Source organism: Megalops cyprinoides, chromosome 8 (assembly GCF_013368585.1).
Source record: "Megalops cyprinoides isolate fMegCyp1 chromosome 8, fMegCyp1.pri, whole genome shotgun sequence".
Taxonomy (NCBI): domain Eukaryota; kingdom Metazoa; phylum Chordata; class Actinopteri; order Elopiformes; family Megalopidae; genus Megalops; species Megalops cyprinoides.
Genome location: NC_050590.1, coordinates 957,187 through 1,018,134, shown reverse-complemented (window position 1 = coordinate 1,018,134; position 60,948 = coordinate 957,187). Strand labels below are relative to the sequence as shown.

The window sequence follows — 60,948 nt, the reverse complement described above, 5'->3', positions numbered from 1 at the left end:
TTGGGACATCAGATAGATCCTGACTGAAATCCATTCGTTTGTTGTCACAGTTGCATTTAATAGTTAGCTAGTGGAGCAACAAGAGCAATCATAAGATGTAGGGCAGGGGTGTCCAAATCTCTCCTGGAGGACCCCCTCGTCCTGCATGTTTTAGATCTCTCCCTGTTCCAACACAGCCGATTCAAATGATCAGTTTGTTATTAAGCAGCTTCGGGGGTTCATAACAAGTTGCTCGTTTGAATCAGCTGTGTTGGAGCAGGGAGAGATCTAAAACATGCAGGACAAGTGACCCTCCAGGAGAGGTTTGGACACCCCTGATGTAGGACTTCCTTTTTCGGGGCTATAAGCCCTGAAGCCAACGTGAAATGATCTCAACTGATATCTGTACTGAGCAGAAAAAGTGATATTTTAAAAATATTTAAGTTATATCAGTCTTTTTTCTGAAAACATTTAACAAAACAAATGTTACCTTAAAGTAATTAGTTTTTGAGTGTTCTTACATAAATATCATTCAGGAGGAAATTTACATGCAACATTTATAATTCACTACTATGTGAGAATTGGTGAAGGGTTTGAATACTTTTGCAAAGCACTGTATACATGGCAAATATCTCAGGATGTTGGGCATGTAGAATACAGTACACTAATGCTCAGGATATTGAGTCAGTGTTCTGAGAATCTCAAAAAATACATCTAGTCAACACATTGTCAGGTATTTGCCCTTTTTGCCTGGTGACTAAACTTATTTGGAAAACGTTAAAAAAAAATGTTAACAAAAACCTTGTAGACAGAATATCCTAGTCATTCAACTGACACATGAAAACTTTTTTCTGGGGGGGGGAGGTTGCAATTCCATTTCAAAGTTGGCCACAAGTGTTCAGACAATTTGACTGAAAATGTATTTACATTTCGTCACTTGGCAGATATTCTAGAGTGACTTGCAATGCAAAGGCACAAAAGTCACATGACCAACAATTCAGCACTTGTAGCTCATTTACATTCAGTGACTAGTCATGTCAGGAGGGGACAGAATGCCCAGCCCCACCCCAACCGGTTTGTTCCCTCCAAGGGATCCGCCCACCACAAGGACACCAGGACAAGGTGAGTAGGTAGAACACCATTTTGCAAATAGAAATTCATAAATACATGGACGCAAATTACGTTCCCACCCGCAGCTGTTCTTCCCCTGCCCTGCTACCCACTCCTGTCCTCCCTCCTGGGACCCAAATGAGCAGGTACGCAACCCCACACACCACACACGTGCCCCACTGCAGTACACTGATCTAGCGCCCCCGCCACCTGGACACGGGGGGGGGGGGGGAAGAACCACTCTTTTCCACGCCGGGGGGGGGGTCCACACACGCAGGACACACAACAGAAATTTAAGGGGGAACGTAGCTCGGGCCCCGCCCCCTACATCCCAAAGTTAAAGGAAACACAAAAAGACAAGTGGTCGGGCTGGGGGCTCCGGCGGCGACCCACGTCGTCCTCCCACTAGCAGCTTGTGCCGGCTCCGCGGGGTCAGCTTGGCAGCTGGTCCGCCCTCTTCCCTCTCCACCTTGTGCGGGGCACTCACGCACACAGTTGCCGGTTCACGGTGTCACCTCCCTCTCAACCGGGGGATACACCTTCCGGGCACGCACTTTCGCGGGGTCGGGGCTCGCCTCGGTCCCGGCTCTGTCCTGGAATCGTGGATTCTTTCCCTTCTCACTCACTCCCTTCTCACGCCGCGGTACTCTTCTGGTCGCCGCTTTTTCCTGGAGCTGCCTAAAAACACATACAAAGACAAACTCTCACCCATGCACGCCAAAGGATAAAAGGAAAGAAATTAACCGAACGAAATAAACTCCATAATTCGCCCGGGTCGTGACTCCCGGAGCTAAACCAAATACAAAAGAAAACAAAACAAACCGAAAAGATCCAACTTAAATCTAGCCGTCCCGGCACGTTCAACGAAAAATAGCCAAACGAAAATCCCCACAGTAAAAACCCGTGCACTCGGCCTCCCAGCGTCTCTCGCATGCTGCTCCCACTCAGTTGCCTAAATAGTCCTGGTGCCCCCTTAACTCGATAGGCAGCAGGTGCGGAGCAAGCACCAGGCAGCGAATCCCGTCAGAAACCCGTTAATTCAATTATTCAATTTCACCGGGCTGCACGCCCGAGGCCCCTCGCTCTTCCAGGGAGTGCAGCGCGACCATTCACCGCTGTCAGGAGAAACTCCTGATAGTCATATTTTATAGCTCTAGCATGCTGAGAGCAGCTTGTGCCACTGTAACATTTTCTCCATGTTAATCATTTTCGCTTCAGTGTCTTCTGTAAGTGCTCGGAGCATGTGACTCACAGGTGCAAATCTATCTGAATAGTAACCCAGTAAATAGTGCCCTGAAAACATTTGTGCATAATGATTTCTTCATTTGCAGACTGCACGCCATAACTGTCAGGAAAACTGTTGTAAGGACTTGCGTTAGGGTTAGGGTTGGGGTTAGCGGGTAGTATTAGGACTTGTGTTAGGGTTAGGGGTTAGAGCTAGGGTTAGAGTTAGGGTTAGGGTTTTGGGTTAGAGTTAGGGTTTAGGGTTAAGGGTTTCCCAAGTGTTCAGTTTCCTTATCCAGTGGTTTTCTGTTTTTCATCTTTCCTTCTGTGTCCAGTTGTTGTTTGTTTGTTAGGCTCGAGTCCATGGTGAATGACATGAGCCACTAGGTGTGTGTCCGTGTCTCTTTGGTTTTTTATATTATATACACTAGGGACCAAAATTATTGGGACACCTGGGTATTTTGTGGTTAAGTGTGGATGTGTCCATGTAGCTGTTAGTTTTATCACTCGAACCTAATTTATGGTGTGGCGAAAACAAGTTACATGTTTTGGCAGCTATTAACATTTTCGAAACATCTCTTTAGTGGTTAAGGAGCAGGACTCGTGACCGAAAGGTTGCCGGTTCAATCCCCGCTGGGACACTGCTGCTGTACCCTTGGGCAAGGTACTTAACCCAGACTTGCCTCAGTAAATATCCAGCTGTATAAATGGATAACATTGTAAAGAACTGTAACCTATGTAAGTCGCTTTGGATAAAATGAATAAATGTAAATGTAAACATCTCACACGATTGCCTGATGACTACCCTTATTTCCAACATTTTAATAATATGTATGACATTAATTCTGCCAAACAAACTGACAATTCCATGACATTAACTTAATTTTAAAAGGTACCTACATACTTATTGAGTGCAGACAAGTGAACAAAAATGACTATCACTTCAATTAGGCCTGATTGAACGTTGCCCTGCCCCCTAATTGAACACTGATATGAAGCCTATATAAACCTAACAAGGTTGGAACATGGTCACAGAAGATGAAGCTTGAATTGACATTGACATAAATATGACTTTCCCAATGTCTGATGGATTATGCAGCAAAAATATTGTGGGTTTTCAGAAAAAAAAGTGGGTGTCCCAATAATTTTGGACCCCAGTGTTGTGCTAGCCTGGTTCTAATCGTGTTCCCTGTTTTGCCACATATTTTATGTCACAGTGTTTACACCTTATGCAGTTTTTTGTGTTTTGTTTGTGAGTCTTTGTTTGATGAGGTATGTTGTGTGAAGAATAGTGGTGATTATTTAGTGATCATTTATCATAGCTGGTAATCAGTATAATGATTAATCTGGTATAATTGGTATAAGCAGTATAATGTTGATTGTGTTTATGTAGTTTTAGGGTGATCCCATAATCAGGTTATGTGACACACATTCTAATGTGATGCTGCTATTGAAAGAATCACACGCACATGCACACTGTGATCGTGTGCGTGTGGTGCAGGCCCTCCAACTGAGAGGCCCCTGATTCCATACAGTCATGCAGTTGTTAGTTCAATCACTATATGCCTGACCACTGATGGGGCCTGCTTTGATATATTCCCAGGCTTGGTCCCACTCTTTGCGTGTGACCTATGGTCCCCTATCTCATAGTCGAGGCTTTTAGCCCATTCTTTGTGTATAACTATGGTCTGCCTTGGCTGATGTGGATGCATACTGCTTGGTGGTACCACTCAGTTGTACCCCTACTCTCCCACTCTGCCTCCCCTATCAGGGTTTGCGATAGAGAGGAGTCGGGTTAGTGTGTGCTTACTATCACTCCAAGGATACCTTCAGAAGCATTGTTTTTCCAATTAGGCGCCAGTGACCAGGCATGGCAAGGTCAAGCAAACCTGAACATCCTACCAGTTTGTGTATGTGCTTCTAACTATTAAAGGTTGCTGTAGAGTTACCCCCGGGGGCAGAGAGAAACGGGACCATGAGAGGGTTGAGGAGTGAGTAAGGTGTGAGACTCTAAGTACATTTACATTTATTTACATTTATTTATTTAGCAGATGCTTTTATCCAAAGCGACTTACAGAAGTGCATACAGCAAGTATAGCGACAGTACAGGGACAGGATGTGTACAGTTGCACAATGAGACAGTAAGTGCAAGACTTTGTGGGTGTAACCTCTGAAACTCTGCTGAGTTGACCATTGACTATAAAGATCATCAATAAACAATCTTTTCTCTCTCCTTCAACCGGGGTCCAGACTAAAGTTCTTTGTGTTAACAGTTTTATTAGTTAACTTGCAAATACATTAATTCTGAAGCAATTTCAATTAATTCCAACATGTGTTTGTGGTGTCATTCTTGATCGTGGTGACTTGTTTGTAAAATATCGGACCTTGTGTGGGTGCCGTGTTGATTCCCGGGAGTTTGCTTCTTATTAAGTGGTCCCTGAGGTTTTTGGATTTTTTTTTATGCAGAGATGATTTTGTACTCCTGGAGCACGTGTGTCCTTCCCAAGCACTCTGCAGTGTTGTTTTTGATCCTGTTGTTGGCTGTCTGGCTGAATGCCGAATATGTGATGATCATTGGGACGATTTTCCTTTCATCCTGTTGTTTTCTGTCCAGGAAGGTCATCCTAATCCCTCTGAGGAAGGACCTGGAATGCCCCTTTGGTTTTAGGGCTCTGAAGAGGGTTTTAGTAGCCTCCTCAAAGTCTGATTGTTGGCTGCAGATCCTGTGGAACCTGAGCAGTTGAGACTTGATCAGGCCCCTGAATGTGTGTTTTGGGTGGAGAATGTTTTTGTCTAATAGTGCATGTGTGTCCGTATCCTTAAAGTACACTTTGTAGTCTAGTGTGTGTGGGGGAATGTTGGTATATTTCACTGTAATGGATGTGTAGTGTGTGCTACGAATTTGTATGAATTGTGTGAAATCCTCTAGGCTGTGTCCATGTTCCCCATACATTGTCTAAATATCTGAAGTAATGTGCTGGTAGTTTGGGGCATTTTTCAAATACAGTCTCCTCCCAGTGTGCCATGTAAATGTTGGCATAGGCTGGTGTAAATTTCTTGCTCATAGCTGTGCCACTGGTCTGTAGGAAGAATTCTTTCTTGAACTCAAAGTCATTCTTGGTGAGGCTGAAATGTCAATTGTAGGAGAAATGTGTCCGGTCGGCCATCGTCCGGGTACTTCTCCATCCAGGTCCTGACTGCTGTCATTCCTGCTGTTGTACTGATGTTTGTGTACAGGCTGTCTATGTCTATTGTGAATAGTATTGCTTCTTGTGGTATTTTGGTTGTTTTTATTTTGTTAACAAAGTTGTGTCTTTGATATAACTGTTGTGTTTTGTTGACAGTGGGGTGAGGAACTAATCCATGTATTCAGCGATCCTGTCAGATTTACTGTTGCAGTCTGAGAAGACAATGGGTCTGCCCGACAGGACCACAAATGGTACACTCCAGGATTGTGGTGGCTTGTGTATTTTGGGGAGTAGGTAGAATAACCTGGGTCTAGGGTTCTCTTCCCCCCTGAGACAGAAACTGTTTTTTGTGATATGCCCATGGTCCAAGAATGCCTTTATGATGTTGTGGATTTCCTAGGCTGTGTCCGGGTGCATGGGCCTTTCAAATTTTCTGTAGTGTGTTATATTGTTCAGTTGTCTGTAGGCCTCATGTAGATATTGTGTTCTGTTCATTATTACTATGGCACTTCCTTTGTCTGCTGGTTTGATTAAAATTTGTTTGTTTTTTGCCAGTTGTCGCAGTGCTTGGCTCTCTTCTTTACTGAGGTTGTTTGTGTCCCTGTGGTTTTGGGGATTCAGTGCCTTAATCAGTGTGTTGTTTGCTCTGATGAGCCTGTTAATTTCCGCCAGCATTTGGTCTGGTCCTGGCTCCCAGTTGGATTGTGGTATGAAGGGTGGTTTTCGTGCGTTATCCTTTCCCTCAAAGAAGGGAGTTTTCTGTGGAAGTCTTGCAGCTCTCCTCTGAGGGTTTCCTTTTGTGTTTTTGCAGATTCCTAATGTCAGGATGTATGATAGGCCTTTGTTTAATAGGTCCCATTGGTCAGGGTTAGGGGTTATGGTTATGGTTAGGGTTAGGGTTATGGGTGGGGTTAGGGGTTATGGTTAGGGTTAGGGTTGGGGTGGGGTTAGGGGTTAGGGGTTAGGGGTTAATGTTAGGGTTACGGTCACACACACACACACACTCTCTTCACAGGTTTTATTTGGCATGTCATGCAGCTTTATCGTGCGGATTGGGGCAGCCTCTGTCCCAGGTGTGCTTAAAAGGTGAGCTACTGACTGGAAGAGGAGTGGGGAGAGAAATCTTGGCATCTAGTTGCGAACAAGACAGGGACATTGGTGTCTATAGTTTGATGTGGCCTGAATAAGGAGACCAGAGTACAACGTTTTGTCCGGGGGTCGCAATGATTTTTAATTGTTTGTTAAACACTATTTGTTTTAACCATCAAAGCTGGTATCCAGGGTTTTTCTAGGGTGCACCCTGAGCGCATGTCGTTTGATATGATCTCTGTATCGCTGGGACTTGTAAAAGGGTGTTTTGGGAGTCTGTTTCCTGTTGGTTCTGTGAAGTGTGGTTTGGACCATCGCTGCCATGTTGTAGTTTTTAAATAAAAATAGACTAAACAGAACAGCCCCCCACTGAGTCAGTAAGTTCACCTATGCTGCCTGGGACTGGGGGGGTCTGACTCCTTACACTTTTGGCTTTGTTTTAATGTCTGTTTGGTTTTTCTACACCCTCACAACACAATCAGGTTCACAGCCATTTTCATCATTTTATTTGGAGCCAGGGAAGGCTCAGGTTAGGGTTAGATTCAGTATTATGTCATACATGTTTTCATTTGCGTGTTAATATTTGGTGGGAGGGAGAACCTGATTATGCAGGTGTTAGAATGGAAAGCCCATCACCTTTATCATATTATTGAAGCTATTCAACCTGCACTACGCTACACAGGCAATTAAACCATAGGCCCAAAACAATTAGTTTATTGTACACACTGAATTAGTCAATTAGTCTCTGTGAACTGGACTTTTGAAGTGAGCATTTGTATAAACCATCCTACATTTGGCAACCTGCCAATTAGTGCTTAAGAACTGTAACCTCCATCCAGGTTGTCTGCAGTTGAGGTCAGGGAAAGGGAAAGGTGAGTTAGGTAGCTAGGTGTAGCCTCTTAGTGTCAGAAGAAATGGTGAAAGGGTGTGCATTGGGGCAAAGAGAAAGAGTTTTGAGGGTTTCTCCCATTCCTCAATATATAGTATTATATTATTTGTATGTCTGTACCTTATATTTTCTAAGTTGCTCTCGGCCTGAATACCATGTGTTTTATTCATTAATGGGTCATTGTAGGAGCCACATATAGATCCCAGGTAGCCTCTTTCTTCAGCTTCCCAGTCTCAAACTGCCAGATGATATGCCAGGGAGCTGGCTAGGCTATGGTGTAGGGTATTCAGGCTAGGGTGGCTAGGGTAGGGTATGGCTAGGGTATTCAGGCTGAGAGCAACTTAGAAAATATAAGGTATATGCATACAAATAATATAATACTATATATTGAGGAATGGGAGAAACCCTCAAAACTCTTTCTCTTTGCCCCAATGCACACCCTTTCACCATTTCTTCTGACACTAAGAAACTCACCTTTCCCTTTCCCTTGGCCTGGAGCCATCATATCATCAACACAAGATAAGTTATACAGGAAGGTGGGAGGAGATCAGGGAATAAAGAGACTCCTCCATGTGGTTGGCACATCTATAAGCTGAGAGAGCTGTATCTGTATATGTTCAAATAAAGTATTGATTGTTGATTCAAGATGGCTGCGTTCCTGACTCTCCCACTGGGAGGTCTGCCTTGTTCCACTCTTGGGCTTGTTTATGTTTCTATGAACACACACAATACACAACCAGGTCACGCTAGCCATGTCTGTTCCAGCCAAGGGAGGTCACTTTTCACAAAAATAATTACATTATGAAAGATCTGCAACACCACATCTCATACAACATGAGATGCTACTGTGACAGGAAAATTTTTGGATTTTTTCTTTTTATAGAAACCTATTAATTTCAGCAGTGCATCTTAGTATGTATGAGACAGTTTAGGCTCTGTAAATGCTTATTAAGTATGCTCCCTATTAAGCTCCCTTTATTAATTTTTCTCTTATTAGTCTTATTGTCATTTCAGACTTGATGGAAGTAAGTGTATACTACTTGCATATTTGTTTACAGTTGTTGAAGTGCTGGAGAGTGAGAGGTGAGAGAATTGCCTCCCCCTGCCATTTCCTGTAGGGAGGCATAGAAGCTCCTCCTTCTCTCCTACCATTGCAATTAACCACTGCTACAACGGTCAAATGGCCTGTAATACGCTGGTGAAGTTCAATATTATGGCTGCAAAAATGATCCTGGGAGCTCAACCTGGGGATAATGCATCCCACATTTTCCCCATTCCCTACATTCTCAAATAACATTACATTCAGATTCTTGTTATATTCAAAACAACCATCCACAATGAAGTAATGCATTTGTAAATACTTGAGGAATGCAACAGTAGTAAAGCAATGTCACATCTTACAAGATTCTTTGTCATTTTGAAGGAAAATGATTTAAAAAGCCAAATTAACAAGCCTGAATGACTTTAGGTCTGAGAGTTATGCTCATGGGGTCAGAGCAGCAAATTTAAGCCCACGAATGGAGCAGACCCACAGAAAAAGCACAGGAACAAATGCCACATACTGTAAAACAACTGATGCAAAATGGACATGCAGCATGTTGTACCTGAATTCCATGTGTTTAGGTGAGGTTAGATGGGACAGAAGGCAGAACTCAGACCTCGGGGTCATGCTGATTATTTGTGCTGTTTAACCCCCTGCTCAGCACAGGTGTTTCAGTGCAGGTTTATTGGACTGAGCAGCATTCCAGCCATCTCTGTCTCTGTGGTCATCTTCCAGGTCACACTTAATAGACTGTAAATTATAGGTTCAGAGATTATGTTGAACAATGTTACAATAAGCTCTTTCAATCACTTTTATTTCTTGGTATTAGAGATTTGAGAATATATTTTCATAATGAGAGCACGTCTTAAACTGGGATACACATACCCCGCTGCCGTCTGTGGTCAGTGCCCCACATGCTGTTGTAGTTACCTGCTGTTACCAGCAGTTGCTCCCCATTCAAATTTTAAAATAAGTATCAGCCATCAGTGAAAGTGATTATCAAAGATTACCTGCACACCCTGACTATACCATCAAAGCTTTATAGTTTTTTAAAAACCATTCAAAATCTTAACTAAAGGAGATTAAATCCTGTTTTTAACTTTCCTAACAGTAAAGCTGAAATGGATCGGTACGGTTTGTGGCAAGAGGGTCTAACAACTCACCCAGCACTTGGGCTGCTCTCCGTTGTAAAGAGCACATAAAGAAAAAAAGTAAGTTTATCAGATTTATGTAATTTTCCATTTAATACATTTGTTTTATTAAATAAATAATAAATCATCCCCCTGCAAGCACCTCTGTAGCATGCACAAGATGCATGCAAATATTTACAAAAATATCCCAAAGTAATGTAATCCTTCTTTAAACTCTTTACCTTTTCAACCACAATTTCAACAACCTCAAAGGTGACCAAAAACTAAAGCTTGTAAGAGCCATCTGCTTTCAAAACAGAGGGGGGGTCCTCAGGAGTCCTGAACAGACAGGGGAGGGCAGGAGTGTCTCCATTCACACAGGCTTCAGGGGTCAGGGGTGGGACACTGGCCGAAATGCCTGGGAAGCCATTAAGCAGGGAAGCAGACCTCCGTAAGTAATTCAAGGTTTACAATTTTAAGTAAGTCTGCTCTATGCCTCAATGTCATTAGCTGCAGTCAACTTCAATGAAACAAACAAAAAATTTAATACACTGCATATGGGTCTGAGGGCTGGATGAACATGAAGTGGTGACAGGGAAAAGCAACTTGCACATACAACGTTATGGTGATGTAATGAAAAAATAAATAAAAAAACACATTATCGTCATTACTAAAAAAACAATGGTAAATATTGTGGAGACATTGTTTTGCTGTAACCCTACTTCAGCATAAGGCTCAAACTGTTATCTGTGTATTTATGTTATTATTTCATGTCCGGGCGTTATTATCTGCAAGGCTGTATTGCCAAGGGCAGTGTGTGTGTTGCAGTTCCTCCGGCCGCCGCCTCCTGCGCCCCGCCTCCCGCTGAGCGGCCCGGATCTGCGCGCATGTGCACTGCGCGCCTTCAGCCCGCCATTTTGTGCAGAGCCCACTCCGCCACGGAGGAGGAGAGGATTAAAACCACCGGGAGAGAAGGGTGCTTTACACACCGCTGCCGTTACACCCGGGCTTTCGCCTCAATACAACCAGAAAATAAACGGAATTCAGCAGGTAAAGTCGGGCTACTTTTGAGGGAAAAGAGGGGGGTTTTTGCAGGAGCTTTATTCGGCCTCTAGGTGTCATGATGGCGCTCCCGGTCCGGGTGGCTGGCGGGGGGTGTTTGTCTCCCTCTATCGTTATTGAAAATTTAGCGAGGAAAAACATTAATAACAGAGAAGTTCAGGATAATGATCGCGTATTTGGTGGTTTAAAGTCATCTCTGGTCGGAATTTAGCCGTGCATGGAATTGTACAGCTTTAGCTGTTTTGGAGGTTTGTTTAGGCCAGGCGTCCATTTTCTTCCTCTTCTTTGTTTCCTCTTTGAGAAGAGAAAATCCGCTGTTTGCTGTCACAACACCGTGGAGATTAAAAAACAAACATTAGGAAGCTAGATTAGGTAACATTTTATAAGTAATACCCAGAAATGTAGCCATTGCTCGCCGTAGTTTCCGTTTGGTGTGATTCGGATATTCCCTCTGCCGACTGTATGTTGTTTTATCGCTTTATTGTGATTTAATTGCATCCGTTCTTTTCTGTGAATAATTTTATCCAAAACACACCATCAGCGTCCCAAAAACATGAGCTGTTTGTCCCCGATGCTGAATCACCGGAGAAGCGGGCCGGTTTTAGCATAACAGTGTTGCTAGCTGCATTTAAGACCGAAAGTCAACCAGGAAGTTAGGTAGCTAACGTTAGCCGTCGCTGCTAAATCCGTTTTTATTTGGTTTGCTTGCTGGCTTTGGTGACCGGTGGAACTGATTAGAAAGTTGTCATATTGCCGATTTTGTCTCTAAAAGGAGGTGAGAGTTTCCCTTGCTGTTTTTTCTGCCGCCTCGCCCCCGTTACCGAAGTCTGTGCAGCGAGTCTGGCGAAGCTGGCGACTCACTGAAATGCATCTCCCTTTAACCTCACCCCCACTCACACACTCCCCAAACAGACTACAGAGCTCCCTCTACCTTATAATCCTACAAATTATCTCTCAACGTTAGCTGGGACATTATTGAATTTGCTTCTTGACTTCCTGCTACATAACCAGGAAGTCAGTATTCCCAATGCAGATAGTTATCTGGCATTAGGTAGCAAGTGTTTGGTTGAGTTGGGGGTATTTGAGATTTTGCGCGCAATACATTCGGGAAAGATTTTAGGATTATTGAAATACCTCCATGAAGTATAAATGCACCATTATCAAGCATTAAACCAGGAGACAGAGCATATAAGTCACATTTTCTTTAACAGTCTTATTTGTGAGAGTCATTATTGTAGCCAAGTACTAAAGTCATCTTAAATTTTTTTTCAGTAGGTTTAGTTGTAGGTAGTGGTCAGAAGAGTAAAGACACATAATTGATTTCATGCAAGCTGACAAACAGACCGTGAAACCTTAGAAAGATGAAGATTTGGTGCAGGTTAGCTTTGATGAAAGTGCTTTAAATGATCACATAGTGTTACACGTGTCTTTTCAGACTTTTTTTCCTCTCCTGTTGCACAGAGTCTGTTCTGCTGATTGTTTTTATATATTCTGATTGTGTTTTTGCACTTGGCCATCTTTGGCTGTTTATATGAGACTGTGCCCATTATGAAACATGGAGACCTCATACAGTTCCAGTGTGGCTGTGATCCATTGTGATTGGTCTCATTCAATCATTTCGGGTGTAGGGGTTGCATTTTTAAGGCCCCTCAGGTAGCTGTCACAGTTATAGGAGTTTTCATGCGCAAGGTTATTTATTCATGTTTGCAGTTGTCAGGTCGTGCACTTTATTACCTTTGCTCAGGCAGTCATTTTAAAGTGAAATGATGATGTCACATGATATAAAGGCATATGAGGAGACTGATGGTAGGTAGGATGTGTCACTGTGTGTTCCTGCATGTGTGTGGTGCCTCTGCAGGCTGCACAGATGGAAGGGGAGCCGACTGCATCAGTCATGGAGGAGGCGGGCGACGGCTTCAAGGCAAAGGACTGCAAGACATACCAGAGGCGGCGTGGGGGTGGGGGGGACGAGGAGGTGGGGGTGGATCTGCTGGAAACGGGGATGGAGGTGGTTCAACCACAGGGAGGCGCTGACGTGGTGGAAATGATGGTCATGGACTCCTTGGACCCCACGCTGTTGCAGATGAAGTCAGAGGTGATGGAGCATCAGGAGACGGGCGCGGCTGGCACGGTTGGTGTGGCCGGCTCCGCCCACGAGGCCACCGTCACCACGGTGGACGACACCCAGATCATCACGCTGCAGGTGGTGAACATGGAGGAGCAGCAGCTGGGACTGGGAGAGCTGCAGCTGGTGCAGGTGCCCGTCTCCGCCGTGCCCGTCTCTGCCGCAGCCGCCGCCGTGGTGGAGGAGCTGCAGGGCACCTTCGTGGACGGCGCTGCCATGCCCAAGGACGGCGAGCCAGTGATCTGCCACACCCTGCCTCTACCTGAGGGCTTCCAGGTAAGGAGAAGAACGTCGAGTATTCCACTGTGAGAGCTATTTAGCTGTTAGGTTTCAGAAAAACCTAAGTCCACAGGGTTGGAGAGAAGGCGAAAAACCACTTTATATCATCAGTCATTTTTGAGTCCATAAGAATGTCATTCACCATTCTGGTGATTCAGTTCCTACAGAGAGTGAGAGCAGGTCCAGTATATGGGCTGGCTCAGCATACATATTTTCAGCTGAACCGAACTGCGGTCACTTTAGAAAAGATACCTTATAAAGGTCAGTCAGCAGTCTGGCTGTTTGATATATTTGATATAAGGTGGGGATGCTGAGGCCAGAGTGCTAATTGAGGTGCTCTGGGTCACAGCCCAGACCCTGTGCTTGTCATGCACTCAAATGTGTTGGGGAGAGGGGACTGTAAGTTCACTGCTAATGAGTTTTCACTGCTGGCTCATTTTGTTAGGATTTTATTGGACTGTATTTCGTTTGTGTCGAGTTTGGTACCTTTAGTCAGGTGTGAGTTTTTCTCTCTGCTGCAGACCAAAAAACATGCTCAAATTTTGTTTGAACAAGGTGGTCTTGGATCCTCTTCAGTTGAAGTGGGGTATGTTTGACCCTGCAATTGGGCTGGTGTGAATGCATTTTACTGTGGGTGGAGTCCCACAGTTCAAGCCTGGCAGTAGCCAGGAGGCCATTGCAGTGTAACATAGTTTGCCTCTTTCTGCCAGGGAAGGGTAGGTTGTTGTGTGAGTCTTTTTTGCCTTGCATATATATCAGAGGATTGTAGTCTCTACACCCAAGTGCAGAGGATGTCACAGTGAGGAGATCATAAAGAGGGAAAAGGCATGCAGTAAACATGGGTGTAACAGCTGAGTGGTGGCATCATCTGACGGGTGGGAATGCACACCTGTGTCCCAGGTGGTGAAGGTGGGGGCGAACGGGGAGGTGGAGACGGTGGAGCAGGACGAGCTGCAGCAGCAGGAACAGCCCGAACCGCAGACCGAGGACCCCTCCTGGGCCAAAGACCCCGACTACCACCCCCCTGTGAAGAGGACGAAGAAGACGAAGAAGAGCAAGCTGCGCTACGACACGGAGGAGGGCAAGGACATGGACGTGTCTGTGTACGACTTCGAGGAGGAGCAGCAGGAGGGGCTGCTCTCAGAGGTCAACGCAGAGAAGGTGGTGGGAAACATGAAGCCCCCCAAACCCACCAAGATCAAGAAGAAAGGTAACGTTCCTATATAACATCCTCTAATGTATGGAGAAATCTGAGATTTGTGGGTTGTCAACAATTCTTGAACAGAGAAAGATTCCACGGCTGCAGTTTTAGAAATGAGAGAATGTGGTGTGTAGACTACAAATTCACAATCATAAATTAGAGTATTCACAAAGTGGTGATTAGATTAATGTCATATCTCAATAACTCAACAAGTGTGTATTTTCATCAGGTTTTCTAAAACAGTCATTACGTGCATCATAGACTTGCATTGCTGCTAAGTCCAGATATCCTTGTTCTGCCATTTGGATACATTAAATTATGTAATTATATATAGTTATATGTATATAGTTTGATGCATTTTATGTAGAGGTCATATCTGTGGAGCTATTTGTCAGTTCTGTCTAGTAACCCAGGTGCTGCCCAGACGGAAGCTGCTTTTGATGCTGGTTGAACTGAGCCTAGGTTGTGATTGGAGGATTTACATGTTCAGCATGGTTCTGCACCCTAAATTGCCAGTAGTGTTAATGGAGTGTAAGAAAAAGATGTTCTCATCATCACAATAACACCAGAGTAACTTTACCTGTGGCCACACTTTGCTTTTTGTTAGAATAAGATGCCGGTTATATCAAAAAAATAATGCTATTCAGCAGTCACATCCAAGACAGATTGCAAGCTTAGAATTTCTTTTTGTTTTGTTTTGTTTTTGTTTGTTTTGTTCTTTTTCTTTTGTTTATTGTTCATGCTCAACATTTTATTGAACTGATGCTCTGCTGATTTCTAAATTCAATTTGTGTCTATTAATGAAGAATATGGAAAGTTATTATTTTTACTGCTCAGGGGCATGTCATGAAACACTGGCAGGATCTGGATTTTCAGTTAGCGAAGGCACAGGAGTCGTAAGTTGTGTATGCCCAGTGCTGCAGTCCCCTCTCCCGCCCTGACCTCTGCCCTTCTCTGGAGGAGCTTTTCCTGCTGTTTGTCAGGTAGTGCTGGGCAGCTGCTGCAGTGTCTGGGTTTAATGCAGTGCCAGTCTGGGTTTAATGCAGTGCCAGTCTGGGTTTGGCAGTGCCAGTCTGGGTTTAATGCAGTGACAGTCTGGGTTTAATGCAGTGCCAGTCTGGGTTTGGCAGTGCCAGTCTGGGTTTAATGCAGTGCCAGTCTGGGTTTGGCAGTGCCAGTCTGGGTTTAATGCAGTGACAGTCTGGGTTTAATGCAGTGTTAGGCTGGGTTTAATGCAGTGTCAGTCTGGGTTTGGGATTGCCAGTCTGGGTTTAATGCAGTGTTAGGCTGGGTTTAATGCAATGTCAGTCTTGGTTTGGCAGTGCCAGGTTCTGGGTTTAATGAAGTGCCAGTCTTGGTTTGGCAGTGGCAGTCTGGGTTTCATGCAGTGCCAGTCTGGGTTTGGCAGTGACAGTCTGGGTTTAATGTAGTGTCTGTCTGGGTTTAATGCAGTGCCAGTCTGGGTTTAATGCAGTGCCAGTCTGGGTTTAATGCAGTGCCAGTCTGGGTTTGGCAGTGCCAGTCTGGGTTTAATGCAGTGTCAGTCTGGGTTTAATGCAGTGCAAGTCTGGGTTTAATGCAGTGCAAGTCTGGGTTTGGCAGTGACAGTCTGGGTTTAATGCAGTGCCAGTCTGGGTTTAATGCAGTGCAAGTCTGGGTTTGGCAGTGTCAGTCTGGGTTTAATGCAGTGCAAGTCTGGGTTTAATGCAGTGCAAGTCTGGGTTTGGCAGTGCCAGTCTGGGTTTGGCAGTGCCAGTCTGGGTTTAATGCAGTGTCAGTCTGGGTTTAATGCAGTGCAAGTCTGGGTTTGGCAGTGACAGTCTGGGTTTAATGCAGTGCCAGTCTGGGTTTAATGCAGTGTCAGTCTGGGTTTAATGCAGTGCAAGTCTGGGTTTGGCAGTGACAGTCTGGGTTTAATGCAGTGCCAGTCTGGGTTTAATGCAGTGCAAGTCTGGGTTTGGCAGTGTCAGTCTGGGTTTAATGCAGTGCAAGTCTGGGTTTAATGCAGTGCAAGTCTGGGTTTGGCAGTGCCAGTCTGGGTTTGGCAGTGCCAGTCTGGGTTTAATGCAGTGTCAGTCTGGGTTTAATGCAGTGCAAGTCTGGGTTTGGCAGTGACAGTCTGGGTTTAATGCAGTGCCAGTCTGGGTTTAATGCAGTGTCAGTCTGGGTTTAATGCAGTGCAAGTCTGGGTTTGGCAGTGACAGTCTGGGTTTAATGCAGTGCCAGTCTGGGTTTAATGCAGTGCCAGTCTGGGTTTAATGCAGTGCAAGTCTGGGTTTGGCAGTGTCAGTCTGGGTTTAATGCAGTGCAAGTCTGGGTTTAATGCAGTGCAAGTCTGGGTTTGGCAGTGCCAGTCTGGGTTTGGCAGTGCCAGTCTGGGTTTAATGCAGTGTCAGTCTGGGTTTAATGCAGTGCCAGTCTGGGTTTAATGCAGTGCCAGTCTGCGTTTAATGCAGTGCCAGTCTGGGTTTAATGCAGTGTCAGTCTGGGTTTAATGCAGTGCCAGTCTGGGTTTAATGCAGTGTCAGTCTGGGTTTAATGCAGTGCCAGTCTGGGTTTAATGCAGTGCCAGTCTGGGTTTAATGCAGTAAATGGCCTCTCTGTGCACTGCTCAGGGGTAAAGAAGACATTCCAGTGCGAGCTGTGCAGCTACACCTGCCCGCGCCGCTCCAACCTGGACCGCCACATGAAGAGCCACACGGACGAGAGGCCACACAAGTGCCACTTGTGCGGCAGGGCCTTCAGGACTGTTACCCTGCTGAGGAACCACCTGAACACACACACAGGTATCCTCACAGTACACTTAGCTTCATGATCAGACTATCGGCACGTATTGGTCAAGTTTAGTGTACACAGTCAAAATCACAGAGGAATTCAGTGGGGCAGGTACAGCCCCTCACTGAACTGGATTTCACATCTTGAGCAGAAGAGGCTCCTGTCTGACCACCTGTGTGCTCCTACCCTCTGTAGGAACGCGGCCACACAAGTGCACAGACTGTGACATGGCCTTTGTCACCAGTGGAGAGCTGGTCAGACATCGACGCTATAAGCACACCCACGAGAAGCCCTTCAAGTGCTCCATGTGTGACTACGCCAGTGTGGAGGTGGGGATCCTCTAACTGTACTGAATGTGCATGCACATACACACTCTCACAGTGTGTCTACCTCACTTACACGCACACGCTCACATTATCTCTACCCCCCACACACACACACACTCTCACAGTGTCTCTACCTCACTTACACACACACTCACAGTGTCTCTACCTCACACACACACACACACACTCTGTGTCTCTACCTCACTTACACACACACGCTCACATTATCTCTACCCCCCACACGCACACACTCACAACGTCTCAACATTCTTGCACACTGTTGTATGAAGTTCATGTAAATAGAGGTTGTTATTGCATTACATTACATTATTGTTATTTAGCAGACGCTCTTATCCAGAACGACTTGCATAGGTTACAGTTTTATACATTTATACAGCTGGATATTTACTGAGGCAATTCTGGGATAAGTATCTCAGCCACGGGTACACTTACAAGCCCTGCTCCATACCTATGCTATGCTGCTATCCATTATTATTACTATAGATCGTTACCAAAGGGTCAGATGTCAGTTAATAAATCATGCTCTGCGCCTGTTGTATCCTGGTCTCTCTCCCCAGGTGAGTAAGCTGAAGCGGCACATCCGTTCGCACACCGGGGAGCGGCCCTTCCAGTGCAGCCTGTGCAGCTACGCCAGCAGAGACACCTACAAGCTGAAGAGACACATGAGGACACACTCAGGTGAGACCCCAGACAGCAGGCGCATCCCCTTACTTACTTTTTAAAGTTCATTCTTATATGTGCAAGTGACATAATTTTATCCATTTATATATTTATATAGGCTACTTAGTAGCAAGATAATGTGGTGCTTTGGGATCTTTTATTGGGTGTGTGCCTTTCTCATCCAGAGTGCTTTATTGGTGAGGACTCCACTTTGGGGTTGTTACATTACATATTTACAGTACATTATTGTCATTTAGCAGACGCTCTTATCCAGAGCAACATACAATTTTAGCCATTTATACAACTGGGTATTTACTAAGGTTAAGTACCTTGCCCAAGGGTACAGCAGCAGTGCCCCAGCTGGGGAGTTCAACTAGAAATCTTTCAGTTACGAGCCCTGCTCCTTACCACTACACCACACTGTTGTCCTTGGTCCCACTCTGAGCACTCGGCTGTAGGGGCCATTGAGTGCAGGGGTGATTAATGCCAGGCCTCTGATTCCATGAAGGATCGCAGGTGTTTAATTGCTCTGTCTCCCTCTCCTCCCCCAGGGGAGAAGCCGTACGAGTGCTACATCTGCCACGCCCGTTTCACCCAGAGCGGCACCATGAAGATGCACATCCTGCAGAAGCACACAGAAAACGTGGCCAAGTTCCACTGCCCGCACTGCGACACCGTCATCGCCCGCAAGAGCGACCTGGGTCTGCTGCATGCTTTCTGCCTTGCGTTTGCACCCACCCACACTGCTGTCAGAGAGAGAAAAGAATAAACATTACATTTAGATGCATCACTGATGAGCGATTTCAAACAGAAATTTGGGTTAGTGATGGCAAAATCTGATGCTCTACATGGGGACAGCCCCACTAACAAGACTCAGAGCAGAGCCATATTACAGCCTTACCGTAGAGCCTAAACGTGTACAGATTCCAGCCGTTAATTACTTTATTATCCATGACATAAATGGCTCTTCCTTCCACATCACTCCTCCAGCACAGCGTTGGTCTCCTGCCTTTGTGTGTGTATTAAGTGCTGGGGATTGCTCCCTGTGAGGAGGTATTGATGACCCTCTTTCCTGTCCTGCACAGGTGTGCACCTGAGGAAGCAGCACTCGTACATCGAGCAGGGCAGGAAGTGCCGCTACTGCGAGGCTGTGTTCCACGAGCGCTACGCCCTCATCCAGCACCAGAAATCCCACAAGAACGAGAAACGCTTCAAGTGCGACCAGTGTGACTACGCCTGCCGGCAGGTCAGCCCACTCACACTCGTGCAGGAGTCCATATTACAGACGGCAATACATCAGCATATTATGCCAACAATCTAGACACACTACTGTACATGCACAACACCTGTGACACACGTGTGTTTGACACCTGCGATGCTGGTTAGCTACTTGAAAAAGATGCAGTAAATTAGCTGTTGTCAAGCTAATTTCAACCTTAATTGAATTACTCAGGTTACAGAAGTGTAGCTTGCTGGTAACATGCATAAGGCCACAAAGTACAATCATCCTAGTGCATGTGGCCCCCCTTGCTCCTTGTGTGTTTGTGTCTGAGAGTGAATCTGTCATTTTGACCTGTCTAATCTTGAAGGGGTTGCAGGTCACTGACTGTACTGCAGATACCAGTAGCCTTCTGTAATCCCTGAATCTGGGTATTCCCTGACATTCCCCTGTCAACTTTTGTCATCTGGATCTACTCATAGAAATTAAGTTGATATGGTGATCTTGATTCATGTTACTTACATTACATTACATTACTATAGCAGATGCTCTTACCCAGAGCGACTTCCAAATATGCGCATCACTGTGCTAAGAGTAGTTACCGAAAAGTACTACAAGAGGTCAGTAAGATACAGAGTTAAGTGCGTTTTTTAATAGAAAATAGGGATAGATGAGAGGAAGGGTGACTAGAGATAAGGCTGGAAGAGATGAGTTTTCAGCTTTCTCTTGAAGGCACCCAGGGAGTCTGTTCTACAAATAGGATACTTATTATTTTAAAACTTTAAATGAAATCACCTCACCTTTGAATTTGCCCAAATCACATGAAGTTTAAACTGGCGAATGCCTCTCAGTTTGGAATGAGTGCTGTTAATGGATGGCTCCTGACTGAGTGTGAAATTTCCTTAAATGTTCCAGAAGCTGCTTACTATGACTTCAGTGTGTTGAAGCAGAATTATTTTCTAATGGAATGGAACCTGTGTTCCTATGGATCCTGGGTATTACTTCTGAAAGTGCCGGGCACAGCAGGTGCTGTTGTGGGTTTGTGTAGGGCAGCCTCTCAGTGTGCCCTAATGGCTAAGGACAGTCTGGTTATCTGGGTAACATGGGTGAGTGGGTGCTGTGTGTGGGATGTGCTGGCCCTGTTGCTGGGGTTCAGTGGTGAGGTGAAGCGTGGTGTCTTTGGCAGGAGCGGCACATGGTGATGCACAGGCGCACGCACACTGGGGAGAAGCCTTACGCCTGCAGCCACTGTGAGAAAACCTTCCGGCAGAAGCAGCTGCTGGACATGCACTTCCGACGCTACCACGACCCCAACTTCGTGCCCACCTCTTTCATCTGCACCAAGTGTGCCAAGACGTTCACACGCAGGGTATGTGTGACATTTCCAGGCTGTGGGAGGGGTTATTTAAATGAGATCATAGCAGTGCGTCATGTTCTGATCTGTCTCCCTCAGAACACCATGGCCAGACACACCGAGCACTGCACTGGCCCGGACACAGAGGGAGAGAACGGTGCCGCGCCCAAGAAGACCAGAGTGGGGAGGAAGAGGAAGATGCGCAGCCGAAAGGATGAAGATGATGATGACAGCGGTACGATGCTGTGAGGGCGAGTGACCGCCCCACAGGACTCTGCTTCTGTGTCTTTGCCTGTGTCCGCTCACCCCATTAACCCCCGCGTCCCTGTGCAGATGAACACGCCGAGCCGGAGCTGGATGATGTGGATGAGGAGGATGAGGAAGACCTGCTGGCTGCTGATGAGATGGAGGTGGAGCAGGCACCCCCCAGCACACCTGTCCCTGCCCCCATGCCCCCACCTGTCAAGAGGAAACGCGGGCGACCTCCTGGCAAGGCCAACCAGCCCAAACAGCCACCACGTAAGTCCTCCTGCCACCAGGACGGCAGTCTCTTAGACTGCAGGTGGCTAGCCTCCAAGTGTTCCCGATGTTACCCTCATCAGAGGGTAACCATTAAAGTCTGCTCGGGGCAGGGTGGTGCTGGGTTTAAGCTGGGATAGGGCTTCTCTGAAGTTGGCTATGCTTAATGATCAGTGTAGCATTGGGGACTGTTGGGTTAGGGTTGGGTATGCTTAGGGTTAGGGTTAGGGTTGGCTATGCTTAGGGTTAGGGTTGGCTATGCTTAGGGTTAGGGTTGGGTATGCTTAGGGTTAGGGTTAGGGTTGGGTATGCTTAGGGTTAGGGTTAGGGCTGGGTATGCTTAGGGTTAGGGCTGGGTATGCTTAGGGTTAGGGTTGGCTATGCTTAGGGTTGGGTATGCTTAGGGTTAGGGTTGGCTATGCTTAGGGTTAGGGTTGGGTATGCTTAGGGTTAGGGTTGGCTATGCTCAGGGTTAGGGTTAGGGTTGGCTATGCTTAGGGTTAGGGTTGGGTATACTCAGGGTTAGGGTTAGGGTTGGGTATGCTTGGGAGAGACTGAGTGATTGTGATGTGTTTGCACAGCAGCCGCCATCATCCGTGTGGAGGACGAGAACACAGGGGCTGTAGAGAACATTATCGTGAAGAAAGAGGCGGAGCCGCCTGGGAGTGAGGAGGGCGGGGCCATGCAGCTGCCCGCGGTCGAGGCTGCGCCCAATGGTGACCTCACACCTGAGATGATCCTGAGCATGATGGACCGATGATGGGCACGCCTGCTCTTCCCATCCCGCCACCAAGTCCTCTCTGTTTGCTCAGTTTTTATATCAAGCTTTTCCCCTCTCCTTTTTCATTAGTTTCTCATCTCTCAAATAAAAGGCCATGCAGATCATTGTGGGAAGGCTTTGCAGGTGTAGAGGCACATTTTTACAAGATTAACAAATGTAGTACTGATAGCTGGTCCCTGCTGTGTCCAGGGGAAGGTGCTCTTGAGCGAGTTACAGTGAGTAGGGGTTGTGGTGGACTGTACTCTCCCAAATGTGTGAAGCTGTCCTTACACTTCTGTAACGTTTCCATGGCACCAGGGGAATACAGCAGGGTTGTCAGGTTGGTTGCTCTCACTGTTGTAAAGGAAAGAGGAGTGGTGTCTGCTCTCCCCCCCCCCTTTCAGAGGGATCCCTGTTCTTGGTGTCCATGGCGCCTTTTGTTGCTGTGCTTCACCCAAGTCTGTCCACTCTTTCCATGAAGTTAGAAGCTACAATGAGTCTTCACCATTGCATACTTGCTCAGCGGTCAGAGAGGATAGGACAATGAGACCCATTGTTTTAAGCCTGCAATTATGTTGTACAAAGCAATCTTGGCTAGTTTTGCTTGTAAATAATTTAATTTTTTTTTGTTTTAGGAACATTTGACTCTTTTTCTAGTTATTGGAGATTATGTAAATGCTGAAAGTGTTGGCATTTTAACAGTAGCTTTTGGACTTCAGCCAATTCAATCTGTTACTCTCTGGTGATTAAATGTGAAGAAATTCTATAAAGAAAATCATGTAGCAAACATGTGGCCTCTCTCCTGTTTTTCTTGTTCTTCTGTTCCTTATTTCTCATGCATTCAGTGCAGCTGGAGTGTACCCTGACACCCCCCTCACCCCCGACTCACCCCACACACCCCTCACCTCCCACACCCCCGACACCCCCCACACCCTCCTCACCCCCCACCCCCCCCCTCACCCCACACCCCCCCCTCACCCCACACCCCCCACACACCCCTCACCCCCCACACACCCCTCACCTCCCACACCCCCCTCACCCCCCACACACCCCACACACCCCTCACCCCCAACACACCCCTCACCTCCCACACCCCCCTCACCCCCCACACACCCCACACACCCCTCACCCCCAACACACCCCTCACCTCCCACACCCCCCTCACCCCCCACACACCCCACAGTGGTTGGAATGAGTCTGTTTAAGAGTTCAGCAAAGCAGGTGTGACCACAGGAGTCTTAGAGGGGAGACAAGCTTATCTGTTTCAGAGTGCAGTGTGAGGGGAAAAGAATATATTGTTAATTCAGATTTTCTTAAGTTATTGGAAGGTGTTGTATTTCACCAGCTCTGTCGTTATATGTCAGATTTTTGGCAAGTGAATCTCTTTGGGTCATAGGTTATCAAGAATATATCCAATGTGCGGAACAAATTTTGCCCCTGAGGGTGGGGGTGTCTGAAGTTTCTTACTAAAAGATGTCTGCTTCTACTGAATGTTCTTGCTGATTCAGAATGAAGTTTCTTATTCCTATCATGTAGCTAATGGTATTCAGGTTTCTTTTTTTCCAACTTGTAAAATGCAAGGTTAATGCATTTTTGTACTTTGCTGTACCATGTGAAAGCCACCATTTATAAAGACATTTATTAGGACAGGGTGCAGAGAAGTTGGAGTGTGGAATGCAATGCTGTACAGCCATTAAAACAGGCAATGACCGAACTCAAAGCTGTGTCTGTTCTGTCCATTTATAGAAAATAAACTTATTTCCCAAAATTAGCCAGAGGGGTGCATGTCTGATTAATACAGATTTTCTAACAGAGTAGTGATACAGCTAATTAAAAGGTGTGGCAACATTAACTGCAGTGCCAGTGCTGTATACGGGGCACATCAGCGGTTTCTTTCTTTGAATGGTTGGATACACCTCTGTTCTCTTGAGGTGGAAGTTGCTGTACACAAGAGCAACTGCTAACTGCATATAATGTGATATAAATGAGTTCTCCAGCTTTTATGGGGAAATCCCAACATTCACCTTGGTTACGCAACATCCAGTTTTTTGGTGACAAAAGTTATTTTGCCCACTGCTTTCTGCTTCTCCTTTTTAAACCTGCAAGTATATGCTTGGCATATTTGGGTAATAGTTGAAACTGGGTCATAATGGAAGCTTTGTTGACCTAATGCAAAACACCATATTCAAGGCTGTAAAGTAGCTCTTAGCAATCTACATTTCCAGCCTCCTGTGAGTTTTCATTTTCAGTCTATTGAAAGCCCTCGTCTCTCCCTGTAAGTCTGTGTAACCTGAGCCATGAAGCGTTGCGCCACCGCTGCCCAATCTTGTACTTTCCCTTCATTTTCCTCTCTGATTGCTGCCGCAGTTTCAGCTCCTTTGTGAAACTGTGGCTCCTATAGTGCTCTTTGAAGCGCAGCCCGGAGGAGAGAGTCTGCACAGCTACACAGCTCATGCTGTTTTCTTTTTGATATAATGATGCAAAATGGCTACAGTTGCTGAGTTAAACGTGTTGTGGTAGCAGTGCCGAATCACTACACTACATTCATTTAGTGGACGCTCTTACAGTGACTTCCAGCACAAGAGAACAAGTAACCTGAGCTCAGCTTAGCATATGGTTTAATATTTTCCACTCTGGGGAAATGTTATCCCATACCATATCCAATAGGTCAACATTCCACCATAAAAACAGACAAAATTGTCCAAACTTACTTGCTGAGATTCTGCTGACTGCCAGAGGGTGTGTAAGCAACTGACTATTCCGAACTTAAACAGAAATTAAAGGAATTCATAGAGCTGAACTTTGATCAATGAAACTCTCCTCAATGCACGTATTGTGGAAGTGAATATCTTTTCAAAGAGCTGGTTGATGTCACATCTAAATTAAACTGTTTTTGCAGTATTTGAAAGTATGATTCAGACATTGGAAAAAAAATTAAAATACAGGATTTTTTCAGAAGATGCACCAAATGTGCTTGAGGCACAAAATGCCCAATTTGATTCTCTACCTGTGATCAAAGCTGAAATAATTATGCATCACATTAAGCAAACTGCAATCTTCAAGGGGAAAGGCTTAACCAGTTACTGGCTCCAAGGTTAAAACCAAATGACATGAAAGTATCAATTAATGCAATTGAGACAAAGGAGGGACTTGTGGTCACTGACCCAAAGGCAATTAACACCATATTCAGAGATTTGATCCTAACCTCTGCACGCTCGAATTCTCGATGTGAATGCTTGTTCAAACGTTGAAAAAGCTAAATTGCCAGTTCTTTAATGAATTATTACCGTATTATTACAGTAATGTTCTCCAAAACAGAAATTGTTGGATCTACAGTAGTGAGAGAAAGTTTGTCAATCCTTTAGAATTACTTGCATTCCTGTATTAACTGCTCCTAACATGTGGCCTGATCTTCATGTAAGTCATAACAATAGATAAACGCAATCTGATTAAAACAACACTCAAAGTGTTCCAAGAGGACGTCAGAATAAGAATTGTTGAGGCTCATGTTTCTGCATTTAAAGATCAGATAAGCTCAGAGAAGAGATCAGATCAGAGAATTCTGAACAGGATGGAGGTGTTGATGCCTGCATTGTTTATGGATGGGGAGACCAGTGGTCGGCATTTTGGTGCCAGGGGTGAACAACAGTATTTAGTCATTCACAAACGCTGTTTGTTTTAGCCGGGCGCTTGTATATCCAGGGTTTTTCTAGGGTGCACCTTGATCGCATGTCGTTTGATATGATCTCTGTATCGCTGGGACTTGTAAAAGGGTGTTTTGGGAGTCTGTTTCCTGTTGGTTCTGTGAAGTGTGGTTTGGACCATCGCTGCCATGTTGGAGTTTTTAAATAAAAATAGACTAAACAGAACAGCCCCCCACTGAGTCAGTAAGTTCACCTATGCTGCCTGGGACTGGGGGGTCTGACTCCTGACACTTTTGGCTTTGTTTTAATGTCTGTTTGGTTTTTCTACACCCTCACAACACAATCAGGTTCACAGCCATTTTCATCATTTTATTTGGAGCCAGGGAAGGCTCAGGTTAGGGTTAGATTCAGTATTATGTCATACATGTTTTCATTTGCGTGTTAATATTTGGTGGGAGGGAGAACCTGATTATGCAGGTGTTAGAATGGAAAGCCCATCACCTTTATTATATTATTGAAGCTATTCAACCTGCACTACGCTACACAGGCAATTAAACCATAGGCCCAAAACAATTAGTTTATTGTACACACTGAATTAGTCAATTAGTCTCTGTGAACTGGACTTTTGAAGTGAGCATTTGTATAGACCATCCTACATTTGGCAACCTGCCAATTAGTGCTTAAGAACTGTAACCTCCATCCAGGTTGTCTGCAGTTGAGGTCAGGGAAAGGGAAAGGTGAGTTAGGTAGCTAGGTGTAGCCTCTTAGTGTCAGAAGAAATGGTGGAAGGGTGTGCATTGGGGCAAAAGAGAAAGAGTTCTCCCATTTCTCAATATATAATATTATATTATTTGTATGTCTGTACCTTATATTTTCTAAGTTGCTCTCGGCCTGAATACCATGTGTTTTATTCATTAATGGGTCATTGTAGGAGCCACATATAGATCCCAGGTAGCCTCTTTCTTCAGCTTCCCAGTCTCAAACTGCCAGATGATATGCCAGGGAGGTGGCTAGGCTACCTGGGATCTATATGTGGCTCCTACAATGACCCATTAATGAATAAAACACATGGTATTCAGGCTGAGAGCAACTTAGAAAATATAAGGTATATGCATACAAATAATATAATACTATATATTGAGGAATGGGAGAAACCCTCAAAACTCTTTCTCTTTGCCCCAATGCACACCCTTTCACCTTTTCTTTTGACACTAAGAGGCTACACCTAGCTACCTAACTCACCTGTCCCTTTCCCTTGGCCTGGAGCTATCATATCATCAACACAAGATAAGTTATACAGGAAGGTGGGAGGAGATCAGGGAATAAAGAGACTCCTCCATGTGGTTGGCACATCTATAAGCTGAGAGAGCTGTATCTGTATATATTCAAATAAAGTATTGATTGTTGATTCAAGATGGCTGCATTCCTGACTCTCCCACTGGGAGGTCTGCCTTGTTCCACTCTTGGGCTTGTTTATGTTTCTATGAACACACACAACACACAACCAGGTCACGCTAGCCATGTCTGTTCCAGCCAAGGGAGGTCACTTTTCACAAAAATAATTACATTATGAAAGATCTGCAACACCACATCTCATACAACATGAGATGCTACTGTGACAGGAAAATTTTTGGATTTTTTCTTTTTATAGAAACCTATTAATTTCAGCAGTGCATCTTAGTATGTATGAGACAGTTTAGGCTCTGTAAATGCTTATTAAGTATGCTCCCTATTAAGCTCCCTTTATTAATTTTTCTCTTATTAGTCTTATTGTCATTTCAGACTTGATGGAAGTAAGTGTATACTACTTGCATATTTGTTTACAGTTGTTGAAGTGCTGGAGAGTGAGAGGTGAGAGAATTGCCTCCCCCTGCCATTTCCTGCATCCAGTGTCCTTTGCTGTAGGGAGGCATAGAAGCTCCTCCTTCTCTCCTACCATTGCAATTAACCACTGCTACAACGGTCAAGTGGCCTGTAATACGCTGGTGAAGTTCAATATTATGGCTGAAAAAATGATCCTGGGAGCTCAACCTGGGGATAATGCATCCCACATTTTCCCCATTCCCTACATTCTCAAATAACATTACATTCAGATTCTTGTTATATTCAAAACAACCAACCACAATGAAGTAATGCATTTGTAAATACTTGAGGAATGCAACAGTAGTAAAGCAATGTCACATCTTACAAGATTCTTTGTCATTTTGAAGGAAAATGATTTATTTACCCATAATTTAAAGGTTGCTTTACTTTATGTCAAGTATTTACCAGCTGTTCCAAACATCATTCTGAGCTGTATTATTGGTACTATCTTGTCAGGCAAAGATAACAAGCTAGCTAGCTAACTCGTGACATCAGTCATGACAGAGATGGCTTTATTCACCAGAATCCAGCTTCATAGCCTTCAAATCACCAGATTCCAGCTTCAAAGCCTTCAAATCACCAGATTCCAACTTCACAGCCTTCAACTCACCAGATTCCAGCTTCAAAGCCTTCAAATCACCAGATTCCAGCTTCAAAGCCTTCAAATCACCAGATTCCAGCTTCACAGCCTTCAAATCACCAGATTCCAACTTCACAGCCTTCAAATCACCAGAAGAACTGGTCTGACAAACATTCAGTTGTGACATCTTAATAACTGTCGCTGTCTTGGATCTTTTATGTGGTAATATCCTTGTTTTGGTGCGTATGTCTCAAATACTGTACATCCCCACCTTTCTCTCCACCCTGGTTTCATTGCTTGTTTTAAACAAGATATTTTGCAGATATGTTTTGCAGTTTTTGTCAAGTTTCTTTGCTTTCTGCTTGCCAGCTCTTTTGTAATATTTGTGCTGGGCAGTACTTGAGTCTGTTATCAGTGAAGAAATGTGTTTTATTCAGGGAGAAGCAGCTCAGTGCTCCTGTCACATCCTTATTGCATTATTTACACACCGAAGGCCCATGAAGCGCTTCCCTCATGCTCTCACACAGCTGCCTCAGTAGGTCACATCCGCGTGGATCCTTACAGCAGTACACAGCTCCAGAGACCTGAAACACTGGCCTCAGAGAGCACTTCTGCTAAAGTGCTGGATGACGACAGCAGTAAAATAAACCAGGCCTCTAAAGATCCGCTGCAGACCTGACCTGGAATGTGTGACTTGAAGACAATTGAAAATGGGCATCTGGCTTCCCTACATTTACACTGATACCTGCAGGGTGGTTTGCTTAAGGGGAATTTGCATCTCATTGTCTTAAAACCAAAGCAGGAGGATTTTTGTATGAGGGTTAAGTGCTGTTTACTCTATAGGGTCCAGCTGGCTAAATTCTGGAGGGATTTCATCTTTTTTTCATCTTTTTCATCCAGTCATCTGTGTTAACCCCTCAGTGTATCACTGATGGAGATCACGCTCTTCCACAGGTGATCGTGTTCCAGCCAGCACCTCTTCCTTCATGCTGTATCAAAACTCCTCCTAATGTTAGGCAACATTTACTGCGGTTTCTAGCTTTGTATCAGGTGAAATGCCATGCCAGGATTTTAAAACTACATTATTGTAAATTTGGGATTCAATATTACTTATGAAATTGCAATTCCAAGGTTTTTAATGCTTCAAATGATCTGTATATTACATTAAAATGGAAAGGAATGTATGTATGAATCTATGAATGTATGTATGTTCAGTACACGCTGTTAGCCTCCAGATGTGGCAGTGGTAAAGAAAGCTTTTTAAGAGTTCAGGAATTTTGGTACTGCACTGTGTATGCCTTTAAGATCACCCATGTGTTTGTATATACAGAGCTCGGGTAATGCAACATCACCACACTGGCTGATGAAGGGAAATGCAGATTCCAGCTCACTGCATGTGTTTCTCTCAGGCTCTATGGTTCAGGTTCAGGAACAAGTTACACTTTGTACTGGACCTGTTACTGGACCTGGAAACTGGACTTTCACAGAGTAATGAAATGCACAGCCTAACTACGCCCCATTGGGCATGACACCTAAGAAATGTTCAGTCAATATGTCGTTACCGACAGAATAATATCAATAGGGCAGCAGTGTGTTTAGTGGTTAAGGAGCAGGACTCATAACTGAAAGATTGCCAGTTTGATTCCCTGCAGGGGCACTGCTGCTGTACCCTTGGGTGAGGTGCTTACCCCAGAATCACCTCAGTAAATATTCAGCTGTATAAATGGATAAAACTGTAACCTGTGTAAGTTTCTCTTGATAAGAGACTCTGTGATCTATTGACTGATGTATGGTAGTATACTCAGCTTCCCTTTTCTAGTCAGTTTGTACAAGTTAATTTGTGGTAGGGCTTGAATGGTTTTATGTTCACACTCGCTGGTCTGGGAGTGTCGTTAGCCTAGTCTGTTGCTCATTTAGCTTGAATGGATACACTTATGTTCTAGTTTGCTGGAAGTCAGTCTGGGTAAGAGCATCTGCTACATGACAAAAATGCAATGTAATCAATGCAGATATTCTTATCCAAAGATTACTGTAATGTTTGTGATCTTAATATTACACATTAGTCAAATCTGTCATTAAACTGGATTCCAACCAAATACTGTGGCAGTATACAGCTTAGATCACAGCACCCTCTTGTGGACCCTTTCTGAGACAGGCCTGAGCTCACATCACAGAGACCCCATTCTCTCTGCTAAATAGCATGTGTTGCCAGTTTCATACTCCTGTATGTCTAGTTGTTCATATATAAAACTTTGTCTGCTTCCACTTAGAGGTGGTTTAACTGGGTGTTGTTGTGCACACATGGAAACTGGAAATCATGTCACCATCTGTAAAGCTCGCAGTACTTTCAGCTTATAGGATGTTTTTACAGGTTTTTGACATATCAGAAGAAAGATTTGGTATTTGCAGTATATAAGGGCAACAAAAACTGCTTACATCTGAGCAACACCATATTAAAGCCAAACTATTTCTCCCTGTGAAGACTTTACCAACTTAACGATTAATAAGTGTCACTGACCACACTGCCCCCATGTGGAGCTGGTCTGGGGCAGACTGATTATCCCAGGACAGGGCAACCTGAAGTCTCTCTTGCTGATTAGTTCACCTGCTGATTACCTGAATAGTAGGTGTTCTGACTTCACACACCACATACTGGCTTCAGATGGAAAGTTGAGCAAATACAGTTGAGATGTAGTGAAAGTTCCTGTGTATTTGGATTGTTTTGAAATTTGGGTGGAGAGTATCTGTTTCCCGGGCAAATACTCAGATGTGGAAATGAGACCCAGAATTTTTAAGACAAGTTGGATTAGAGTGGAGGCCCATATTATACACTGCAGAAAAAACAACTGGTTAAATGCATATTGATATGTTCGAAATGTTTAAGATGATCAGTGCAATGTTGCCCATGTTGCTTGATGTTTATTTCTGTAGAAGCAAACAGGACCAGCGTTTGCAGGGCATGAAGCCTGAACCCAATGGCTCAGTCGAAGACATCACCTCAAAGCCAGATTTCACAGCATTTCATCTGCACATCTGAGCCAGGACTCTTCATCCCGCAGAAGGTGTGCCGAGGAAGGCATGGCATCCATGACCATCTTCGGTCCCCGAAATATATTTCTGTCTGATCTGCAGAAGTTGCCTGACAGTTTGGGGAATGTCATAAATGAAATGATGTCCTCGGAAATATGTCATAATGTCTCTGTCAGGACTGCGGCGTCTTAGCCGGTTGTTTTGTTTTCCCTGTCCATGTGCTTTTGTTTTTCCCTGTGTTCCAGTCCTGCCCTGCTCTCCGCCCTGTTGCCACCCACCTGATTGCCTGACTGTCTTCACCTGCATCCTGTCTCCTCATCAGCCTTACCCTATTTAGTCCTGGTCGTGTCATGTCTCATTGCCAGTTCGTCTCAGTTCGCTGTGTCGCTACTCGCTGTTATTTCTTCGTGTTTGCCTGCCGGTTCTGTTTCCTTGCCTGTTTTTCCTGACTTCACTCTTTGTTCCTGCCCTGTGGTTTTGGTCGCCCTGTCTGCCCGGTTTTTTGACTCTGCCTGCCCTGACTTCGTCTTGTGGATTACCCGTTTGGATTAATAAACCCGTTTTTGGCATCCATCTCCTCTGTCTGCGCTTGAGTCCCTGCCTGAGTTCTGACAGTCTCATAGTGGAGTTATGGGAATATTGGAATGTACATTCCAAGACTGTTTTATGGGAACATTCTCTTGATTTTATTCTGATTATCTGAAAGTTCCGGCAGTGTGAGTTTGAGGGTCTAGAGAACATTTCCATAAAGTTTCCCAGAAGGAAATATACATAGGTCCCTATATGGTCACAGAAAAATATTTTTGAGGACTTTATCCAATCCAGTCCAATCCTATCCAGTCTTGTAAGGAACATTAACATTAACAAACTCAACAAACATTAACAAATTTAACATTAACAACATTAAAAAGCTTGTTTATATTTGTTTTGGTCCAAAATAGCAAGGAGGAGAGGGCAGAAAACATAAAATCTGTTATCTGCTTCTTGAAGTCTCTATATATTGATTCATTGCTTTACAACAAAACAGGTGCAATAGAGGAGGCTGCTGAGTGGTTCAGTGATTAAGGGCCTTGCCTTGAGCGTGAGGTGAGCTCCAATGCTCAGGTTTGATCCCAACCATGGCGTTATCTGCCCACGACTGGGAGCCCTCAGCAACAGAACAAACTGACTTTGTCCCACTGGGAGAAGGGGGTGGGTATGTTGGTAGGGTTGCTCCTCTCACCACTCCCAGGCACCATGCAGTTCATCACATGCCTGCCCTCCGGTGAGTGCAGAATCCACTACAGTGTGCTGTGCGACCTGTGTGAAACTGGCTGCATGTGGCAGGTAATGTGTGGCGGTTTTGGAGGATTGCAATAATGCAGCCTCAGTGCCCCTGCGGAAGGGCAGAGGTGATTGAGGGGATGAGCCGAGAACACGATTGCTGATTCCAAAAAAAAACATCTAACCATAACTCTAAACATTGCATAAAGTGGGGAACAGGGCAGTATAAAGGACCATCTCTAAATTAAGGTAAAACTGTTGTACTTCAATCTTTCAAGAGATCCAGTCTCACCTGTACAGTAATCACTGCAAACCATGGAGTGGAATCTAAATTTGGAAATATTAAGCTGTTAAGAAGAAAAAAATAAGCAAAGAAACTGATTCACTATAAAATGATTAATTTTTACATGCCTGAAACTGTTACCAGCGATTAAGAATGTAAACACAGGTGTGGTCCTCAGACAGAAGAATGCCCTCTTGAAAACAAGCACACAGAATTTCAGAGAGTCGACATCCATCGGCACACAAACATTCAAAGCATGAAGTCAAGGACAATTACAGAAGCAAAAGACAGCTCTGAGTTTGTAATAAAGGTAGCTGAGCTCCATTTAAACAAATGTGTTTCTTAATCGCAATTACTATTTTAGCACAGCAATGTTGACCAGAGGGCTCCAAACATGAGTTCAGGACAATCTCTATTGTGACATTTAATCTCTATTTGTAACAATTAAAATTCAAATGACAAGCTTATGATAAAGTAATTAATGTTATGATTTGTAAAAATGCATTTTGACCAAATAAAATACTTGATTAATTGCAATTTGACTCTTACTCAGAATGCAGAGTTGAGTAACATTCTTTTATGTATGTTGTCACATGGTACCTTCCCAAGATTAATGTTTAAACAAATAGCTTGGTACGTGCTTGGGTAATTTGTCTTCACTCCCCCAACACCCCCCTTATCCCCCCCCCCCCCCCCCCCCCCCACACACACACACACACACACACACACACCAGCTCTCACTCTCTTTCTCTTGCAAATTTACATTTAAAAAGCCTTACTGACATAGTCACACAGTTGGACAGTGTTTCCAAACCAATATATAAACATATACCATAGTGATCACTTGATTATTTTTTTACTTGTTTTTGTTTAGTTTTTGCCTTAGTTTCATGGGTGCATATAACTGCTAATTAGGTGGTAGTTTCGGTCTCTCCCTCTCAACTATCTGCTCATTCACCAGTTAACTGAGCAAAACATTCACTGGGTGTGTCTGCACAGCTGGGGTGGCCTCATCAAATGAAGACACAGGAGTCCGTCTGTGGGAGGCCCTGACACTTATTGTAATTGTTAATTAACTTCAGCAACCATGTGCATCTTCTCATTCAGTGCATGTGGAACTGTAAGGTCAGGGAATGTGTCAGCATTGGGCTGGAACGGTGCAGCACTTCTGTTGGATATGTTGTGTTGCAGTTACTTTTTGGTGCAAACTTGTGGTCTTAGCACTGTGTTTGGCTCTAAATCTTGTTAGTGTGTGGTTGCTGGTGTCCTTGTTTGTGTAATGTTTCCTTCAGTTTTGATGGATGTGTTTTGTGCTCAACTTTGTAACTTTGGACATCGCTCTGGATGGGAGTGAGTAAATGTAAATGTGTTCCCCTTGTAAGATGCTCTGGATTACAGTGTCTGCTGGATGTCAGAAATATGAATGTACATATCCTAAACTACTGTTAAAATGATTCATAAAACAAGAGAATAATGGGTGAAACAGAATAGGAAAGGAATCATAAATGCTGTGTATTTAGCGTTAGGTAGATGCTTCCTGCCCACTGTTTATCAGGCTGTGTCACTCATACATAGCACGCTGCCAAAGTGTCTCCCCCATTACCTTTTCAATCACGTTTATCTATTTATTCAGTTATTTTATGAAATAAAATCCATCCTTCCTTATAAATAAATTCCTCAAGGTTATAGTTTTTAAAACAACTGTCTAAGGAAACTACGAGAGTTCTGGTATAATCAAGGAAATATAAAGAAGCTATATACAGAGAGAGAGCCCACAATCTAATTCTTTTCAGAGGGGTTCCAAGTGCAGGTAACAAGAAGGCATACAGACAGCCTTTGTGTGAATTGCTCCCTTGAATTAGGTGGGTGGAGACTTTAAAAGTCAATGAAAACACGTTTATCTTCTGGATGTTTATGCTTTTACCAAGTACTTGTTTCTTGCAGGTTTAAATGTGTGTTTCACTGCTACATTCCCTGACAATAATTACAAATATCCTGCTAGCATGCCCAGGACATCCATTTTCAGCATCATGTCATAACCAGAAGAAAAACATTGAAGAACATTAGTCCCATGATCATTTCTTGTTAGCTAGAGAAAGGACATTCCTGCCTAATATTGCACCTAATTTTGAGGTGTATGAATTTTACACACTGCAGGGGGCATACAAGGTCAGCCACGTTTACTAAGTATGTAAATGAGACTCTAGTTTATTCATTTTAATTTACTTTCCATTTTCTACAGCTGCTAAAATACCCTTTTGTTAACTTTGTTGTTTTGTTGTTATAGCCATTGCTATCATGCCAATGAAGAAGTGTCACACTACAGAGATGATAAACAACGCAAATCTCCAAAGCCTGCCGCTGGACCACACCTCGTAGCGATTACCTTTCGCTCAGGCCCAACAACTCTCTATACCTAATATATATCGTTTGGAATGCAATCTCTTTCTTTTAAAATACAACATTGCATATTTTGCAAAATAACGTCACGTGATGATGTGTATGAAAAAAAAAAATAAATAAATACAATCTGTTCTTTTTTTTCCACTACTAACGGTGCACGACCAGGATGCTTGCTCGAGCATGCTCGCTCGCTCCGGTCCTGACGTCAGTCGGTGAGAGACGAGCCCAGCGCGTGCAGTCCCTCCTTCTCCTCCATTGTGAGCAAAGCTGAACGATGCGGTCGCCGGCAGCCAGCGTCACCGCCCAATAGAGACCCCCTGCACAAGTACCGAGCACAACGACCCCCTTGAGAGAGACAGTAACAGAGGGCCAGAGACAAGCCCTGTTCAAACATCAGTTTGTGACATCCCTGTTTTCATGCTTTAGATAGTTGTCGAGATACAGAGCGAGATAGGGGGAAAGAGAGCGACTGAGACAGAGGGGTAAGGAAGGATTCGAGGGAGATTGCTCGTTTTTCAACTCGCCTATTTTGGTGAGAAGGCAGAGCCGAGGTTCGCCTAGCGATGGGGTGCACACTAAGCGCCGAGGAGAGAGCGGCTCTGGACAGGAGCAAAGCGATCGAGAAAAACCTCAAGGAAGATGGAATCACTGCCGCAAAAGACGTGAAATTACTCCTCCTGGGTAAGATATCGTTTACGGAAAATAACACCCTGTCTTCAGTTATTTGTTGTTTTTTATGATCCGCACTACCCATGAAACTGTCTCGGAATAATCATTTTCAAACTACAACAGTAACAGCATTGGCAGCGTTTTCACTCCGTTTCCTCTATGATCTCAACAGGGGCCGGGGAATCAGGCAAAAGCACCATCGTGAAACAGATGAAGTAAGTGTATTTAAGTGTGTTTTCTTCTTTTATGCGGGCTGAAATTCTCATCACTGTGAATTCGTAGTTGGTTAATTCTCAAGTCCGCCATATTTTCAAGGATGATAACGTTTAGTGGCGATTCGGACTCTGGTCTGTAGCTTGCGGGCAAAAAATGAGCGCTGGCGAGTGTTTTCTCTCAGGGCTCGGAAACTACGGGCGTGCTGTTCGCGGTAATGGTCCTGAAATCCAAGCCCAGATTTCTTTACTTACAGGTCCAGCAAGTACTGGTGCGCGTATGCATCGTGAACCTGAAAGCCATTAAAATACATTTCTTAGTGCCGTGCTTTTATCTCCCCGGTCGGTGACTTTTACCCTCAGTCTCTTAAAGTGTGATTCCAGCTTAGCGCATCATCATTTAAATTTACAGATCTGCCTCGAATACGGATTTTAGGGAATACAGAATCACACACCCTGTGATTTAAACACTGTTTTACTACGGCGCTGTGTCCTTTACATCAGCAGTTGTTCTGTTGGGAATTCGGTCGCAAAATGTGTATGAAGAATGATAAGGAATCTTGGAACCTATTTATATAGAATTATGGTAATACGACTACGTCAATATGTGAACCGCCACTCAGTATGTGAACACTTTTTTTGAGACAGTGCCGTGTACTGTCCGAACCCCCGCTAACATTACGACCATTTTATTTCGCAAATCTATAGTCTAAATAAGACATCCTAGCTGCGCCTTAGCTCAGACCTGAAATTAATGTACCTTCTACATTTTACTCCAAACCAGATCGAGTTTTTTGCTGCCATGAATTTTGTTATTGTGAACATATGATGTTGCTGTCCAGTTAATAAATATTGTTCATAAATGCAATGTCCCGTTTGATGTGTTGGAAAAATTACTGTCTGAACTGCAGTTGGTCAGAGAAAGGCGGAGATCAATTTCGTTGCATAGATTCTGGGTTTGATGGAGTTTCTAACGCTTTGATCGTTGTTAACAGCTAATGCTTAATTAAGGGAGATGAATGGAACCTTTAGAAAGTATTTCAGCAACCTTTGATCGAGTGTTTGCGGGAGAGTTATCTGTTCTTAAAATCCAGTTATATCATGATATTATAATTGAGCTTGATGTCGACAAATGCAACAGTCTTCATTGAAGTAATGCTCCTGTTGTGTAGGAAAGGCGGGTTAAGCTCGCTATTAATCGGTGAATCGGAGAATTTCAGGCGGTTCCGATGATGGACAGCGCCCTGTATACACCGTCGGTACTTTTCGAACACGCTCGGGTTTTCTCGTCCCTGGGATCCGAGACTGTAGCCTGCGGGTGTTTTGAGGAAAACCTGGAACGGATTTCCACAACGCCGTGTCTCCAGGGCATGTGCGGGACTGAGATTTACTTGAAAATAAAGCAGGAGGAAGCGAGATTTTGGAGGATATTGTGGTCTACAGTATGTACCAAAGTATGATTACAAATAAATTAATAAACAAACAAATACATAAATACATAAATGATCACTTAAGTAATAAAATATGTAGCATATTGTACAAACATTCATTATTTTACAACCAAAAATTGCAATGCGAGCACATCAAAGGAGAAGTGTAAATTATTTAATTATTATGCTTAAGTGCCAGAGCGTACATTGCCATCAACAAATGAATGATTGAATGAATATATACATTTGTTAATTAAAATCAGTCAGTCAGACAACAAACCAGCCATTGATCAATCACTTCCCTTCACCACATACAAAGCATTAGTTTGTGTGTAACTGCAAGCAGATTTATGGCCTTTGAACTGTACCTGGTCACAGATGTCATACATCTACAACTGCAGTGGTTCATGATTTTTTTGTAGAATGATTTTTCATCATTGGAATTTAATGCAAAATTATGTATATTCTTTACCTTGCAATGATGACATGTGTGCATGGATTCTAGTCAGATTCGTCACAGTGATCCAGCTTGTCTATAAACCCAATGCAACATAACTGACCTAACATTTAGCAAGATGAACTTGTTAGTATTCTATTACTTATATTACTATTACTAACCCTAACCCTAAACTTGCAAACAGATGACTGATCAGCACATGGTTGCTTTATTTTCACCTAAATATATTTACAAGTTCTCAAGGATCCATATTTTGTTCTTTTTCTATTGGAAATATTTTCTATGTTAAAATGAGGCTGCCATATTGACTTTTGCATGTGACTAGTGGGTACACCATCATCACACATCACACATATCATCATCATCAGATATGGCACATCATTCCTCAGAAATGTCCAAATTTTGTAAGCTCTCTGTTTTATCGTCATTTTCCAGAACTGGCACCTACTAATACAATATTTATTGACCGTGATTTATGACTATGTTAGGGTTAAATGATTGACTTCCTCGCTGTGAAGATCAAAGGGTGGCCACTGACCATATGAGGGTTGTAGGTTAGAATCCCTGACTAAACACTTGTTTTGTGGCCTGACCTGCGGATGTGAGTGGAGTTTTTCGATCGATCAATCAATCAATCAAAATGTATTTATTAAATCACATTTTACAGGTGAATTTCACAAAGCATGGGATATAGGGTATTGTATAAAGGAAATCTAGAAAACTCTAATAAAATGATTGAAAAATAAAACAGGGTAGTGAATGGAAGTATCCATCGGTTCACGGCTGAGTTGACTGTTTAGTGGGTGGAGAGACATCCACTGACAGGCTGTGACTAGCTAGGGGTGGGGTCTTCCCTCCCTACAGTGGCCAGTGGAGATACTGAAAGGTTCGTCTGACCCTGTTACTCCTGTGTGAGGGCAGAGCCTGTGACAGTAACAGGAACTCAGTATAATAACTGGTGATTCTAACATAGGGAAAAGCAAGAATGCAAGAATGACTATGACGTCACTAGTCATATTTACCATTTCCTGCTGTCACTCAGTACAACTGTACATGCATTACATGCCCAAGCTTCATGAGAGCCTTCCCAGAGGCATCGCACTGTCATGCTAGTGATGTCACTACCGGCTGCCTCTCTGTGTATGGTGACTGTGTGCAGTCTGACATGAGCCATGGCAACACTTTTGCAAGCACATAGATTTATCCCCTAGAGAGGGTATTTAGGGGCAGGGTCACAGTTTATGAGCGATCTAGAGGTGGGTGGTTTTGAGAAATTGGGATTCTTTGACAGAAAGACAGTCTAACCACAAGGGTACAGACATGGTCACCCGTTCAATAATAAACTGATAAAACTGTGGCCACTGCCCAGCAGAATGATTCACTGAGGAGCTGACCTCTTGACCAAGGAGTTTCCATCCCCGAATAAGGTGCAGGTCGTGTGCGCTGGAGTCCCTCAGTGGAGGGCAGGGGGAGTAAAGTGTTATTTGCTGTATTAAAACAGTTCCACTTGTGTATTAGATTATGGGAGTATTGTTTAGATTTAAAAACCATTCAAACACCAAACCTTCCAAATAACAGAGGGTCAAACTTTTTTGATACAAGTAGAGGAATAAATTAGCCAGACAATTTAGTTACAAAGTCATTTCTGGGATTGAAGCTATTGTTTACAGAGGTGAACAATGTTAAATAAGTTGCAATGTTAAATAAATTGGTATAAAACTTGGTATTCAGGGGGTTTGTAATGACATGCTAAGGTATGGCCACACAGTATATGTATACAGCTATATCTACACATTTTACTGCCTCAATCAGGTCTTATTAAATGAAAACCAGATATGCTTCCCTGATCCTGAGTCAGTGAGACCATCCATGCTGCCAGTGAGACCAGCTGTGATGCACTGATCCTGAGTCAGTGAGACCATCCATGCTGCCAGTGAGACCAGCTGTGGTGCACTGATCCTGAGTCAGTGAGACCATCCATGCTGCCAGTGAGACCAGCTGTGATGCACTGATCCTGAGTCAGTGAGACCATCCATGCTGCCAGTGAGACCAGCTGTGATGCACTGCTATAGAAGCCAGTCATGCTGCCCTGTTATAAAGAAAACATGAGCTGATTAAACAAAAGGAATTTTTGATTAAAGGAACAATTGATTTTGAAGAGGCTGTGTATCACTGCTAAAAAAAGTTAAAAAGTTAAGTTTTGTCTTTCAGCAGATGCTCTTTTTCAGGGCGACTAATATAGAAATAATAAAGTGCAGGACAGACGTGCAGACAGGGCTAAATCAGGGCCCAAACAGATAGAGACTGTGCCCGGCTGACATCGCTATGAAGGGAAGAGAAGTTGCAGATTGGAGTGGCCAGTGGGCGGAGTCCGATGATGAACTGCTGACATGTGGGAGCTCGGAGATATTACCATTAGCTAATGGACAGAGATCAGGGACATGAGAGAATTTGGAGATTTTGTGGCCAGCTGAGCAGCAGCCTTATCATTGAGCCACAGGGGCCTGGTGGCACAGGCAAGGAGGGCAGTGAGAGGTGAGTTGCAGTTGGCTTGGCGGGAGTGAACCAGGGCTTGGACTGGGAGCTGGGAGAGTAAGTGGTGAGGAAGGGGTGGATTCTTCTGATTTTCTGATAGGAAGAACTTGCAGGATGCGGAGAAGCCCAGTCTTTGCCAGGTTGAGCCTAATGTGATGTTTAGACTTCCTCAACGAGTCGTCAGCTACACAAGATGAGACACATGACAAGATGTGTATGCTGGATGGGGGAAGGTAGAGAAAAGTTGGGTCTTAATCATGATGGTGATACGAGAAACTACGGAAAGGAATAACGGAGTCAGGTGATGTTATGCACTGTGAGAAAGAGGCACGAGATGCACAGAGCTGCCAGGGCAGGCAGGAGGAGGTGATGATTCACTGCGTTAGACGTCACAGATCAGTCGAGAAGAATTAGGGCAGGAGAGTGAAAGAGAGAGAAGAGCTGTCTCAGACTGGTGGGTATTTTGCAGGTCAGAGAAAGAAAAGGAACGATTGGACAGCAAATTTGAGGGTTTTGGAGAGGTGAGGGTGGTAGTTCTGTACAACAGAGACGCCCATCAGTGGTTTCTTGAACTTCATCAGAAGATGTTCTCTTGGAAAAGCATTCAGGTTGAGTGCAGGCCGAGCCCTATGGCCCATTTTCAAAGCTGGGAGAAAGTTGTCTTAATTCCACCAGGGAATTCTGGGATGGCTACATTGGGTTTCCTCGTCTCACCACTCTTAGGCACACTGCAACTTGTTAGCTGCTTGTGAGTTGAAGACATTGGTGCAGTATCTCCTATCCTCCCATCAGAACCGTCTTCGCTGTGTGAAAACAGCTGCTGGCTGCCAGTGAGCGTATCAGAGGCTTCATTCCTTATGCTGCTCACATGCAGAGGGTGCAGCAGGATGATGTACAATTAGCATTTCCTCAGCAGGATTACATAAAGGGGGAAGCATGAAAAGGCAGTCTGAGGTCTCAGTGCCCATGAGGAGAGAGAATGCAGAGAGCAGCGGAGGTCAGGGAGAGCGTCGGTAGGCTGTGGCTGACTGGGCTTTGGGTTAGCCAAAGAAGGTGGAAATGGATGCAAGCTGCTCATCTAAGTGTGATGCAAAATCAACAGTAGTGAGAGAGGGTGATGGGGTGTGATGGGGTGAGGTGGGGTGAGGTGGGGTGGGGGGGTGGGAATGGGACCAAAGGCGAGACAGCCGATAAGTGAGAAGATGAAAAGGCAGGGAGGAGAGTCTGGTAGGCAGACAGGTCTGTAGACCTTCTTTTCATTCACTGAGAGTTTGGCTGTGTAGGCACAGGGTGTGCCAGACAGTCATAGACTAGGGGAGAGGGTCAAACAGCACAGCGCAGCTGAGTTACTGACAGTTACTGCATGAAATTCAAAAGAGGAAACACAGAATACAAGACAAGTGACAGCCGTGAAAGAGCAGATAGAGCGATTATTTAGAGGAAAAGGGAGAAGTTCAAGGCGGAGGAGAACCAACACCCCTGCTAGAAGGGTGAATGGATGAGGGAGGAGGAGGAGAGGGCAGCCTGTGGGGTGGGGTTATCTGGGGTGATCCACATCCCTATGAGAGAGAATGGAGGTGCAGGCGAAGAGGGGGAGGTGGCCAGGTGGAGGCTGCCTGGGGGGGGTGCACTGAGATGGGTGTGGAGCCACAGGGGAACAGAGAGCGATGGAGACATTGTACGTGCAAGTATAGCAGTGGCTCCTCAGCAGATAAATGGCATGTTGTCATTACATTACTGTCCTTTGACAAACTTATCCAGAGCCGCTTACACAGGTTACAGTTTTATCCGTTTATACAGCTGGATATTTACAGAGGTGACTCTGGGTCAAGAACCTCGCCACAAGGGGTACAGCAGCAATGCCCCAGCAGGGAATCAAACCAGCAAACTTTCGGTTACAAAAACCTGCTTCTTACCACCACACCACACTGCCTTGTGTTGTCGGTAAAGAATGCTACGTGATTCAGTTGCAGTGGCAAACGATGCACTGCAACACAATGTAATACAGAGCGTAATACACAGTGTAAAACACAGCGTAATACACAGTGTAATCACGTTCTTAAGGTCTGCATGGCCATGTCCTGTACACACTCAGTGAAGCTCACAGTAACCCAACTCAGCCGCACAGAAAGAGTGTGTGTGTGTGTGTGTGCCTGTGTGTGTGTGTGTGTGTGCGCGCGTGTGTGTGTGTGTGTGTGTGTGTGCGCGTGTGTGTGTGTGTGTGTGCGCGCGTGTGTGTGTGTGTGTGTGTGTGTGTGTGTGTGTGCGCGCGTGTGTGTGTGTGTGTGTGTGTGTGCGCGTGTGTGTGTGTGTGTGTGCGCGCGTGTGTGTGTGTGTGTGTGTGGATGCACCGCACAGGCTGGTTTATATTATGCAGCTTGCGTGTGTGAGTGGCTCTCTCCCAGTGTGATTGGTGCATATTATGCATGAGACGGCAGGGGTGTTTTTGAAGGATGTTGATGGCGGCGAGTTGTGACTGTGTTTACTCCCTGTTACGCTGTAACCTTTACCTGGTGCGGGAGCAAATTGGTCTCTGTGTGGACACCCTCCCTGGAGCCAAAGGCCTCTGGGGGCAACGCTCTCTGTAAATTAGTGCTCAAGGCACACTATGCTTGATTAATACCATCTGCAGATGGAAGTGCCCATGGCCTGTCTGCAACAGCAGATCAGATAATTTCTGCTGGGGAAAACGGAAAACAAGGAGGGCGGCTTCGATGTTCAGGGTGAGACCTGTTCAGCTCACCACGAATGAGAGTTGACGTGTAATCACAGTTTTTTACTCAGATGCTTCGTGTGCTGTCTAATAAGAATTTGTTTGTATGAACCATTTCATAAAGGCACAAAATATACTTCTACCATGAACATGTCCTGGAGTGAATGCCCAGTCTTCTCCTCTTGGGTCCAGCTGGCTTCAGTGCAAAAAAGAGGAGAGCAGTAAGCATTACAGCGAAAACCTGAAAACACTTCTTCCCTATTGTAACAGAAGGGTATTTATGCACATAATTGTACATTAAAGATAAATAATAATCTTGTAAATCCCTGTAAACAGAACTGTATAAAAATACACAGAACATCCAAAATACAACAATACACTCCAACGTAGGAAAGAAACAAATAAGAGCACAGATCTCAGAGCCCCTATCCATTGGTTTCTGTCAATCAGGCATAATATTTCTTCCCCTGGTGCATCTCTCTTGCAGTGCAGCATGGGAGGATTCGTCTGACAGAGTCATGCTTGGTGGCCCCGCCTGCATTCACAGGCTCCGTAAAGACGTGGTCATGTGACAGCTATCACAGAACTTCGGTTGCCATGTTGAGAATAACTCGCTACTTGGATTCAAGAGTGGGGGGTGTGGTGGGAGCGCCTCTGCATACGAGAGGGTGCCACACGCCACTCCCACCAGAGCAGTGGGGTAAAGTTTGGCTTCTTCGGCCCCACCACCTCCCTCACCTTGGGGTACAATCCCACTGTAAATGGCATCCCAGAACGCTAATGGGCTTGCAGTGTTGTAAGGGCCAACGGTGGGCTGCTGTGAAGATCTTTTCATTCCGATTGACGAGCCTGAGATTTACTTAACTGACTTCTGTTTCAATTGCAGACATTTATGCTTGTTGTTTTGGAAAAATGTTTTTATGATTTCATGCAATAGAGTTCTAAGGGTTGTATTGACTGATCTGAGGTATATAGCAGCCTCTCAGGAAACACATGTGTAAGAGATGGAGGAAAGCGGCAGTGGTCAGGGCAGCGGGGCCGACCCAGGGGAGGGCCGGAGTGGGACCCTCTGCTGCTCCTCCTTCATATTCATGTCAGAATGTGTCAAAGTGGTGGGATGTCCAGCCGTGCTGTAATGTGGAGCCCAGCTCTGAAGAGGGTGGAGAGATACAGTATGATTCAGGGTGGCGTCGTCCACTCCACAGGATTATCCATGAGGACGGCTTCTCTGGAGATGATGTGAAGCAGTACAAGCCTGTGGTCTACAGTAACACCATCCAGTCCCTGGCCGCCATCGTCCGAGCCATGGACACCCTGGGGCTGGAGTATGGGGACAAGGACAGGAAGGTGAGTCACCCTTCCTTACACACCTCTCACACGCTGTAACACACATCTCTCACATGCACTTACACACCTCTCACACACACTTACACACCCTTACACTTACGCCCATCTCTCACACACTAACACACCTCTCACACACACTTACACACCTCTCACACACACTTACACACCCTTACACACTTACGCACATCTCTCAAACACACTTACACACCTCTCACACACACGTACACATACACATACACACACACAATGCTCTATCACACACAGGATTCCAAAAATAAAGACCAGATGTTGGCATTCATATCTTAATTCATATATTGTTTCCAGCAATTTTGATAAATAACGTTAAGTGAAGAACACCACCCACCTCCAAGACAAACACTTCCCCTTGCTCATCATAATTCAACTAAATCAATATGCAGTGTGTCAGTAGTAAGCAAACACCTGAGAATCATTTCAGAATTTTAACATGCATGGTATGCATCCTCCCCTGCAGTCTAAAACCAGTGTAGTGCTGCTACTGATGTGTCCAGGACAGAAGCATTAGTGCTTTAGCTACAGCCACACACACACACACACACACACACACACACGCATACACCCACGCATGTGCACACACACAGCCACGCTCTAATACACACTGACACACATACACACTATACTGATTGTGATGATGATGACGGTGGAACTGGCAATCTGGTGATAATGATGATGATGATGATGGATTATGACAGTAGTGATGGAGAGTGATTGTGGTCCTGATAGTGATCTGGCCCCACAATTTTGGGATTTGCATTGTACTTTCATGGCCAAAACTAGCAATGCTTGTGTCTAATGGCAGAACATTGTTTGCCTGGACAGGTTGCTGAAGGCTGTAGGAGATCACAGGTCTCTGCCAGCTTTATAGAGGGGAAAGTAGAGTGGGGGGGGGGGTCAGAAGCCTCCTTTTCATTCATCCCTGTTCAGCATGATGAGGATCATACATCTGAAAGGCCATTTGCATCTGGCTGTCACCCTGTGACATGAAGACCTGAAGACTCTTTGTTCCTTATTGATAATAGAGGCCTGAGCCCATATTCACCTGAGATTCACTCATAAGAGTCCTGCCAAAAGCCTTTTTAAGAATGAAAAAGTCCTACCTCAGAACAGGCAATGGGAGTTATTCATGAAGCTGCTTCTTCTACTCTCTGCTGGGAGTGAGACAGCAGTAGTTTTGTCATAGAGCTGCAATTTGTGAAGATGATCAAGTATCTCATAAGTATGAATAACTGCAGCGGATTAGCGCAGATGACATCCACTCTTAGCAACCTTGAGAGCAACAAACGTAACTACTAGAAACATTTAGTTAGTAATCACATTAATAAAATGTTTGCAATGATTATTTGGTTTTTATTTTTCATTACAGTCAATATTGCCCTTATTCCTGAATACCCCTGAGGATAAGAGGCTAGAGATTGTGCATTTGCCAGCGAGGGTTAGCAGCTTGCAAATACAGTGCAGGACTGTACTGGCCGTTAACGTGCGTCTGGCATTTTCAGAGCTGTTGCTCTTTGGGATCATGAGGAGTCCTGCCTCCATAACACCACGCGTGACCTTATCAGCCCCGTACATAACATCATTGACATGTGAAATATTGTTGAAGTCATTTATGGGAGCCATACGCTGCCAGATGTTGCTGTACATGCTGAAATGCAACATGACTGTTTGACGTGTAGCCAGCTGTTGTACTTGAGCGGTGCACATACTCCCCAGAATTTTGCTGTTGAGGTTTTAAGGGGGTCTCAAGTGTCAATCAAGGGGTCTCGGACCCCCCGACACCTCCCATATTTCCCACCCTGCTCCTGTCCCATCGCGTACATTCACTCAGCCTGCGAGTGGGTGAGAGGAAAACGACTCTGAGGGCTGTTAAACCAGGCTGGGCGTGGCACTCCACGTTCACTCTCTGAGTGATCCCACAGTCAGGGCAGGATCAGGAACCAGTACTTTGGAGAAAAACTCAAAAATATTTCTCAGATCAATTATTCAACAGTGCAAGGGAGAATCAGTGTTCTGATAGAGACAGCCTTGCCTAGGACAGGCCCAGTAACCATGGCAACCAGAGCAGTCTGCTGTTGTGGAGGATTTTAGAGTAGAGGTGTGAGAGAGAGAAAGGAAGAGAGGGTAAAAGAGAAAGACAGCGAGTAAGAGAGAGGGAGAGGGAACGGCAACTTCATTAGAAGTCGGGTGTTTTCCTGAGATCTGGACCAATAATCGTTAATTATGAAGACAGACACAAATTTGATTCAAATACTTGCTAAAGCATCAGAGTAAGAAGTAGCAGGGGAAGGGAAGAAGTTTGCAGTATTATCACTGCCTGAATACTGGCTTTCACTACTGAAAACAATGTCTTGAGTAAGTCAGTACAACAAAACATTGCATTTAACAAAGGAAAATAATGGTTCACTTTGTAGACTTTAAGAAAGCATTTGTTTCAATTTGGCTTGAAGGATTATTATTTAAACTTCTTCAAAGTGGTGTTGGGAGTAAAACATGAAACTACCACCACACTGCTGTTCCTTACCGCTACACCACATTGCTGCTCCTTACTGCTACACCACACTGCTGCTCCTTACCACTACACCACATTGCTGTTCCTTACCGCTACACCACACTGCTGCCCTGCTCCTTACCGCTACACCACACTGCTGCTCCTTACCACTACACCACATTGCTGCTCCTTACTGCTACACCACACTGCTGCTCCTTACCACTACACCACATTGCTGTTCCTTACCGCTACACCACACTGCTGCCCTGCTCCTTACCACTACACCACATTGCTGCTCCTTACCGCTACACCACACTGCTGCTCCTTACCACTACGCCACACTGCTGCTCCTTACCGCTACACCACACTGCTGCTCCTTACCACTACACCACATTGCTGCTCCTTACTGCTACACCACACTGCTGCTCCTTACCACTACGCCACACTGCTGCCCTGGTCCTTACCACTACATCACACTGCTGCTCCTTACCGCTACACCACACTGCTGCTCCTTACCACTACACCACATTGCTGTTCCTTACCGCTACACCACACTGCTGCCCTGCTCCTTACCACTACACCACACTGCTGCTCCTTACCACTACACCACATTGCTGCTCCTTACTGCTACACACACTGCTGCCCTGCTCCTTACCATGACCCCACTTCTGCCCCTTACCGCTACACCACACTGCTGCTCCTTACCACTACACCACACTGCTGCTCCTTAACGCTACACCACACTGCTGCTCCTTACCGCTATACCACACTGCTGCCCTGGTCCTTACCACTACATCACACTGCTGCTCCTTACCGCTACACCACACTGCTGCTCCTTACCACTACACCACACTGCTGCTCCTTACTGCTACACCACACTGCTGCCCTGCTCCTTACCGCTACACCACACTGCTGCTCCTTACTGCTACACCACACTGCTGCTCCTTACCGCTACACCACACTGCTGCCCTGCTCCTTAACGCTACACCACACTGCTGCTCCTTACCGCTACACCACACTGCTGCCCTGCTCCTTAACGCTACACCACACTGCTGCTCCTTACCGCTACACCACACTGCTGCTCCTTACCACTACACCACACTGCTACTCCTTACCACTACACCACACTGCTGCCCTGCTCCTTACCACTACACCACACTGCTGCTCCTTACCGCTACACCACACTGCTGCTCCTTACTGCTACACAGCACTGCTCTATAGTGAAGAGAGAGATGATGAGAGAGAGAAATGAATTACATATACTTTCCTCCAAAAAACCTAATAACAAAATACCACAGTGCCAAACTCCAGTAAACTGCAATAAAACTTCTTATTATCAATAATAATAGTAAAATAGTGATTATTATTTTTTACAGCTGTTATTGTGATCTATTATCATTATTCTGCATTTTCTATGTCACTCTTTATATAAAAGGGTTATCAGCACAAGATCAAATAAAGCATGCAACTAAAGCATATCTGAACATTATTATGAGAGGAAAAGAGGGAGAGAGAGAATGAGAAAGAGAGAGTTAGTCAGTGGGAGAGAATGAGAATGAGGGACAGAGATTCAAAGCCTGAAGAAGTCTAAGAAGTAAGAGGATATTCAATCAATACTGTTCATTTTTTGTAGACTTTCTGTTTGGTGTTTATGTATTCTGCAAATAAATGTTTGTTTCAATTTGGCAACACAAATGCATACTTGTCATGCCAATGAAGCCGATTGAATTGAATTTACTTGTGAGATGCAAAGAGAGAGAGAAAGGGCCAGCTGGTCCTGAAGTTCACTGAGCAGGCCAATACCACCATCAGCCAGCTTCAGAGGAGCATCCCAATAACAATTACACTTAGAGAAGAACAAATTATAAAACACACCAAACTTATCTGGAACATTGCTTTACAATGCAGTGAATACTCCCAAGTGCAGTGGGTGTACACCGCACTGTGTCTTACAGGAGATGTCACTAGATGTGAGTCAGCGAGCGAGTTTCGAACCAGAGTGCTCACTGCTCACTGCCAACCCCTACAGCCAGCGTTGTCACCAGTTGAACTAAAGGCAATTTGCCTGTAGCCTACCACTAGGTCCCAAGGAGTGAAATAACCACAATAACTGCTCAGCTATCTGCTACCCGCTACCTTACAGGCTTTACACAGGGCTCACACGAGCTACTTGCTTCAGCTCTGCCACACAAGCAACTATTAAATATATCACATCTGTCCTGCCCAATTTCAGAAAGACATGGAGGAAATGTCAGTCCTGCTAGAGGAGGGCCTCTGAGTCCCAGTGGTGTCTCTGAGATACACACAGTGAGGACCCTATACTGCGTGAACTGTGACCTTTGCAGTACAGCTTTAACTCGAATTTCACAGCAGAGTTTCAGCGTGCAAAAAACAACACAGAATGCTCGTTCTGTTCTCCTTCTCAATTCTGTTAAAATAAAATAAAAACAACGATGAGACAGATACATCATGAAAATGTTTATCATTACACCAGAGCAGCAGAGCATTTTAAAATAAAACTGTCGCTGTCAAACATTGCTGCTGTACACAAAATCATACAACCAAAACAGAATATGAAAGCATCATTTGCTTATACTTAGATTATCCAAACTGTAATGACCAACCAGACCCTAACAGTAAGAATTCTGTGGTATTCTGCGTTATTTATCAGATGTATATAGTTTTTGGGACAAAATCCTGCATATTGTACAAAGCAATAAGAATGCTGGGCTCATGTTAGGAGCGCAAAATGCATACTGCTGTATCAGTTGTGTCAGATGTAATGCTGTATCATGCTAAAATAAATCATAACCCTGGAACATCAGATATTTATAGCATAATGTCACATATATAACTGATCATTTAAAATTATTTTTTGTAACTACTGTCACAGTCTTTAGGAAATGTAGTAGAGCTGTCCAACATAATTATTTCAATCAAAACATACTGTAGTATTGTATAAGAGTAATTTTCCCATATTTACATGTGTACATAAAAATAATTTACAATACCGTGTTAGAAACAGCAGTACAGGTTTACAGTCTCTTGTGTAGTGGTGCAGTGATTACCAATAGCGCCGCATTCTGCCTGGCTTTGTATTTTGTTTGTCAGCATTTAGTGTCAGCAGTCAGTCTCGTCCTTTGCATTAAGGGGTTTTGAACAATAAAATATTGCAAAAAATGAGTCTGATACTAAACTAGTAGATAAATGTAACTGAATTTAGTGGTTTTAACTGAGCTTTAGGTTCCTGTGAAAGAGCAGGATGTAAGTGGTGAGAGGCTGTCTGCTCACGGCCTCCGGAGAACACAGGAGCCGTTCCAGATCTGATGGAAAGATAGAAATGACCTGCAGTGTTGCCACTGTTGCTGCTGGATTTCTGCACACACGCATGATCCCCGGGGGGGGGCGACAGGGCCTGCTCGGTCCCTGGTGTTTAAGAATACTGTGAAACCCGGCAGCTGAGCAGCTTCTCATCTGGAATAATGCATATTCCTGCGAGCCTTCCTGTGCTGGAACAAGCGAGAAAACAGCTTTATCACAAACACAATCCTCTCACCCTGTTATGGTCTATGTGAGTTAGAAATATAAGGTCCATTGTGAGAACATGCAGTGCACTACTGTCAAAGGAAATTATAAACATGCAGATGCCAGGGATGGGAGTTTGAAAAGTGAAAATGAGGTGCAGAAAAGGAGCGGTAGGCAGAAGCACACCTCGCTCCTGAGCAGAGGGCTGCCTTCACCTTCCTGCTGCTGCGCCTCTCATTAGAGGTGGAGAGGGTGGGGTTCCTGTGATTTCTTTCATTACTGACAGTTTTCTCTTTTGTAAATGTCTTAATGATGTTATGAGTACACTTGCATAAATATGATGATGAGATATTTCATCATCTACTAGGAAGCAGAAGAAAACTTGCAGTGAACGCTTCCATCAGTAGAAAATATCTGTAACCATACTTAGACCGTTATTTCCTTTATTCCACTGAGGACTTTATATTTTGCTGTTTAAGATAAAGTTTGAGTCTTCAGCAGTCCACCCAGTGGTGAGTACATGTTGTGTGAAATACCCCAATGTGGCTAAAGTGTAATAGCATGTATCTAATCAATATGCTGAGACACCTTAGCAGTGCACAGTCAGGGTAATTTCATGAATTTCCCATTAAACTTGGATGCAAATGTTGTGCTTAATTAATGAATTATTTTCATTTTATTTTGAGTGCTGTAGAGGGAGGCATCTAGGTTCTGTAATGACATCATAGTCACAGTGGGAGAGGGAAAAGGTGTCGGCCTCTGAATCAGACAGAGAAGGTGGAGCTTATGGCCAGAAATAACCTGTGGCTTATCTCTTCTCATTGGGTATATCATCACATTTCGTAGTGGCCTGTGAGGTGCATGTCATGGTTGCATAGTTGCAAAATCTAGCAGAATCCTTCGTATGTTGGGCTTTGCGTTCTCCCTGAGGATGTGATGAGGTCACCACCCATTGCAGTGCATGGCAGAGCATAAATCAATATTAACCTCACAGTGGCTCTGTAGATAACCAAATAATAACAATTCATTGTGTGAATGCTGATTTGATAATATGCATGTGACAATTCGAAGAATCTTTGAGATGTGTGGGCTAACTAGATCATCCATAACATATAAATAATTCCTCCTTGTCAGAACGCAGACAGCTAACTACATAGCTATGAGAATTTCTCCAGACTGCTTTCTGGGGGAATCCAAGTCTTAACGTAGTGGCCAGGTAAATGTGAAAGGAAGGATGGAACCACAGGTAAGAACAGCAGTAATTCCATTCCTGCATACAGCAGATGAGCTCATTTTCAAACCTCAAGCACAAAGTTCACACTAAACTCACTAATGTGTGGTCAAAAGTGGCTGATGTAAAGAATATATAAAGTGAAGCGTCTGGCCTTCGGTCACCGCACTCAGTGTCCGCTGGGATAATCAGAGAGAAGAGATGCTAAAGACGTGGCATCACTCTCCCGACATCTTTCAACTCTGCATTATTCTCCTTCCATCTGTTCCAAAACGTGTGTTTATCTTTAATCTCCCCCACATACACCCCCACAGCTGTTTGCTCCACTCTGCTGAACACACTCTCCTCTGGCTCCAAGCTCATTTGCAAGATGAGTCTTAAGTGATAAAAAGTGCACTTATGAAGCCTGTCACTCCGGAGATTTTGTGAGTATCAGAAGCTATTTCTCAGCTGGTTTGAATCTTTGATAACACAAGAGAACAGAGAAAATCTACTGAAGGCACACTGCTCCCCCTGCTGGTAAATAACTGTAATGATTAGGGCAAACGTGAGACTGCCACTTTTTCCACAGTGGATTTGGTACGTTTCTGAGAACTTAAAACTATGCGCTCAAAACAGTTATCACAGCTGTGTAAACTCTTGATAATTTTTGCAAAACTAGAAATACATTTTCATTGCAATTTAAAACAAATGACAAAACTAAACAATTTTTACAAAATACCTCAAACGAAACTCTAGATCTAAGATCAAAATTGAAGGCAGTTAGGCCTGAGGTCACATTATGACATCACATATTCAGTTACCATCATACTGGTGAGTTAGTGTATAGCTCAGAAAGTGCTGCTTGCTGAATTGCTCACTCACTAAGCGGTACGTCATTATGTATGAAGTAATTGTTAACTACAGACAGTGTGTTTTGTGGATGCCTTTTTTGAATATTTATTGAGAAAAAAACTGCGAACTCTGAGCTATGGACACTCATAGCCTGGAGTATGGACACAAGGTAACATCAGGTAGACAGCGGAGGTTGCATGTGTGCAGTCAGGCTGTGGCTTGAGTGCACAGCACAGTGCAGTGAGTGTGTAACGCTGTAATGTAATCCATGCCCCCCCGGCAGGCGGATGCTAAAATGGTGTGTGACGTGGTGAGCCGCATGGAGGATACCGAGCCCTACTCCCCCGAACTGCTGTCCGCCATGAGCCGCCTCTGGACCGACTCTGGCATCCAGGAGTGCTTCAGCCGCGCCCGTGAATACCAGCTCAACGACTCCGCCCAGTAGTGAGTACCTCCGCTTTGGGCAGAGCCAGGAATGAGTGTGGAATGTTAACAGTGGTGGGTCTACAGTAGGAGTAAGGGTTATGCTAAACAACAAGTGTCTGTCATTTACTAAACACCTGAAGCTTTACTGAAAAAAGCAATCAAAATTATCCCATCTCGTGAATCAGAGCTAGCTGAAAATCATTACAGTTGAGTACTGTGTTTATGCAGCCTTTCCACCCAGGTGGTGGCACCGAAGTGGTAGCTAAAGTTGGCTTTGGTAGTCAAATCCAGATCCCAGCAGCTGTGAGCAAGAGCTGATGACTACTCCACATCATTTCACCTCAGGCTAGTTTGAGTTTCAAACCACAAGCAAACATTTCAAAGAACTGAAACCCTGGACACACACATTCAGGGCTCACTCAATCTCACGCTCATACACACTCACAAGGCTGTTGTGCGTCACTGTTTTTCTCACATCAGATTTCAGATGATTGTACGCTCAATATTCACCACCATCTGTTAGAAGGAAGCAGACAGCACTTGACTGGGTAGGCAGATGGGCTCCTGTGAACTTGCTCGTGTCAGGTCAGTTCCTTAGGTCCTTTGTCGCTGGCTGAGCCAGCTCCTCTGTGACATTTTATATTTCTGTCATTTAGCGTTAGCTCTTATCCAGAGAGACTTATACAGGTTACAGTTTTATCCGTTTATACAGCTGGATATTTACTGAGGAGATTCTGGGTTAAGCGCCTCACTGAGGGGTACAACAGCAGTGCCATAGCAGGAAATCACACCAGCAAACTTTGGGTTACAAGCCCTGCTCCTTCCCACTACACCACACTGCTGCCCATCTTTGGCAATCTTTTGCTGTGATTTAAAGACAGTCTCCATTCCATGTTAGGAGGATGTGCTGTAAACCAATCAAACACTGAGAGCAGTGCGGTGGCAGGCAGTGTCCCAGACAATCACAAAGCTCAGCAGGTCTGGCACCAGCAGCTCTCCCAGATTTCTTAGATGTGTAGGAAGGTTAGGAGTCATGCTCTGTTGTGTGGGTCAGCGGTGGGAAAGTATGGAATTACTCCATCTCTTCAGATGGCAACACATATCATGGTCTCCAAGTACACGTCCATCTAATCAATCAATCAATATTTACATTTACATTTACATTTATTTATTTAGCAGACGCTTTTATCCAAAGCGACTTACAAAAGTGCATACAGTAGGTACAGCGACAGTACAGGGACAGGATGTGTACAGTTCCACAATGAGACAGTTCTCAGCTGAGAGCAAGGTCTGTTTGAGGACGCAGTACTATCAGATTTTTACAATTACAGCCTAAAGGGCAACTAGTACGATATACTTTCGAACGGCAAACTTCAACAACTTCAAACGGCACAATGAGCGTCAGGGTTAAGGCGGCAACAAGAGACAAAATTTAAAAGCACAATTTAAAAAGCACAGACAATATTTATTTGTTGTAGCACAATTTTTTACAATTGTCACAAAGCACTGAGAATATAGCATAGTGTATTTTCCAGATGGAATCAATGAACCTGAAAACCCGGTCAAACTGAAAAAAACTAGAGAATGATTCCCTCACCCTGGGAGAAGGTGGTAAAGAGGCTCCTGGAATATTATGGAAAACATGAGGTGGACAGGGAATCACACAGTGGGCTATAGCGGACTATGACTGGGACACTGCCTCTGAGAGAATCAGATTTTACAGCCAAATCCCCATGCAAAATTATGTAATGTGTACATTTCTAATAGTACCTTTATAAAAATCAAATATTTGCATCAAAACTATAAAAATGTGTCCACTGTTGAGGAAATCATATATTCACCTATATCTGCACAGGAATATATTCACCTATATCTGCACAGGAATATATTCACCTATATCTGCACAGGAATACTTATGAAAGAACATTTATGAGAATGTTCAGCAGTCCCTTTCACTGCATTGTGTGTGTGTGTGTGTGTGTGTGTGTGTGTGTGTGTGGGTGGGTGGGAGTTTTGTGTGTGATAAAATTTTAGGTATTTCTTCTTGTATAACTTTTCTTTTGATCTTAATTAGGAAAACAGTGAAATATGAAATTGTGTAAATATGAAGTATGTATTTTTGACGTTGCTTTCCCATTTGCATTTGCATATTTGACATTTTTACATTTGTTGATAATAGAGACTTTGATCACACATGAAATAATTTACTCTGAAAAAGACAGTCATTTACTGTGATGAACAATTACTATATACATGTATGAGTTAATCTGATAATGTTGCATGTTAAGAACAAACACAGGTATGTGGGTTTTAAACACCACTCCTCTTTCCTCTTTTGTTTTTTTGGGGGGGTTAGGATAATGTACCAATTGTTGAGTGAACAGTTTAGCTATTAGCACTTTCTGAGCTGACTACTTTGCTAACCCACCTGACAAAATTATTTAAATCGAGCATGTGACATCATAATGTGACATCAGGCCAAACTGATTTGAATTTTGAACTTAAACATTGAGTTTTTTTCCGTTGGCTGTGCATGTGAAATGTCTGTGTAATCAGCCATTCATAATAAAATAAAAGTGTTCTGCTAATTTAGGTTAAGGTGAGGAGGTTGTGTGTTCATGGATTCATTAATATGGTTTAGGCAGTAATGAAAAACTGTAATTGATGAATATACATTCTAGAGCCTTCCCCCTAACCCACCTCTCCGTTTCTCTCCCTGTAGCTATCTTGACAGCCTTGACCGGATTGGTGCTCCAGACTACCAGCCAACAGAGCAGGACATTCTCAGAACCCGAGTGAAGACCACTGGGATTGTGGAAACCCACTTCACCTTCAAAAACCTACACTTCAGGTGAGCGACTGATGTTGCATCACAATGTGTGAGAGGACAGTTTTGCGTTACAATGTGTGAGAGTATAGTTTTGCGTTACAATGTGTGAAAGTATAGTTTTGTGTGACAGTGTTTGGTACTGTATATGAGAATATATCCTGTACTTAGACTATTTTTAGAAATAGCTCTGGAAGAACATGAAGTGTCAATGTAGTTGTGTGAACTACTTCAAGTTTAACTGGCCACAACATAATCACATGGCATGCAATTACATTTGACACCTTCTCCAACTCCAACAAGGGTTTTTAGTTATAGATGAACCAATTTCAATAAAATGAGGGAATTTAAGCAAATTAAAGTTAGAATTTGAATTAGAATTTATTTTAAATAAAAATTTTTAAACAAAATGTAGACTGGAGCAATGTATAAAATTTTGTGAGTAAGCACTCTCTGCTTGTGAAAGCTTACACAAAAAGTTAAAATTTTTTGAAAAGGACTACAAAATATGTAAGAAGACAGCTCAGAGAGATAAATAAAGTAGACTACAGGAGCTGATGAGTTCATAGGTGGAAATTAAAGGTACATTTCACAGTGACACCAGAGGTATTGTTGTATGGAACAGTAGAAGTAGAGACCCTTAGTGTTAAAGAATAGGTGCCACATCCACTCTAAACAGGCAAAATCAGGAGCCCAGATGGACTGAGTGGCTTTTTCTTCTTATTGTGTTGTGACACACTGTGTGTTACTGTGTGTAACTCCTATTGCTTGCTACCAGGTTGTTTGATGTTGGAGGTCAGAGGTCAGAGAGAAAGAAGTGGATCCACTGCTTTGAGGACGTAACAGCCATTATTTTCTGTGTGGCCCTGAGTGGCTATGACCAGGTGCTGCATGAAGATGAAACCACGGTGAGGTCCACTCTCTTCAGAAAAAAACATACCTGATTACAGCACATACACACCCGTACCTGATTACAGCACATACACACCCGTACCTGTATACAGCACATACACACCTGTACCTGTATACAGCACATACACACTCCTACCTGTATACAGCACATACACACCCATACCTGTGCACCACACATGCATACATACATGCAGCACATACACATACAATTATTTTTGCAATATGTACAAAAGCATCAACGCATGCAACATGAACACAGGTATACACACATGACACATGTAAACAAGCTTACATGCAGCACGTGTACATGCACACCTTGGACAGCATGTGTGCACATTCACGTCTACAATTCATGTATTGCTATACCCATTCAGTGGTTCCTGGTTCATGGACGTGTGGTCTGACTGGCATTATGGGTACTGAGAGGAATCATCCCAACTGTTTTCCCTGTAGGTTTATTTTCTGAAGGTAATCTTCACTCTCTTTCTCTCTTTCTCCCTCTCTTCCTCTCTCTCCTGGCGTCTCTGTCTTTCTCCTCTGCAGAATCGCATGCATGAGTCTCTCATGCTCTTCGATTCCATCTGTAACAACAAATTCTTCATTGACACTTCCATCATTCTCTTCCTCAACAAGAAAGACCTGTTTGCTGAAAAGATCAAGAAGTCTGCCCTGAGCATCTGTTTCCCCGAGTACACAGGTAAGAACCTATTTGTCTTTTTGTAGTTACTGTCTTAGTAGCAACGGTCACACAATGTGTTACATCAGGAACATTTTGCCATCGTTCCTTGCCTAATAATGTCAACAATAAATTTTGAGGTCAATAAAGTTTGATGTCTTACTTAAGATGTTAGAGGGCATATAATCATGTGCAATTATACTGCATATGCCACAACACAGAGATTCACAATGTACCACAACACACAGAGATTCACAACATACCACAACACAGAGATTCAAATTGTACCACAACACACAGAGATTCACAATGGACCACAACACACAGAGATTCAAAATACAACATTGTTGTAATGTAATGCGGTTCTGTCTGAAACTCCTGTTGATTGCATTGTGAACACATTTTACTGGTCTCTATGGCCAAGTTGTGTTCAATGAGCCTGACACTTTTCAATGTTCTTTTTAGCTTTCATCATTTTATTTCTGTGGTCAGATGCAGTATACTGTTCAATACTGTTCAGGGCTAGACAGTAGTGGAGTTGACTTTGACATTGTGCTTGTGCTTGTCCATCTGTCTCCTCCTCTAACCAGGACCAAACACCTATGAGGATGCAGCTGCCTACATCCAGTCTCAATTTGAGAGTAAGAACCGCTCTCCCAACAAAGAGATCTACTGCCACATGACCTGTGCCACGGACACGGGCAACATCCAGGTGGTGTTCGACGCAGTGACTGACATCATCATCGCCAACAACCTGAGGGGCTGTGGCCTGTACTGACACAGTAAAACTCTGGAGATAATCAATAACTACTACTACTGAGAGTGCAAGCTGATTAATAATAATGACCATTTTAAAGGGTACACACACATATAAAAAATTGTCTCAACAACCTGCCAACAGAACTGATTTCTTATAGAAACCCAGCCCTTTTATCCTTTTGTAGGAAGCTGTCTTTTTAAAATGGCCCATTTTTTATTTACATAACAACACTAGTCTTCATTTAATTTTATAATTGTTAAATGTCTGCACATTTATTATATGAATATCAGCAAAGTGGTTACTCATTTCTCTGAGATAATATTGAGACATATCAATGAGAATTGTAACAGTAATAAGAAGTGGCATTGATTAGTGAGAACATCACAGTGTAGATTTCTATAAGGGGACTGGGTTTCCATGGTAATCCTGTTTGTAAACAAAAAAGTGACAGCAAGCCACTTGCTTTGTTTTTACTGGTGGATCAGGGATTTCCCAGGAGCCGCCCTGTTTGTCAGGCAGGTCTCGCTATTGGCTGCGTCCAGTTAGGGGTGGGCCTTGGCGTCCTTATATGAGGCCTCTCAGCCAATGAAATTTCAGAAAAGTGTCCTATCAGTGCCAACCTGAGAATGGCATGATTGGAATAAGCACTAAAAATATTACTGAAACAAGAACTTATGAATATTATCATGAAATATTGTAATTTTTTTATTGTCATTGGTTAATGACTATTTATTTATTTATCCTCATGTCACCTTTGTACTCACAGTACATCATGTACCTGCCATTATCCTTCACTTCTCTACTTCCTGTTTTCATTCTGCTCGGGCTGGTTTACAGCCTCCAGCTGCTCACTCTGTCACATACTGCATGATCCTCCTACTTTTCAAAACAATGAAACAACAAACAATGGAAATCTCCAGACGGAAAATGCTGAGAAAAATAGTCTCCAATATAAAAAGAAGAAAATGAAGACAAAACCAAAACCAAAAGGACGACATCAGTAAAACTAAAGACACTGAATGGGGTTTGGGGGTGAGGCAAGCACAGAGTGACATCCATCCAACCAGAAAGCATCTTCAGTGCTGGTCCTTAGGATGTGTTTTTCAGTAGAATGCTGCAGAACTGATTCTATGGGCAGAAGGAGAAAAAATGAGACAAAAAATTTGTTTGTTATAGCACATTTTTAGTCAGGATGGTTACAAAGCACTGAACATGTACCATAGTGCATTTTCCAGAGGGTACCCAAGCCAACCAGGAAAAACTGGAATATTATTCCTTGACCATGGGAAAAGACAGTAATAATAATAATATACAGTAAGTATATTTGATTATATCCTACTTAATTTTTAGGCTGAAGAACATTTTTTCTCCTTCTGCAGATGTCTCTGTTGTTCCAACAGGCCCCTGAGGATAGTTCTGAACTGTCCCCCTAACTTTGCCTCTTTCCCCCATGTAAGAACGTTTACTTATCTTGGAAGATTTTTTGGAAGAGTTTCCACTTTGGAGTCAACAGCTGTATATATTAACATGCTTTCTCTTGGTTTTGTAACTTGAACTGAAGCACCTACCAGGTGTGCATAGAAAAGCACAGGTTTCGCTCACTGTCTAGAGAGATCTTTCTTCTCTTGTGCTGAATAAAGACTCCTGTATATATTGAGATTTCCCATCAGACCTCTCTTCTTTTCTGACACTCCTTTCTGCTGTCCTGTCCTTTCGGCAAGCGCTTTTCTGGGTTCCGGTCTCCACCATACTGAATGGTTGTTCTTTCATGTGGGGTGTTTGTGCTGAAAACTCAAACAAATGTAGTGCTTACACTAAAAGCCACCATTTCCATGACTACATCTTGGGCCATTTTGACTTCTGCAGCCTGATGGATAAACACGGTGGCACCTGCTGACGGCAGAATGAAATAGAAAGACATGGAAGATGTAAAGAAGCAGAGACAGGAATTGTCTGAGGATCTGATTGTTCACAGGAGTCAGGCAGTCAGCGTAACTGATACAGCTGGTCTCTCTGTATGAGGTTTGGCCTCTGTGCCTCACAGTTAGGACTGGGAGAATGGCTACTTTCTGCAGTTAGCTACGATGGAATTACCAAACTGGTGTGGCAGTTAAAACTGTGAATATAGCACGGTGGTCTCGATGAAGTTTTATTCTGGTCTGGATTCTTTCTGATGATGGTAACATCACCAAATATTCTTGTGTTTGGGAATCAAGTTTGATACACTGATTTTTAATGAAGCAAAATACGTGAAAGATGTATAAGGTATCATGATATGTAATCTTACAAATACTCTTTTTGTGGAAAAAAAAATTTCCACTGAGATGCTTCATACTACTCCAAATATTATCCAGATGTGGTTTAGTTACCCCCTCAAAACTGTTACACATGATTTCACAGCTGCTGTTAAAAATATGTAGTAATATGAATATGAATGCAGTGTTAGTGAATATTCTAAGATTATTCATTATTATATTTAACATATTTTATATATTTAATGCAAAGTTTAGTTATTGCTTCTGTTTCTGTGGTTTTAATTGTGAAGCTCGGCACGATGTTGCAGTGATGTGTGGGGAGTTCATGTGTTCATGGCTGTGCAGCAGGAGTGCTCTGCACATGAGCCACCAGCCTCCACTCTCCCTCCACTCTGCCTCCGTTATCAGCATGTAACTTTCACCTATCTACACTCCAGAAGGCAGTTTGCAGACTGGAGAATCTGTTTTCTGACAGGCAATTTTATGAGACATCTCTATTGTTAAAAATCAAGACATTTTGTAAAAATCTTGGGGAACTAAGAAAATTTGCCATATGCCATTTACTATTTAACTATGGCAATTCTGGTAATCCAATAC

General features: G+C 43.9%; 2 protein-coding genes across 3 annotated transcripts; both read left to right on the top strand.

Annotated features, from left to right (window-relative positions):
• The first annotated feature begins 9,977 nt into the window (after positions 1-9,977).
• LOC118782121 (transcriptional repressor CTCF-like) lies at positions 9,978-22,869 on the top strand. Of its 2 annotated transcripts, none has more exons than XM_036535378.1 (12): positions 9,978-10,701; positions 12,572-13,114; positions 14,018-14,327; positions 16,934-17,104; positions 17,289-17,422; positions 17,998-18,118; positions 18,652-18,801; positions 19,186-19,346; positions 20,506-20,688; positions 20,773-20,908; positions 21,007-21,192; positions 21,777-22,869. In XM_036535378.1, the coding sequence occupies exons 2-12, from the start codon at positions 12,581-12,583 to the stop codon at positions 21,950-21,952; spliced, it is 2,262 nt and encodes a 753-aa protein (XP_036391271.1). In that variant the 5' UTR covers positions 9,978-10,701; positions 12,572-12,580; the 3' UTR covers positions 21,953-22,869. The 2 variants fall into 2 exon arrangements, with proteins under 2 accessions (XP_036391271.1, XP_036391269.1); XM_036535376.1 differs by having other exon boundaries at positions 21,774-22,869.
• A 12,373-nt stretch (positions 22,870-35,242) lies between these two features.
• Positions 35,243-59,241, top strand: LOC118781721 (guanine nucleotide-binding protein G(o) subunit alpha-like). The gene is made up of 8 exons (XM_036534732.1): positions 35,243-35,699; positions 35,860-35,902; positions 44,240-44,381; positions 52,779-52,939; positions 55,644-55,772; positions 56,527-56,656; positions 57,204-57,357; positions 57,927-59,241. The coding sequence occupies exons 1-8, from the start codon at positions 35,582-35,584 to the stop codon at positions 58,112-58,114; spliced, it is 1,065 nt and encodes a 354-aa protein (XP_036390625.1). The 5' UTR covers positions 35,243-35,581; the 3' UTR covers positions 58,115-59,241.
• The last annotated feature ends 1,707 nt before the right edge of the window (positions 59,242-60,948 follow it).

Bases quoted from the DNA above. Each gene is read 5' to 3' on its own strand.
- LOC118782121 (XM_036535376.1), top strand. From the start codon at position 12,581: ATGGAAGGGGAGCCGACTGCATCAGTCATGGAGGAGGCGGGCGACGGC. The intron at 14,328-16,933 runs GTAACGTTCCTA...TGCACTGCTCAG, and splicing joins CACCAAGATCAAGAAGAAAG to GGGTAAAGAAGACATTCCAG. The intron at 20,909-21,006 runs GTACGATGCTGT...GTCCCTGTGCAG, and splicing joins TGAAGATGATGATGACAGCG to ATGAACACGCCGAGCCGGAG.
- LOC118781721 (XM_036534732.1), top strand. From the start codon at position 35,582: ATGGGGTGCACACTAAGCGCCGAGGAGAGAGCGGCTCTGGACAGGAGC. The intron at 52,940-55,643 runs GTGAGTACCTCC...CTCTCCCTGTAG, and splicing joins CTCAACGACTCCGCCCAGTA to CTATCTTGACAGCCTTGACC. The intron at 55,773-56,526 runs GTGAGCGACTGA...GCTTGCTACCAG, and splicing joins TTCAAAAACCTACACTTCAG to GTTGTTTGATGTTGGAGGTC.